Source organism: Malania oleifera, chromosome 4 (assembly GCF_029873635.1).
Source record: "Malania oleifera isolate guangnan ecotype guangnan chromosome 4, ASM2987363v1, whole genome shotgun sequence".
In the NCBI taxonomy this organism is placed as follows: Eukaryota; Viridiplantae; Streptophyta; class Magnoliopsida; order Santalales; family Ximeniaceae; genus Malania; species Malania oleifera.
In genome coordinates this window covers 106,330,602-106,402,690 of record NC_080420.1, presented here as the reverse complement: position 1 = coordinate 106,402,690, position 72,089 = coordinate 106,330,602, and the positions used below count along the sequence as shown (strand labels likewise).

Below are 72,089 nucleotides of genomic sequence, written 5' to 3'. Positions count from 1 at the left end.
TGAGGTTTAGGGAATTATTCTTTGAACGGTATTTTCCAACCACGATTAGGAATGCCAAGATGGAGGAATTTATAAGTCTGGAGCAGGGGCAGCTGACAATTCAGTAGTACACTGCAAGTTTTCAGGAGCTATCCCGTTTTGCTCCATTCATGGTTCCGGATGAGGCAATGAAGGTCTAGAAATTTCAGAGGAGCCTGAGGAAGGAGATTCGCAGGCAGACGGCTATCTGGCAGATGTAGGACTTTGTTACTCTAGTTGACAAAGCCACCGTAGTTGAGGAGAGTCTACAGGAGGATGTCGGGGGTCACCTCTCAAAGAAGAGACCTGCGCCTTTTAGTTCTCATGAAGGGCCAAGGCAAGGCAACTGGAAGAAGAAGAACCGTAGTGGTGCTTCTCAGAGTACCACGTCCACTTCATCTTGTTCTACGTGAGGGAAACTTCACGCAGGGTAGTATTGGAGGGCTATGTGGGCTTGTTTACGATGTGGCAAGATGGGACATCAGGTGAGGGATTGTAATATGCCGAGATATAGTAGAGCTCCACAACAGCCTTACAGACGTGGTGCACAAGCACCACGAGATGGACAGTAGAGGTGTACCACCTAGGTTAAGGTTTACTCTTTAACTCCAAGTGATGCAGAAAATGCTGGAGATGTGGTAATAGGTAATATTTACATGCTTTCTAAAAAAATTGTTATATTATTTGACTTAAGAGCAACATATTCCTCTATCTCATAGGGATTTTTTAAACTGTGTGGATTAGAGATGCAATGGTTGGGTTATGAACCGGTAGTGGCTACCATCGGGATCGGCAATTGTATGTAGCAAAGTAGTCCGTGATTTTCCAATAGTGATCTAGGGAAGGGTAGTACCAGTTGGCCTCGTAGTATTTGACATGTATGGCTTTGATATCATTCTAGGGATAGACTTGTTGTCTTACAGTTATGCCAATATCGACTTCCATAGGAAAGGAGTGATGTTTAGACCCCCAGAGGAGCAAGAATTCAAGTTTAAAGGGTCGTGTGCGCGTTCTACACCACATATCCTTTCAGCTTTGCAGGTGGGTAGATTGCTTCGGGAAGGGTGCCAAGGGTATCTGGCGTTTGTGAAAGACACGCTGGCAGAAGAACATAAGCTGGAGATGATTCCTATAGTGCGCGAGTTCCCTGATGTGTTTCCAGAGAATTTGCCAGGATTACCTCTAGACTGTGAAGTGGAATTCATTATAGAATTCGCTCCAGGTACGACGGTGATATTGAAAGCTCCGTATCGTATGGCTCCAACTGAACTGAGAGAGTTGAAAGAATAGCTTTAGGAACTTCTAGATAAGAGGTACATTTGACCGAGTGTTTTTCCTTGGGGAGCACCTGTACTATTTGTGAATAAAGAAGGAGGATCGATGAAGATGTGCATCGACTACAGAGAACTTAACAAGGTAATGATAAAGAATAAATACCTGTTACACAAGATCAATGATCTGTTTGACCAACTACAAGGTACGCAAATTTTATCTAAGATTGATCTACGATCTGGTTACCACTAGTTGAAGGTGAAAACGGAGGATGTTCCAAAAATAGCTTTCCGAACTCGGTATAACCATTACAAATTTATGGTTATGCCATTCGGCTTGACTAATGCACCTACAACATTTATGAATTTGATGAATAGGGTCTTTCACGAATACTTAGACAAGTTCGTCGTGGTATTTATTGATGACATCCTAGTGTATTCTAGGAGTGCTGTAGAGCATGAAGTTCATTTGAGACTGGTACTACAAATGCTTAGGGATAAGAAGTTATTTGCTAAACTGAAGAAGTGTGAGTTCTAGCTGGAACAGATTGCATTCTAGGGCACGTAATTTCTAAAGAAGAAGTAACAGTGGATTTGAGTAAGATAGAGGCAGTAGTGGATTGGGCGAGACCGAAGAATGTTTAGGAGGTCAAAAGTTTACTAGGTCTTGTAGGTAACTACAGACAGTTTGAAGAAGGGTTCTCCAGTTTGGCAGGTCCATTGATGTGACTCATAAGGAAGAATGTGAGGTATGATTGGACTGATGAGTGCGAGCTGAGTTTCCAAGAGCTGAAACGGCTACTAGTTACTGCTCTAGTTTTGACCATTCCGTCTGGTGATGGTGGATTTGTTATCTACAGTGACGCCTCTAAGAAGGGTCTTAGCTGTGTTTTAATGCAGCAAGGCAAGGTGGTTACTTATGCTTCTCATCAACTTAAATAGTATGAGAAGAACTACCCAATAAATGATATGGAATTGGTAGCGGTAGTGTTTGTATTGAAAATTTGAAGGCACTACCTGTATGGTGAAAGGTGCAAGATTTTTACTGATCATAAAAGTCTTAAGTACATTTTTACCCAGAAAGAGCTGCACATGAGACAGCATAGATGACTTGAGTTGATAAAAGACTACGACTGTACTATTAGCTATCACCTAAGAAAAGCAAATGTGGTAGCTGATGCTCTGAGTTGGAAGTTAGTTGATGCGTCAGTCTCTGCAGTGGGAGTTCAGCATCAAATAAGTATGAACTTTGAAAGGTTGGGCTTGGAGCTAGTGGAAGGAAATCATCAAGTTATTCTTGCTAGCTTGGTGGTACAGTCAACCTTATAGGAGAGGATCTGAGCAGTACAGAAGGAGGATCCAGAGCTTGTTGAGGTTATGGAAGGAGTCTAGAGTGGGTTAAAGCCGAATTTTAGTATCTCTGGTGATGGGATTTTGAGATTCTATAACAAGGTATGTGTAACAGATGACGCTGAGATTAAACGGGTCATTCTAGAGGAGGCTCACCATTCGCTCTACACCGTACATCTTAGCAGTACGAAGATGTACCAGAACCTGAGGGAATCTTTCTGGTGGTTTAACATGAAAAGAGAGATTGCCCATTTCGTAGAGTAGTGTCTAACATGTCAGCAGGTTAAGGCAGAGCACCAGAGGCTAGCAGGACCACTTCAGCCACTTAACATCCCCAAATGGAAGTGGGAGCACATCTTGATGGATTTTGTGACAGGATTACCTATGGCGGTGCATAGACAGAATGCTATATGGGTTGTAGTTGATCGGCTGACGAAGACTGCACATTTCATGCCTATTAGAGTCAGCTATTCTTTGAAAAAGCTGGCAAAGCTATATGTGCAGGATATTGTATGACTCCACAGTGTTCATGTTTCTATTGTTTCGGATTGAGATCCACGTTTTACGTCTCATTTCTGCAAGAGTCTACAGGATGCCATAGGATCACAATTGACATTCAGTACGTCTTTTTGCCTGTAGACAGGTGGACAGTCTGAGAGGACTATTCAGACGTTGGAGGATATGTGGTGGGTTTGTGTATTGGATTTCAGTGACAGATGGATATGGTATCTACCGCTTGTTGAGTTTGCATATAAAAACAGTTACCAAGCCAACATATAGATGGCACCTTACGAGGCTTTGTATGGTCGTCGGTGTCGATCTCCATTGCACTAGGATTAGGTAGGTGAGCGCCAGACACTAGGTCCGGAACTGATTCAACGGGCCTCTGCAAAGGTTGAGTTGATCAGGGAGAGAATCAAGGCAGCTCAGAGTCAGCAGAAGAGTTATGCTAATACTCGTCGACAAGAGCTAGAATTTGAGGCAGGAGATATGGTGTTTTTGAAATTTGCTTCAATGAAAAGGGTGAGAAGGTTCGAAAAGAAAGGGAAGCTAAGTCCTCGGTATGTCAGGCCTTTTGAGATCCTAAAAAGGATAGGATCGGTAGCTTATAGGGTGGTTTTACCCCCAGTGCTATCCAAAGTTCATGACATGTTCCACATGTCAGTGCTAAGGAAGTACGTGTCAGATCCATCACATGTGCTGAGTTACGAACCTCTAGAGATCAGTTGTAACGAACTGCTATTTAACTAGGGTTTTCTTTTTATACTATGACATTTAACATGCTCTGATACCATACTAGATTAAACCCAATCATCAACCTAAGTAGCGAGAAACAAAAATCAAATAAACATAACCATATGTAATTATATACAATAATAGAGTGCTAAATTGTTTTCCAAAATATACACATATAACTGTTTCCCAAAAATGTCCTCAACTAGCTGGGGCTATACAAAATACTCCCAAAAATACTCACTCTAATATCAGGGCAATACTGAGGCCCCTCAATCTGCGAGCCTGATCTACTCGCCTACCTGGATCACCTAAAAAATGTTAAAGTAATTGGGATGAGCCAACGCTCAATAAGACGAAATATGTTATTGCTAGTGTGTGGCAAATGAGTTACAATACTATGAAAATCTATTTCTATATAATCATGTATAACTGGATCTGTAAATACAGTACAAGTAATAGAAACCACTACCATTTCCATGTTGCTTAACATATCTGTATTTTAGGTTTCTACTCAAAATACTTCAAATGTACATAAGTATATTCTCTGTCTCTGTAAATCTGTATATACGTAATAGTAATCGAAAACTTCCCTGTGGATAACTGTGTGTCATGATTTAACCCCTTATGACAGGGTTGTGCAGCCCATAGGCCGGATCTCCCTAGCTGGCCGACCAGAGTAAACCACTATACTCCCTCAGTCTTATCTGCCCTCCTCAACCCATATCTGATGGGGAGCTTGTCCACGTCAGGGCACTATACAATCGACCTACTACCACGTATTATCTGAATAAGTGGTTGCACTATGTAAACTGTATGTAGTTACGCTACCGTGCTCTGTAACTGGATGGTCCAACAGGGTCTGATACTATATAATATATTTATATATACAACTAGTTGTTTTACCATGATTCTGTAATAAATGTATTAACCATGATACTGTAATAAACTGTAACTGTATCATTTGTATTTCTGAACTGAACTGTAATCTGTAAGTCATGGTACAGTAAACTGTATAATCATGGTACTGTAATTACTATAAAACATATCCACTGGTTGTATATTCTATAAAAACATACCCTGAAAATACTGTAAAACATGCTTCTGTACTATATTTATATTCTCAAGCCACACGGTTACTTATTACATAATATTCATAATTAATAATCTGTATAATGTCTTGCTATAAATAATAAACTGGTAAAAATAAACATTTCATACTGGAAATCATTTTAGAACTACCTAGCATAGCATAGTTCCCTTACCTGTTTCCTACTAAAAATCCCCTACTATAACGGGTCCAACACCCACAGGGTTCTCCACTTAACACCCTGAAAATCATAAATCTCAAAACAAAACTTTACTATTTTTACATCTATTACATTTCTTACAACTGCTGGAAACTCAAATTCCGAATAAAAGACCTTACCCTGGATTTGGGATGAATTCCAACTTCATTTCACCAACGATTTGCTCTGAAAGACTTGAAGAGAACTCCGCTAAGAACGTCGTGGTGACCTCAGATCGTCGATCCGATGATTGATGGGCCAGAATTGAAGAGAGAAGAGGGAGAGGTCGTAGGAGAGAGAGAGAGAGAGAGAGAGAGAGAGAGAGAGAGAGAGAGAGAGAGAGAGAAAGAAAGAAGAGAGCGGCACTGAAATTCTGTGTAAAACTGAGTTTAAGCACTATTTATACTGCACAATTCGTTGACGAGCCACGTCACCTCGTCAACGAGTCCTTCAATAATTTTGTCGACAAACTTCCTCCCTCATCAACGAATTCCAGTCTGTCCCAAAAACCCTTCTCGGTATCTTCTTGTTGACGAGGTCCCCTTATGCACTCGTCAACGAACTCCCTGTGTTCGTCGACAAGACCCTATGGAAAATCTTTCGGGTTATTCCATCTAAAATGCAATGTCTTCGCGTTCGTTGACGAAGCCTACTGCCTCCTTCTGTTTCCATTTCCCTCTCTCTTAATTATTTAAATACCATTATTTTTCAAGTCATTACATCAGTGATGCCTTATCATATGAGGAGGTACCAATACAAATATTAGATCAAAAAGTTCAACAGTTATGGACTAAGGAAATACCACTAGTAAAGGTATTATAGCAGAACCATGCGGTGGAAGAAGCTTCATGGGAGTTAGAAACTAAGATACGTCAAAAGTAACCTTAGTTGTTCAAATACGGTTATGTTGGTCAGGTAAGTGAATGTGTACATGTTAGTGTGTTTAGTAAGTAGATATGATCTTCGGGAGAATTTCGCACGTATATTGTAAGCTTCTGAAGCTTTATGTTGTAGCCACAGTATTCCTCCGCCATAAGTGAGGGTAGGTAATAAATTCGGGTCGAAGCTGCTTCATGGGTAGCTGTCAACTCTTCTGTAGGCCTCTGACGTAAGGTAGAGTGAGTTTAGTATTGGTTGGTGAATTTCAGGGATGAAATTATTATAAGGAAAGGAGATTATAGAGACTTGAACCCGTAAATAAGGAAAATAAATAATAAAAAAAAAGGGTAAAAGGGGATTATAGCAGTATGTTCGTCAACGAAGCCCCTTCAGCTCTTCATCGTTGAAATTCAAAGAGTCGTCGACGAAGAGATACCGAGCAAAACCAAAGAAAATATCCATATGGGGTTCGTTAACGAAGGTTGAGCTTTGTCCACGAATTGAATGGCTAAAACATTGACAAAGGTGCCGCTTCGTCGACGAATTTGACTCGGTCAAAGGCTCTATAAGTATCATTTTTGGTTGCTTAAGGGTGAAAAAAACCTAAAAGCTCTCTCTCTCTCTCTCTCTCTCTCTCTCTCTCCGATCCTTCGCTGTTCGTCGTTTGTTTCCACGAACGAAGGTTTCCGTGTAGATTAGAAGGAGAATCTCTTCAGTCATAGTAGATCAGATCTTCGTTTCGAAGATTTTTGGGTTTTTCCCTAAAATTGAAGTAAGGATATGATTCCATTTCTGATTCAGTATATATGTAGTATTCATGATTATAATAAAATATTGTTCTTCGATTTTTAGGTTTCGAGGATCCCGGGTCATTGTTTTGGACCGATCCGTTCGTATTTCTATTTTCGGGATTAAGGTAAGGGGATTTTTTTACATTAGTATTTTTACAAAACTAAACCGCTAGAAAGTTGGCTTATGCCTTTATGCACATTTTGACTACTTATCTACAAAATTTTACTAGGTATAAATGTTGTTGCTTACGATTTTACAATTTTACGATTTTTGGCAAAAATAAGGGTTTTGGTATATGAACTCCAAATTTTCAAAACTACTTTAACTGCTTTAAAACTAAGTTAGGAACTTATTGATAGCCATGTTTGCGGTCCAAATGGTATTTTTTGAATTATACACTGATTAAAGCAGTTTTTGACAAAATGAACATGACATATGATATGAAATGGAACATACTAAATTGTATACTAGCAAATGAATTGTGAAAACTGAAATTCCATTTTGTTATCTGAAAATGTGTAAAACAGGTGCCGGTTAATCAATGAGCTTAATTTGTAAAAAGGGTTGAACCGAGAGCATTTGTGCCGGTTAACACCACTAACTGATAGAAAAGAAAAATGCATGAAAGATTGCATGATTACGATTATGAAAATACTAGAACTATACAGGTTGTTATGTTTTATTGTAAATTATATATATGATTGATTGGGACTACAACTTGTTACTAAAGGAGTTGAAAGACACTCCGAAGGATTTGAAAGATACTCTAGGTTATCTGAGGCTTTCAATAGCTAGAGGCGCGGTTCCGTTGCTGACTGAGGTACAGTGCAACCACACATGTGAATCAGTGTGGGTATTGAGATAGGTGGCTTGCAGGAGTATATGGGGTTACTAGTGAAATAATAGACCAGGTGGAGTAGTTGGACTATATCTGTGATGCTTGATAGTGCATGCACGAACAGGGCTCTGTCAGAGTTATTAGTACACAACCCGTGCCATGGGGTAATTAGACATATTTCTGAAAGTTCTAAAGTTGGTCATTGTCCTAAATTTCATATACATGATTTAAAACTGAAATGGGCAAAGTCACAGGGTTGAGTACCGTGTGGAGGGAATCGTACAGTGTATGAGCCTATACCCTACCCTAACCTCGAGGACTCTTGCTTGTAATGATGTCGTATTATTTTTATACATATCTTTGATAGTACTATACTGTATCTGTAATATTGTGCAACGGTTTTTAACTGGAATAAATTCATGTAGTCACGTGCTAATGTAATATCTTCCACCTTACTAAGAAGTGTCTCAACCCAGTCTTACAACCTTTGTTTTAGGTCCTACAAGATGTTGGTCCTAGTTCTCCTAGAGGAACTTTGGCGCTTATAGTCTTGTTAGTAGACGTAAGTTTTTGTATCAGTACTGGGTTGTTAGCCTAGTAGAATGTAAGAGAGTGTAATATGTTTATGTTTTAAACATGGATCCTTTGTATTGAGGAATATAGACAGAACTCTGGTATATGTGTAATAAAACCCCAAATGAGAATGTTTATGTTTTCCACTGTGCATGAATATAGATATGTATAAGATACACTCATTTGTCCCTATTTAGGGTGGGTTGTTTATATATGCTTATCAGATACCGGTATAACAGAGTATGTATAGTAGCGCTCTGTGTTCGTAAAAACGACCGAGGCGTTACATGTTAATATATTATTTTAAAATTTTTTTATACTATTTTTATGGTTTTCCTAAGATTGTCATAACATACTTATCTTGGAAAAATCATAATAGTTCAATGTAACATAATTTTCCTAGAAATATTATACTTATGCCACAAAAATGTGCATAGCCTTATAAACTCATAATTTATCCTGAAATCATATTTCCATATAAAATGTGTTAAAATCACTTCCTTGTTCAACATCAGTATTCCCAAACATAATTCTATATCATACATATTTTCCTAAAAATAAATTTTATTTAATTCATAGTAATTTCATGAAAAATACTGACTTAATTTATCCCCTTACCTGGCTTACTGAGAAGCTCACAAGTTTTCCAAACCTACACCCGTGTGTTCACCAGCTCAACAACCTGAAATTACATTTTCCCCAACAAAATTTAAGTATTATTCTACCTACAGCATTTTCCTTAGTCCAGAAATACTAAATATCCTATAAAACTCAAAATAATCAACTTACCCAGATTTTCGGATGGTGCCCAAGTTGGCTTTGGCAGACTTGAAGAGAATCTTCCTAGGAGTAATGTGGCGGCTTCTGATCGTCGAATTGGCAAAAATCGAAGCTATAAATTTAGAGAGAAGGAGAGAGGAATGGGTTTAGAGAGAGAGAGAGAGAAGGATTTTTCATGAAAATCTTGCTGAAAACCCAAATTTTGCATATTTATATAGGTGACTTCATCGACGAGACACGTCACCTCGTCGACGAGTCCAGGAAGGAATTTCATTGACAAACTCCTAACCTTCGTTGACGATTTGCAGGCTTTACTATAACCTCTCTCAGTATTTTCCCGTCGACGAGACACGGGGCTTCGTCAACGAAGTAAAGAGGTGGTTCATCGACGAAGAGAACAAATTCGTCAGTGAACCCTACTTAATCTCCTTTAAATTTATCCTTCTTCTCAATTATTTAATTATTAAAATTTATGGGTCTTTGAAGATTAGCCCTAAAGTGTTGCGATGAGTAGGATACCCACTGTGTACCAACTCAAGAAGTATTGCATCAAGTAGGATGGGCAGACCAGGTTGGGTGGGCAATCATGCATAGTTATGTTATGTTTAACTTAGTCTGCTAGGCCAGCTATGGTTAAGTCCAACCCTCGAGTTGCACAACTCGATCATGTGAGGTTAGTTCATGATAGTATGTCAGTACCATCAAGGAAAGAAAGAAAAGAAATTATACTATGAATATATTTATGCAGATTTATGAAAACATGTTTATTTATTAAGTTAAAGTATGTTTGAGTAAAAGATAAATATATTTTCAATTATAGATGGGAGTTACATTTTAAATGTAGTTTCTTCACAGCTAAATTAATGGTTATATAAATTTTACTCATCCTAAAAACTCATTTGCCACACACTGATAATAATTTATTCCTTCTTACTGAGAGGTGTCTCACCCCATGATTATTCAATATTTTTCAAATGCCCTGTGCAATACAACAATTATCAGAGTAGCGCAATGAAGCGTGTGTGGGATAGAAGGTTTTATTTAGAATAGATCTTTATTAAATTATGTTTTTGATGTATTTAGAATTTTAGGGGTGTTAATTGTGATATTGGAAATGATATTTTTATATTGGGACAATTAGTACTCTGGTAATGTGTATTGGAGGTCTTCGTGTAATGAACTACTTAATTAACTGATATATATATTTCCACAATATTTAACATACTCTCATACCATACTGGGATAAACCCATCCATAAACCTAAGTAGTAAGAAGCAGAACTGAATAAACATATCCATATGTAAATATATACAATACCACACCACACAATACCAGAGTACTACATGTTTTCCAAAATATATATATATATATACGTCTATTCCCAAAAATACCCTTAACTAGCTAGGGTATACAAAAATACTCCCAAAATGAACTCACTCTCCACTGGCAGGGCAGTACAGAATCCCCTCTATCTGCGATCCTGGTCTGCTCACCTACCTAGATCACCTGAAAAATGTTTCAACACTGGGATGAGCCAACGCTCAGTAAGAAGAAATATGCTATTACTAGTGTGTGGCAAATGAGCTACTATATCTCATGAAATCTGTTTTCATATAAACATGAATAACTGAATACAAAAGTATAGTACAAATAATAAAATACACCACCCCTTTCCATGTTGCTTAACATAGCAGTATTATAGGTTATAATTCAAAGTACTTCTAGTGTACATAAGTATGATCCCTGTTTCTATAAATCTGTACGTATGTAATAGTAACTGAAACTGTTCCCTGTGGCTATCTGTGTGTCATGACTTGCCCCCTCATGACAAGGTTGTGCGGCCCGTAGGCTGGATTTACCCTGGCTGGCTAACTAGGAATAAATCACTATACTCCGTTAGTCGATCTGCCCACCTCAACCAATATCTGGATGGGGAGCCTAACCTCTTCAAGGGCCTAGGTGATCGACCTTACCACGTATTATCTAAATAGGTGGTTGCACTCATAAAGTAACATAGTATATGTAGCAACGGTACCGTGCTCTGGTCCAACAGGGTCTGATATTATATAATATATTTCTATACATATCTATCTGATTTACCATGATTCTGAAGTACTGAAAAAATCATGATGCTGCATAAATTGTAACTATAGTTCATACGTAATACTGAGAACTGTATAATCATAACACTGTCATCTACATAATCATAATACTGAATTGCATAATCATAATATTGATATTCGTATAATCATGGTTCTGAGATTCATAAAATCATGGTACTGAAATATCGTAAAATCGAAACACTGAAATATCGTAAAATATACATTCGTACTATATTCATAATCAAAAGTCACACGATACTGTAATACATAATTTTCATCAATTAATAGACTGCATAATATTTTAAAAATGCCTAACATATCATATTTCCCTTACCTGACTACTGGAAAGCTCCTAGGGAATACTAGCCTAACACCCGCAGGGCCTCCTACGAAACACCTTGAAAACAATATATGCCATAACATAATATCAGTATTTCATTGCCTACAACATTTCTTATAACTACCATAAGGCCAAAAATAGGTTAAAAGGTCTTACCCTGAATTTAGGATGAAATCCAACTCGATCTCACCAACGATCTGTCCTAACAAACTTGAAGAGAACTTCACCAAGAACGTCGTGGTGGCTTTGGATCGTCAATTCGGCATCTGGCGGGACTGGAAACGAAGAGAGAAGTGAGAGGATCCGTAGGAGAGAGAGAGAGAGAGTAGTGCGAAAAATGAATAAAAATTTGATTTTTATCTATTTATAAAGCAGGATTCGTCGACGACACACATCACCTCGTCGACGAGTCCTTCATTAAATTCGTAGACAAGACCCTGTGTTCGTCGACAAAATTCAAAGTAGCCAAAACTATCTCTCAGTATTTTCTCATCGACGAAGCCCTGTATTCGTTGACGAACTTCTTCAGACCTTCATCAACGAAACCCTGTGTTCGTCAACGAAGCTTGGCAATTTCCTTAAAATTATTTTATTCTCCAAAATGCAATATCGTCGACGAACGCGGAGCGTTCGTCGACAAAGTCTACAGCCTTCTTCTGTTTTTGTATCTATTTTCTTCCCTCTTATTATTATTAAAATTCTATTATTCTTCAGTTCACTATATTCTCCCCTCCTTATAAAATTTCATCCTTGAAATTTACTATCTGTATCGCTATCAATACCCTCCATCATCCCGTAAAGAAAAAAAAAAAGGTCTACTTATTTTATTACCTGCTCTCACTTATGGCAGAGGAATACCATAGTTACATAGGAAGTTCTAAGAGATTATAACCATAAAAGAAAATTTCTCCCAAAACAAAATACTACCTACCCTATACTCTACATTACAATTACAGTGGACTCAACGAAATAAAATTACCATCTAAGCATATACATCAATACTATAATTCATCAAATAAATGGGGATATTTGCATCTAATTTCATCTTCAAGCTCCCATGAGGCTTCCTCAATAGCGTGGTTTCTCCATAGAACTTTCACTAGTGGTATTCTTTTGCTGCGTAATTCTTGTTCTTTCCTATCTAGGATATGTACTGGAGCTTCTTCATATGCTAGAGCCTCACTGGCTTCCAATTCTACATGGCTAATGATATGGGAAGGATCTAGGACGTATTTCCTCAACATAGAAACATGAAATACATCATGAACTCGAAATAAAGATGTCGGTAAAGCTAGCCGATAGGCTACGGACCCAATCTTCTCAAGTATCTCAAAAGGGCCAATAAATTTAGGGCTTAACTTACCCTTCTTCCCAAATCTCAAGATCCCATTCAATGGAGTTATTTTTAGAAAAACATGATCACCTACTCCAAATTCCAGTTCTCGGCGGCGAGTATCTGCATAACTTTTCTGCTGACTCTGTGCTGCACTAATCATATCTCGAATAAGTCAAACTTTATCACTTGCTTGCTAAATTATTTCTGGACCCAAAACTCGCCTTTCTCCTACTTCATCCCAGAAAAGAGGGGATCGACATCTCCTACCATACAATGCCTCGTAGGGTGCCATGTCGATACTAGACTGATAACTGTTATTATAAGAAAATTCAACTTGAGGCAAAAACTGAATCCCGCTACCTCCAAAGTCTAGCACACAAGCACGAAACATATCTTCTAATACTTGGATGGTTCTCTCAGTCAGACCATCGGTCTAAGAGTGGAAAGTTGTGCTGAATGCTAACTGAGTCCCTAGTGCCTCCTATAAACTTCTCCAGAACCGTGATGTAAAATGTGGATCACGGCCCGAGACTATGGATACTGGCACTCCATGGGATCGAACAATCTTCTGTATGTAAATCTCTGCTAACCTGTTCATAGGGTAGCTGACCTTAATAGGCAGAAAATGCGATGTCTTCGTCAATCTATCAACTATCACCCAGATGGCATTCTGACTATGCGCCGCTAGCGGCAGCCCAGTAACGAAGTCCATGGATACGTGGTCCCACTTCCACTTGGGAATGAAAAGTGGCTGCAACTGACCAACGGGCCTTTGGTGCTCAGCTTTAACCTGCTGGCATGTCAAACACTGCCGCATAAACTCTACTATCCCCCTCTTCAAGCCACTCCACCAGACAGAATCTCGCAGATCCCTATACATTTTCGTACTTCCAGGATGAATAGTGTATAGAGATTTGTGTACCTCCTCTAAAATCATCCTCCTAATACTATCATCTGCAGGCACACACAATCTGGTGCGGAATCTCAGGGCCCCATCATCAGAAATACTGAACTCCTCCCCCTAACCATCCAGAACTCTGGCTTTCACCTCCAATAATTATGGATCATCTCTCTAAGCAGATTTAATCTTCTTATACAATGTGGGCTGTATAACCAAACTGGCAATAAGCGCCTAAGAATCATCCTCCACTAACTCCACATCGAGTCTTTCTAAGTCCATCTAAATCGGATGCTGAATTACTGCTACTAGTTGTGTTGTATCTCCTAATTTATGGCTCAACGCATCAGCTACCACATTTGCTTTACCTGGGTGGTAATTGATGGTGTAGTCGTAATCCTTAATGAGTTCCAACCACCTCCTGCCGCATACTCAATTCTTTCTATGTAAAGATATACTTTAGGTTTTTATGATCAAAGAATATCTCGCACCTCTCACCATAAAGGTAATGCCTCTAGATCTTTAGTGCATGTACCACCGCAGCCAATTCTAGATCGTGAGTAGGGTAGTTTTTTTCATATTCTTTCAGATGTCTAGACGCATACGCCACCACCCTACCCTACTGCATCAACACACAACTGAGCCCTTTCAAGGACGCGTCACTGTAGATAATATAACCATCGCCTCCAAATGAAATCGTCAGAACTGGTGCAGTGACGAGCCGCTGCTTTAATTCCTGGAAGCTCTGCTCGTACTCTTCATCCCACTCAAATCTGGCATTTTTCCTAGTCAACCGCGTGAGAGGACCTGACAAGGCTGAAAACCCCTCAACAAAACGACGGTAATAACCTGCCAGTCCTAAGAAACTCCTAACTTCCTACACATTTCTCAGCCTAGCCCAATTTACCACCACGTCAATCTTACTGGAATCCACTAAAATGCCATCCCCTAAGATCACGTGGCCTAAGAATGCCACCTTCTCGAGTCAGAACTCACACTTTCTAAACTTAGCATAAAACTTCTCCTCCCTGAGAGTCTGCAACACCTACCTCAAATACACCTCATGCTCCTCAAAACTCCTCGAGTACACCAGTATATCATTGATGAAAACTACTACAAACTGATCTAGATACTGGTGAAAAACTCTGTTCATCAAGTCCATGAACACAGCCGGGGCATTCATCAGACCAAACGGCATAATGAGAAATTCATAGTGCCCGTACTTGGTCCTGAAGGCTATCTTCACGACGTCCTCCACTTTTACTCTCACTTGATGATACCCGGATCTGAGGTCGATCTTAGAATATACCCATGTACCCTGGACCTGATCAAACAAATCGTTTATATGGGGCAGAGGATATTTATTCTTGATAATAACTTTATTTATCTCCCTGTAATCAATGCACATCCTCATGGATCCGTCTCTCTTCTTTACGAACAACACTGGAGCTCCCCATGGCGATACACTGGGTCGTATAAATCCCTTTGTTCAGTAAATCCTGCAACTGCTCCTTTAATTCTCCCAATTCAGCTGGAGCTATGCGATACAGGACCTTAGAGATAGACGCAGTCCCTGGAGGTAAATCTATAGGAAAATCTACCTCTCGTACAGGAGGCAACCCTAGTAACTCCTCTAGAAAAACGTCTAGAAATTCTCATACTACTAGGGTGCTGTCGATCTTCAATTCACTTTCAGATGCTTCTTTCACAAATGCTATAAACCCCTAACCTCCATCCAAAAGTAATCTGTTCTCCTGCACGGCGGACACCAGCTGTGTTGGAGCACATACCCGTGAACCAACGAATCTGAATTCTTGCTCTCCAGGAGGTCTGAAAATTACTTCTTTCTGGAAACAATCTATGCTAGAATGATTGGCAGCCAACCAGTCCATACCCAGTATTATATCGAACCCACACATGTCAAACACAATAAGATCTATTGGTAATACTTTTCCCTGAATTTCTATCGGATAGCCTCTAAGTACCCTTTGACATCTGATCACTGATCCCGATGGCGTAGCTACCAATAGTGCTATATATAATGACTAGGTCTCACTCTCACATAATTTAATATAAGATGTAGAAATAAAAGAATGAGTAGCACCTGAGTCAAAAAGAACAATAACTAGATATGATGAAACAATAAATGTACTCGTTACCACATCTGTAGCAGCCTCTGCATCTCCTAGCGTTAGAGTATATACCCGCGCGGGAGCCACATTCCTCTACTGGCCACCTCAGGGCGCCTGATATCCTCCTCGAGCTGCCTGATGTCCTCCTTAATAGGGCCTAGGTTCTAGGACCTGGTCCTATTGAACTGGCACTCACGCATCATGTGACCAGGTCTCCCACAATAATTACATACACCCTTGCCTACCCGGCACTCTCCCAAATGATGTCTCCCGCATGTTTGACACACTTGGTATGTCGGCACACCCTGGTTCCCACGAGGTCCTGCCATCTGCCTCTCGTCTCCCCTATCTCGACCTCCTCTCCATGGGCCCCCACTGGAGCCAGACTGGAAACCCTGAGGCGCAGGCCTCTTCCTCTAACTCTGAGCTGCTACACCTCTCTGAATACCACTCTCAATGATCGCAACTCTATCTACAACTTTTGTGAATGTCTGAGCTCTAAAACCAATCACCTGCTCAAACAGATTCTGCCTCAGTCCCTTTTCAAACTTTCTCTCCTTCTTCTCTTCATCAGGTGCTAGATGTGGAGCAAAACGCGACAACTCGACAAACCGAGTCGCGTACTGAGATACAGTCATCTGCCCCTGTACTAAATGCAGGAACTCTGCTGCCTTCGCACTCCAAACGATAGCAGGGAAATACCACTCGAAGAACATATCCTTGAATCGGTCCCACATCACTAGAACTAGAATCGGCCTCTACTCCTCTATCAGTCGTGCTGCTCTCTACCAGCGCTTCGCCTCCCCTGTCAACTTAAATGTGGCAAATGCTACCTTCTGGTTATCCGTACATAGAAGCACTGCCAATGTTTCTTCGATATCCTAGACCCAAGTCTCAACTATAATCGGGTCGTCTCCTCCAGTAAAGGATGGGGGCTTCATACGCGTAAATTGCTTAATCGAACAGCCACGCTCCCCAAAACTCTTGGCCATCTCAGCCATCACCTACTGAGTGACACTGCGCAATACAACATCTGTATCTCCTTTACCTATACTGGACGGTCCTAGCCTGTGCTCCCCTGCATTCGTGCCACTACTTCCTGGGTCCATCATGAAAACAAGAAACACACTTAAGTACTTATCTCCTATACGGACCTATCCTGCATCAAATCAAAATTGACTATCTTCCCTGACCTTACCCAATATCCGGTTTTGTCACCTAGACACACGACCCGACAATAATTTACTATGGTTTTCCTGAAATCGTCACCCCAGGAAAAACAAAGAAACCACTACGGTAATCCTGTACCCAGACATAGAAGAAACCTTAAATCCTTTTCCTATACTCTGGTATTGCTTCTGCTGCACTCTAAAGTCTACAGAACCTAGCAAACCTAGGCTTTGATACCAAACTGTAACGACCTGCTTAATTAACTGATATATATATACACATATATTTCTCCATAATATTTAACATACTCTGATACCATACTAGGATAAACCCAACCATAAACCTAAGCAGCAAGAAGAAGAACTAAATAAACATATCCATATGTAAATATATACAATACCACACCACACAATACCAGAGTACTACATGTTTTCCAATATATATACGTCTATTCCCAAAAATACCCTTAACTAGCTAAGGTATACAAAAATACTCCCAAAATGAACTCACTCTCCACTGGCAGGGCAGTACAGAAGCCCCTTTATCTGCGAACCTAGTCTGCTCGCCTACCTAGATCACCTGAAAAATGTTTCAACACTGGGATGAGCCAACGCTCAATAAGAAGAAATATGTTATTACTAGTGTGTGGCAAATGAGCTACTATATATCATGAAATCTGTTTTCATATAAACATGAATAACTGAATACAAAAGTATAGTACAAATAATAAAATACACCACCCCTTTCCATGTTGCTTAACATAGCAGTATTATAGGTTATAATTCAAAGTACTTCTAGTGTACATAAGTATGATCCCTATTTTTGTAAATCCGTATGTATGTAATAGTAACTGAAACTGTTCCCTATGGCTATCTGTGTGTCATGACTTGCCCCCTCATGACAGGGTTGTGCGGCCCGTAGGCTGGATTTACCTTGGATGGCCAACTAGGAATAAATCACCATACTCCATCAGTCGATCTGCCCACCTCAACCCATATCTAGATGGGGAGCCTAACCTCTTCAAGGGCCTAGGTGATCGACCTTACCACGTATTATCTAAATAGGTGGTTGCACTCATAAAGTAACATAGTATATGTAGCAACGGTACCGTGCTCTGTAGCTACAAGTCCAACAGGGTCTGATATCATATAATATATTTCTATACATATCTATCTGATTTACCATGATTCTGAAGTACTGAAATAACCATGATGCTGCATAAATTGTAACTGTAGTTCATACGTAATACTGAGAACTGTATAATCATAACATTGTCATCTACATAATCATAATACTAAACTGCATAATCATAATACTGATATTCGTATAATCATGGTACTGAGATTCATAAAATCATGGTATTGAAATATCGTAAAATCATAATACTGAAATATCGTAAAATATACATTCGTACTATATTCATAATCAAAAGCCACACAATATTGTAATACATAATTTTCATCAATTAATAAACTGCATAATATTTTAAAAATACCTAGCATAGCATATTTCCCTTACCTGACTACTGGAAAGCCCCTAGGGAATACTAGCCTAACACCCACTAGGCCTCCTACAAAATATCCTGAAAACAATATATGCCAGAACATAACATCAGTATTTCATCGCCTACAACATTTCTTATAACTACCATAAGGCCAAAAATAGGTTAAAAGGTCTTACCCTGAATTTGGGATGAAATCCAACTCAATCCCACCGACGATCTGTCCTAGAAAACTTGAAGAGAACTTCGCCAAGAACGTCGTGGTGGCTTCGGATCATCAATCCGGCGTCTGGCGGGGCCGAAAATGAAGAGAGAAGTGAGAGGATCCATAGGAGAGAGATAGCGGTACGAAAAATGAATAAAAATCTGATTTTTATCTATTCATAGGGCAGGATTCGTCAATGAGACACGTCACCTCATCGACGAGTCCTTCATTAAATTCGTCGATGAGACCCTATGTTTATCAATGAAATTTAGAGTAGCCAAAACCATCTCTTGTTATTTTCTCATCGACGAAGCCCTGTATTCGTCGAAGAAATTCTTCAGACCTTCGTCGACGAAATCCTGTGTTCGTCGATGAAGTCTACAGCCTCCTTCTGTTTCTATATCTAATTTCTTCCCTCTTATTATTATTAAAATGCTATTATTCTTCGGGTCACTACACTTCGGCTGTGTGAAAATATTTATTTCAGGTGGTATCAGAGAATTTTAAAATGAAATTTTTTGGGACGTCACAGCTAGTATCAAAGCTTAGGATATAGATTCTGTAGACTCTAGGGATGATTATTACCAGAGTATAGGTGTGAAGTAGGATGAGGATAGGAATGGGTAGGCTAGGTGTGGTAAGAACGATCAGATATAGGATGTGTAGCGGAGTAAAATACAACAAGCAATTGGAATTTTGGAATTTTGACTCACAAATGAAAGCGAAAATTCATCGAGGGTTTTCTATGACTTTTTTCTTAAATAACCGACAGTTCCAAAAAAGTCACAAAAGACCACTGACATTTTTCTCCCAAAATGTTGCACTATGATCTTGTCTTGTGTAAATAGTCACTATAAGGAATGAGCTACCATTTGCAATAGTGGAATATTTGAAGAAGAATTTTGTGCATTTTGGTATGTGTGCATCTTGCACATTAGAGTATACTCCTAGTACTCTATTGTTTCCTTATAATTTAGTGTGCATGGATATGAGAGCAACTAAAAGAATGTTAGTGGTTACCTTCGAATTTAGATGTTTAGAAATTTCAAGGATTCTTAAATGGTGAAGTCCTTGGGGATACTAGCTATCCTAAGGCTTTATGAAAAGTTATAGTTCTTTGGTGTATGTTATTCTCTCTCGTATTTCTTGTGTTTAAAGAAAATATTCAATTTTTCCATAAGTCAGACATGGGTCTTTAGATGACTTTCTAAGGAGAGTAATGGGTCAAATTCAATTCCATGCTGCCATAAAAATGTCACAGAAGTAAATGAACGTTTTGTTTGAGCAAAAAAGGAATGAAAGATATTTTTATAGTCCATGAGTCAAGTATCCAATGAATTAAGAATTTCAAAGAGTGAGGTTTTTTTAAAATTGGTTAAAGAAAACGAGGCAATAATAATAGGATGAATTTAAATTAAATGAGGTCACACACAAAGGGATATGGAAATAATTAATTCAGGTGAGTGTGAGAAGATTGTGCAATAAGAAATCATATTATTAGCCCATAGAAATGTATGCAACACCTAAGGGAATATCAACATGTAAAAGAGACTACGATGCATAAGGTGTTTTAAGACTCATCCCATGATCAGTTGGGCCAGTCATCTTAGATTTGGAAGTTATAATTTTTGCATTTGTTTAGTAAGACAATCTAGTATCTTAAGTTGATGAGCTAAGGAAAATTTTAGTTGAAAACCATCAAAGTTCTTTAAAGTATGGAATTAGAATTCAAATAAACGAGCACACATATATAGTATGGCAATGAAACTTCCACAGAATAGTGTCAGATTGAAAGAGAAACCTTCAATTTACAAGTGGAAAAGTTTGGATAGGGTGTTTTGTTTCCATGGAGGAGAAAACCCAGATTTGCAGCTAATGAAGTTAGATTCAATTATTTTGTGGTTAGATGGATTTGGGAATGTTTGCCTTCACTTTTGAAAATTGAAGAAAAGTACTCATTACAAAAATTTAGTAGGATAAAGACTTCGATGGGAACAAAAGAAAATTAGAATGGTAAGCTTATAAAGTTGGGTTTATAAATGAATAATAAAGGTTCTTGTAAGAGTTGCTGGCAATTGTGGGTTTGGAGAAGACGAGTGTAGTTGTGGTTCAATTTGTAAACGGTATGTCCTGAGGATGGAAGGAGGTCATATTCGGTTGTTCAGATTTGGGTGAACAATGGGGGGTAATGTGAAAATTTTGGAGGTTTTGAATGGGTATCGTTATTTGTGTTGGAACAGTGTTAATTAGAAGAGAGAAGCCTTCCTTTTGGGTTGATTCAAAAAGAGGTCAACCAGTGAGAGAAGGTAGTTGAGGAAGTTGCTACTGAAATTGTTGAACCACATCATTTGGAGTTCAATCCACAACATGTTGAGTTAGTTGAAGAAGAGAAATAGTTGTGGTCTTTGTTATTCATATTTTGTATTTTTACAATTTGAGGTTGAATTCTTTTTTATAGTGGAGAAAAAATGCAGTTTGTTACCAAGAGATTATTATTAAATTTCTAATGTCAACGGTACATTTGGTTATTTATTTATGGTGATTTCATTGGGGGCAACCGAGCTTATCAGGATGTTCCATTCAAGTTAATCTTGTTGGTAGTTAATTTTGACTGGGGGCTTATATCAATTAGATGTGAAAAAGCCTTGTAGGCTTTCTTGAATGAATGTTTACAGGAATAGCAATATACGGAGCAACTACGTGGGTATGTTGCTCAAAGGGTGGATGGTAAGCTATGTAAGTTACATTGGGCTATTTAAGGTTTAGCTTGGCTTGACATATTTGGTAGGGTGACCCCTTATTTGGTTTTGCCGTAGTTATGTCAAGTATAATCAAGGACTGAGGTATGTTGCATTACTTTCTTGGCATTCTGAGATTGTTGGTCAAGAAAGGGTTGAACAAACCTAGATAGTTTGTATTACTTACTGGGTAATGATATTTTAGTGATATATGTCAGTGGAAAGTAAGATCAAAGATGCATGTGCGTAGAAATAAATGGGAACATTCATGCTTTATTGTGGACTGAATTTTATTTAATTTATGATTGGATTCATATGCGGAGTGTACGCGGGACTACAATATTTTGATATATATAAATCAATTTTTGGGTGATCATTACGGTGATGATTCCCTATAGTCTTCACAAATAATACCAAGATTTATTTTCAAAATTTGAATCCATCTTGGATATTATAGGATAAGGTTGTTGTTAAGGACTTTCTAGTGGAATTCTATGCTAGGAGTTTTTAAAGGAATATCCAAAATTTATAGTCTGCTGAGAGATAAAGGTTAAATTCATGTAAGATTTCAAGGAATTAAGAGTGGGAACTAATATTGTTGAGTGATGGTTATGTAGCAAGGGATATTGGCATAAGATGTTCAATCTGTCAGTTCGGGTTAGTTGCTAGTTTTGGTAAGTTTGTTCACAAGGTTAACTTAAATTCGTTGAACTCACGATAAATTTTATTGAAAGGGCAGTTAACAAATTTCGAAGACAATTTTAGAAGGAGGGGAGAATGTAATGATCCCAAAAATATTTATATGGGATTAGTGTAATAATCTTTAAAAAAATTAAATTAAATTAATTATTATTATTTTATTAAATAAAATAAATAAATAAAATGATATTATAATTATAAGATATTACTTATGTCTAAGTATAGACTTGAAGTAAGGGACAGACTAACATGTATATATACTTATTAAAGCATAGGATGCTTCTTTTGTAAGCATCCAGAGACCAAATTGATTTTGTTATCCCCCCCCCCCCAGTGTCAAACTCTCTCAACTCTCTCTCTGCTTCTTCTCTCTCTCTCCTCAACTTTTTCTGCAAAACGTGTATCAATTAAAGAACGATAAATATCCCTAGGTTCCAAATTCGACCACCAACATTTTAACTAGAGTGGATTTGTCGTAGGGATGTTGTAGGCACCACTCCAGGGTCAAGGTAAAAGGAATAGATTATGTCAGGAAATTTTATAAATTAACCGATTAAATTGTAATATGAGATTGCAGAAATTATATATATATATATATATATATATAAGTTTTTCTGAATATTTTGACATATGGAAATGGGAATTTTGAATTATTATTGTTATATGTATATTTTTGGGAAATAGGTAAAGGGAATAAGCCATGTCAGTAATTTTTAGAAATTCAACCGATTAAATTATAGAATGTGATTATTGGAATAATGTTTATGGTTTTCTGAATAATTTTATGGGTATGAAAAATATGGTTGATTTATTAAATATGTATTTGACAAAAACCCTAGTATTATGAGTTGAGAAAACCCTAGAAAAGCGTATATAATATTTTTAGCAAAATTTATATTTTTCCAAGGTAATTATTATATTAAGAATTATACTCAGACTGTGTGGCATGAGAATAACCAGCTAGAATATTTTATGATGATATACAACAGATTATGATTTTGTATTGAGATCAGAAAATGTTATGTACATGATTTTATACTGATTTCATAATTTTATGAATATGATGAAAATATGATATGACAGATTTACGCAGAAATATGATATGACAGAGTTATGATATGATATACCAGTTTTGTACCGAGACAGCTATGATATGACGATTTTTATTATACCGATTATGATATGACAGATATGATTACATGAACAATTATGTTATATAAATTGTACTATATGATATAAGAAACCTAATGGATTAAGTAGTGTAGAGCATGGTACCATAGCTAGCTAGCCAGATCAGACAGTGTAACCCCCTGTGTGCCGACTTGAGAAGTGTTGTAGCGAGTAGGATGGGTGGACCAGGTTGGGTGTTTAGCCGACAGTGCAACCACACTATTCACAAAGTGTTGGGTCGGAGGCCGATTAGCCCCGAAGTGTTACGACGAGTAGGATACCCACTATGTGCCGACCCAAGAAGTGTTGCAGCGAGTAGGATGGGCGGACCAAGTTGGGTGGGCAATCATGCATAGTTATGTTATGTTTGACTTAGCCTAGTAGGCCAGCCATGGTTAAGTCTAGCCCTTAGGCTGCACAAGCCGATCATGCGGGGTTAATTCATGATAGTATGACAGTACCATCAGGGAAAGAAAGAAAAGAAATTATACTATGAATATATTTATGTAGATTTATGAAAACAAGTTTATTTATTAAGTTAAAGTATGTTTGAGTAGAAGATAAATATATTTTCAATTATAGATGGGAGTTATAGTTTAAATGTAGTTTCTTCACAGTTAAATTAATGGTTATATGTATATTACTCATGCTAAGAACTCATTTGCCACACACTAATAATAATTTATTCCTTCTTACTGAGAGGTGTCTCGCCCTATGATTATTCAATATTTTTCAAATGCCTTGTGGAGTATAACAGTGATCAAAGTAGCGCAGTGAAGCGTGGGTGGGATAGAAGGTTTATTTAGAATAGATCTTTATTAAATTATGTTTTTGATGTATTTAGAATTTTGGGGGTGTTAATTGTGATATTGAAAATGATATTGTTATATTGGGATAATTAGTACTCTGGTAATGTGTATTGAAGGTCTTCTTCTGTATGAAAAAAATTATTTTAGGTGGTATTAGAGAATTTCAAATATGAAAATTTTCGAGACGCTACAGAATCTTACCAGGTGGATGATATCCCTATGGCTCCTAACGAGGCTCCTACTCTGCCACCTCCAACTATTGTACTCAAGGGGTCAGGTTTGCATGACTCGGTTGTCTCTGGTACTGCCCTTTGACACAATGTGCTCTTGGAGATGCTTTATAAACTAAAGATGATGCTTCCTAAAGCCCTTACTTCAGCTACCCACCATGCAGCTTATTGGGTATATAGTGGGTGCTTATAAATATATGTTTGCTTGTTCATCCTACTTACCTGTTGCTTCTTCTTCTTCTTTTTTCTTTTTTAGCTCGCAGCCATTAACCTTACCCTGGAGGATAAAGTTAGTGAGATGTACAGGGTTTCCTTGGAGTCCTAGCAATAGGTGATCGACTTACAGACTCAATTGATTTCTAGTGCCACTCGGGAGAGGGCTCTTAATGAAGAGATTACTCAAATTCTAGGTGTGGAGATACCAGCTTCCTTTGACTCTACAATAGCTAGTTATAAGAATTCTGAAGAGTTTCAACTGGATAGAAAGAAATTTGGAATCCAATCATATCGTAGGCGATTTCACATGTGCTAAGAGCAGTTCAAGATGAAGTACCCCCACATCAATGCATCCGACATCTGCTCTACCGGGTATGGCAATGTGAGCCCTCCGTCGGAAGAGGAGGATGAGGAAGAGGATGAAGAAGAAGATGAGCCAGAGGAAGCAAACAATTCTAGGACTCGATATTGTCACTTGTAGAACTCTTGTTATGTAATTGCTTCATATGAGCTTATGTTTAAAGAGCATACAAATTATTGATAATATTTCTTAACATTTCTAAGTTCCATGAGTTCTGAATCTCCTTCCCTCCTAGGTCTTTTAATATATATGATCCTTATTTGATTTCTATTGCTATTTGATAAAGCCTTTCCCAGTTGGGCTTCATTTTGCTGGGTCCTAGATCACTAGAATTATTTCGCACTTTCCTTAACACCAAATCGCCTGGCTTGAAAACTCGAGCTTTAACCCGGCCCTTATAGTATTTCATCACCCTCTGCTGGTACGTTGCCACCTTGATTTGGGTATGGTCTCACTTTTCTTCCAAAAGATCTAACTTTGCTCTGAGCTCCTCATTGTTCCCTTCTTCGCTAAAGTGTTGTCTTCGCCACGAGGGGATTCCTACCTCGGAAGGGACGACCGCTTATGTTCCAAAGGCGAGTAGGAAAGGAGTCTCCTCCGTGGCTATTCGTCGGGTGGTATGGTATGCCCATATGATGGAATGAAGTTCTTCCACCCACCTACCTTGTGCCAATTCTAGGCAAGTTTTCAGGCTATGCAAGATGGTTTGGTTTACATTTTCCACATGTCCATTGCTTTGTGGGTGTGTTACAGATGCGAAAAGCAACTTTATGCCCAAGTCAAAGTAAAAATATTTAAAATGATTGTTATCAAATTGCCTTCCGTGATCTGTTAATATAGCCCAAGGTACTTTATATCTGCATATGACGGAAGTCCAAATGAACTTGGTGATATTCCGCTACGTACTAAGAGACAAGGCTTTAACCTCCACCCATTTTGTAAAGTAATCTATGAAAACCACCAAGAATTTTGGTTGCCCTATTGCTTGAGGCAACATGCCCGATATGTAGTGATCTGAACCCAAAAAAGAAAAGAAAATAAATAAAAGAAAAGAGAAATAAAGGAAATGAAAAGAAAAAGAAGGAAAGACGGTTTGGCAAGACCAAAGTCGATGGCTTTCTAGAGCCAAGGACAACCGCTAGGCTGGCCTTACTTGAGGGCTAAGTTAGCTTTTTATTTTATGACAAAAAATTCCTCTCTCTCTTTAAATTAGCTTTTGGGACTCTCTCTCTCTCTCTCTCTCTCTCTCTCTCTCTCTCTCTCTCTCTCTCTCTCTCTCTCTCTCTCTCTCTCTCTCTCCCTCTTTCTCTCTCTCTCTACTCTCACTCTCTCGTGACCCTCTCTCTCCCATAGCGTCACCCAAAGTCCGTCATCGCTCCTCGATCATCTCTCCCTCCTCTCTCGGCTTGTCGGCTCACTTTTGGCGGCGGGTTCGAAAGCTAGGGTTTTCATTTTTCGGAACGTAATCGGATTATTTTCAAGAACAGGTAAGGGGATTAGTTTAGGTTTTTTCATCGTAATTAAACCAATTAAACTATTTGTATGTACATATTTTCAAGATATCAAGGGTTGTTTTGAAATCCAATCATTTGAAAACTGGGTTTTTAATTATGGGAATCTCTTACAGTAATTTGGGAAAGATTTGAACGGTTGAATTTGAGAGTGTTGTTATTATACACATAATTTGTGAAACAAAAGGAGTGACAGGTGATCATCTGTATGTTTTTATTTTATATATATATATATATATATGTATGTATGTATATATGTATGTATGTATGTATGTATGTATGTATAAGTATGTTTTGAGTAACTTAAAAGGGTTGGATGATCAGGCCCTAGTTTTTCATCATACAAATTGAATATACTATGAGATATTTTTCCTAGTGGCTTTTTTAATTACTGTTTAATACTCAAAATTGTGTGGCATGAGAATAATCTATATGCTTTTATTGCATAGCTGAACTTGAGTAATGGTTATGAAATATACGGTGAAATTGTGAACTATACTAGTTTATGGATGATAATGGATATTTGAAATGACGACTGAGAGCTAGGTTTGACATGACGACCGAGAGCTGGGTTTGACATGACGACCGTGTGCCGGGTTGTGAGATGGCAGGTATTATAAGAAATGACAAAAGTGAGAAAATATTACAGTTTCTATTATACTTAAATTGCATGATATGGTTTAAGAACCTTGAGGACTGGTTGTATTGAGAGCACGGTATCGTTGCTAGTAAATGAGTAGTGCAGCCACACGGTACTAAGATGTGTAGGCATTCAGATAGTCAATTTGGCCGCGAAGTGACAGACGAGATTCCACCGACTTAGCCTAGTGGTAGGCCAGCCAAGGCTAAGTCCTACCTTCGAACCGCACAATCTGATCATGGGGGTATATACATGATGATGTGTTTGTCCAAGAGGGTGTTTCTTCTATGCATATGTGTGAATTTATGAAAGAAATGTTAAATATGTATTAAACTGATTTATACCATGGAAGTAAATGTATATTTTCAACTATATAGGTGTAAGTACTGTTTATGAATGCTATTTTGAGTAAAGAAAGTAATGGATGTTCCCTGCATATACTAAAACTCATGTTGGCCACATCCTGATAATAGCCTTAATTCGTCTTATTGAGAGGTGTCTCACCCCAATGATCATTTTACTTTTTCAGGAAATACCAGGGATCAAGCCTAGCGAGCTAAGAGGCTATGTTCGTAGATTGTCTAGTATATGTATGTGGTTTGTATGAATGAAGTTTGGTTTTTATCTTTTATTTTGGATTTTAATATTGATACTTGGACATCTTATGTATGTCTGGTAATGTATGTGAGGATGTTTAAATTATTTCCATTACTTTTATATGATGAGTGTGGTAATGGAGAACACAGATATTACTAAAGTAGCACCCCAGGCCCCACTTTCGGGTCCGGGGTGTTACACAATATGTCGAGCCCCTATTGTGCAAAGGGACAAGGCTTGGTCAAGAGAGATAACTTACTAGCAGGTGAATGGGGGTATATTAGCACATCTTTGACATTTGTCATACCGTTTCACCAGTTCTAGTATATTTTTCCTCATAAGGGGCCAATAATATCCTTGTCGGAAAGTTTTGTGAGCTAGGGCTCTTCCAACTAGGTGGTTACCATAGACCACTTCTAAGTCTCTCTCAATATATGCTCTGCTTCTTTGTTGCCCAAGCATCGTAAATATGAAAATATTAGAGATTGTCAATATAATTCTTTGCCTATTATTATATATCTTGTCACCTTCCTCCTTAGCTTCAATGATTCCTTCCTATCATCAAGTAACCATCCATCTTGGAGATATTTTACCATAGCAGTTATCCAGTCTTCTTCTTCTTATATTGTGGTTATGACGATCTCTTCATAAGTTGGTTTTCCTATTTGCTCCAAGTATACTGCATTCTCCCAGTCTGGATTTGAAGCTGAGGTTAACTTTTCCAGTGCATCAGCTTTGGCATTCTCTACCCGGGGTGTGAGGTGATTCAATTACTTGTGTCTGATACCATAACCTCAATCACACAGCGGAAAAATAAATAAACATCCTCAATAATATACCAGAGTTCTATATAAACATCTCAAAAATTTCCCAACATCCAGTATCCATAAATATTCATCTCAAAAAACTAAAAACATAAACCCAAAAATACATCAAGATCTGTACCCTCTCACAAAAATGCTATGCCAACAAACCCAGCCTTGAGCTCACTAAGCTCGATCACGCGAAGGTCTTGAAAAAGATTAATTGTATAACGGGTGAGACACATCTCAGTAAAACGGAATAGATTAATACCAATGTGTGTCTATCATGAGCTTTTTGTACAAAATATAATCATCATTTACAAATTAATCCACAATTATGAAATCATTCTCTGTCCCTACTCACACACGTGCAGCGTATTTTATTAATGAGAGTTTTCCAAGGATTTGGGAGATTACTAGTCCATACAAGTAGCACCCCTCTACTTTGATACCTTATGCAACCGGGTATGGCTACAACTGATACTCATCTCGATCACGCAAAGGTCTTGAAAAAGATGAATTGTATAACGGGTGAGACACATCTCAGTAAAACGGAATAGATTAATACCAATGTGTGTCTATCATGAGCTTTATGTACAAAATATAATCATCATTTACAAATTAATCCACAATTATGAAATCATTCTCTGTCCCTACTCACACACGTGCAGCGTATTTTATTAATGAGAGTTTTCCAAGGATTGGGGAAATTACTAGTCCATACAAGTAGCACCCCTCTACTTTGATACCTTATGCAACCGGGTATGGCTACAACTGATACTCATCAGGGCACTTACCTTACTCAGTAAGCCCTCAGGTGGATAGTTTGTCTCGTATTCACACACATTCACACAATTATTTACCAGTGAAGGTTCCCTAGAATAAGAGAGATTACACGCTCATACATGTAACTTTCCTCTACTCTAATACGTTATGCAACCTAGTATGACTACGTCTGATACCTATCAGGGCACTTATCTTTCTCAGCAAGCTCTTGGGCGGAGAGTTTACTTTGCCCCAAGTACATATAGTATTACAATATATAATATATTTATTCTTTACTTTGTATCTGTTATCTCCGTAATACTCATCTCTTTATGATCTCAATTCTCACATTTCTCAGCATTTCATATCACATAATCTCATTTCACATTTCTCATATTCTGTCTTCACATACTCAGTATTCACAGATAATTCACATACACTATTACATAATATTCATTGGTTAAATCAACATTTATGCATTTAGAACTCACTGTTAGATGGATAGACACTGTCTTACTTCCTCGCATGACGGGTTGTGCGGCCCATAGGCTAGACTTAATTTGGTCGGCCCACCATAGTTAAATCAATAACAACCTCATTAGTCTTTAAGTTAGATCGGTTGTTCCCATATTAATCTAGACTCCAGGGGACTCTGCCCTTCTCAGCCTAATTGACCATCTCGTATCCACACTCTCTTTAAGACGTGTAGGTGCACTAAGCTCTTTTGAAACACACGCAATAGTACTGTGCATACAACGGTCCATCAGAGTTCTCAAACCATACATTGCAATTTAACATTCACATTCTACTCTGATTAAACAATTCACATGTAGTATAATCCCAATACATTTCATTATTTCCAACATGTCATACATATATCATAACTCAACTCAGTATATTCATTTTACTCATGCCACACAATTTAAATAATACTCCTATCTATATAACTGCTGAAATAATAAGTCAACTCATGTTCATCATCTGCTTTACTGAAAATACAAGTTAAATTATCTCCACAATTTATCTAGAAAATCCATTACTTTAACCATTCCATTTTCAAAAATGATAACTAATAACACAACCCTAGGCTCAAAAATCTCAGTTTAAACGATTGGCTTTCAATACTCGCAGGATAATCATATAAATACACAAATAATTTCCATTTTAATCGGTGAAATTTACAAAACTACTGACTTAATATATTCCCCTTACCTTATTCATGGAGACTGTGCCTGTAAGATTCCTAAACTGACGCCTATGGCGTTCAGAGCACAAACCCTGTAACCACATATTTCAGTATAATCAGTTAAGTCCTTGAAAAATAATTATTTTAATATCCCTAGACTCACACACTCCTGTTAACCAAGTAAATTTTAAAAACAAGGGTATAATTCACTTCCCATATTTAAATTGAATCTCTAACATATTAAAAAAATACCAATATGATCAAATCCCCGCAGTTTAATTTAATTCCAAAATATTCCCAAAATTCTAATTTTATCTAATCCCTACAATTTAACTTAATTCCAAAATGTTCCTCCAAAATTCTATTTAATCAAATTCCTGTAATTTAATTTAATCCAAGGAATATCTCCAAAAAATCCAATATAATCCAATCCAGCAGTTTAATTTAATCCTAAGAATATTTTTAAAAATCTAATTTAATCAATTGCCTACAATTTAACTAATTCCCAAATCACTCCAAAAAATCTAATATAATTAAATACTACAATTTAATAATTAAATACTACAATTTAATCGATTAAATTTTTACAACAACCCACATAATTTGTACTCCTCACCTTAGCCTCAAAGTGGTGCCTGAAAAGCCCAATTCAAAATTCCGCTCGGTCAAATTGACGAGGATCGATGCTAGGCCCTAGAAATGGAGTCTGATCGTCAATTAGTCTGAAGATTTGAGAGAAATTGAGGAGAGAGAGTGAGTTTTCCTTACCCTAAGAGTAGTGCCGACAACGCTCCTACGAAAAATCCACTCCGGTTAAATTGACGATGGCGGAGAATGTAACACGGTGGTATTTTTCGTTTTCCAATTGGTCGAGTATTTGCCAAGAAAATGAGGAGAGAGAGAGAGACATGAGGAGAGAGAAGGAAAGTTGGGACGGAGAGAGAGTGCTAGAGAGAGGTCTCTGATTTCCAAATTGAACTTGGAAACCTAATGAAAGCTTCTTCAAGAAGCTTTGGATATAACTTTAACTATTGTAATAATATTATATTATATACTTATATATATATATATATATGTATATCACTTATCCTTATATATATTTATGCATATATATAACCATCATATTACTTAATTTAAATTAATTCAATTTAATAATATTTAATTAATAAATTATTATTTTTTTGGTTATCACTTATCCTTATATATATTTATGTATATATATAACCATCATATTACTTAATTTAAATTAATTCACTTTAATAATGTTTAATTAATTAATTATTTTTTTTCGGGTTACTACATCATAAGCTTGTTCGATGATAAAATCGGCTAAAACTTGGGCCTTGATTGCGGGCCTTGGCTCATAGTGGATATCAAATTCTCCTAACTTGACTTACCATTTTACCATCCTTCCTAACGTTTCAGGCTGCTAGAGGGTTTGTATTTAAGGCATGTTGGTTAACACAATTACTTTTTGCTCTTGGAAATAAGGCTTTAGCTTCCTAACTTCATAAATGATTGTAAAATCAGCCTTCTCTACTGGTGTATAATTGATCTCTGCTCCCCACAACACTTTTCTGGTGTAGTATATAGGCTTGTGCTATCTATTTTCCTCTCGGACAAAAACTATGCTCAGTGCACAACGTGTAGAAGTACAAGTACAAATCTTCTAGTTCCGCCTTCGATCCTCAATTAGAAAAAATTGCTTTGCATATCTCTTTCTAGCACCTCTACTATCCCCTCCACTGGTTGGTCCTCCGAAGATCATGACAATTTCTCCCACAACCTGTTCCTCTTTTTACTCAACCTTTGGATTTTTATGACTACGTGTTTCAGCTTGGAGATAATTTTTTTTATGAACTTGGACAAATTTCCCCTTCTTATTAGAGCTTCAATTTCATTTTTCAAGTGGAGACACTCTTCTGTGTCATGCCCGTGATCCTTATGGAATTTGTAGAATTTTGAGGTGCTTCTCTTGTATGACGGTGTGTGCATGGGTTTTGGCTAGAAGATGTAGCCTTTCTCCCTAATGTGCATCAGAATATTGGTTCAGGGGACATTCAAGGGGGTATAAGACTGGAGCTTAGGTGTGGTTTTTGCTTCCCTTTGGACAAGACTCATTAGATGAGACGAGGTTTTGCCATTTTTTGGTTATTGACAAAATGTGTTATAAATTGCTACTCCATTTCAGAAAAGGTCTCAATAGATCCGGGACTTAGAGTTCAATACCATGCTTTTGCATTCCCCTTTAGAGTGTCTATAAATGCTCAACACATGATTGCATCGAGTGCGCCTTATAATTGCATTAACACTCTAAAGGTGTCTAGGTGATCAACAGGATTGGACAAACCATCATACCCTTCAATACTTGGCATTTTAAACTTTCTTGGCGGAGGAATATCCATGAGCTATTTAGTAAAGGGAGGGTCCAAAGATTTGATTGATGATTCCCCCACGGAGGGATAATTACATACTTCCTTCATCATCTTTTCCAACTGGTCAATTTTTTTGAACTTTTCCCCCAGCTCATGGTACTATTGCTCATAGATGCTCACACTATTTGCATCTTCTACCTTTTTTATTGAATTAGAAGCCTTAACAGAGATTTCTAATGGGGCTACAACCTTCCCATTAGACATAACTTTTATTCGATAAGCGTATGGACCATGTTCTCCATGATCCCTTTTCTAATGCAAGATAATAGTAAAAATGTCTTCCATCCTTTTCTAGAATGCTAGAAATTCATTCAGTGGTACATTGGGATTGTCTATTAGTGTAGAATGAATTGACTCGGATGACTGGTTACCTACAACAAGTTCTAACTTTGAGTTATGCGATGCAACCACGGCCAAGGATGGAAAAACCTCCTAAATTTTCCCATTGACGACGCCAACTATTGCTGCCAAAAATCAAAAGGCTTTCGTGAATCATCCTTCGACTATAATCACCTGAAAAAACCAAATGTAAATGGCTTGGAGGATCCGAGGTGTACTCCGAGGGATCAATCTGATGCTTAAGTTAGGAGTTGTGGGAAACTTAGGATTACAATAGTAATAGACAAGTGAGTAAGAATGAGATGCTTACCTCTTCTCGGAGTACCCTTTTATAGTAGTGGATGTTAACTACTAGAATTGGTATGATCCTAATAGGAGGGGCGAATTAGGTTTTAAAAAATTTTCGGCTAATTAAGCATTTACGCCGATTCACCACATATCATATCTCATTCAATGTACACTCATGTATCTAAAATAATTTTAACAATGAAAGTAAACATGCATGTGTGCAGTATATCTTATTTAAATCAAATGTGTGTACGCAAATAATTATGACATTAAATAACCATTCATATACATGCTAAAATTAAAGTACAAAAATTAAATAAAATAGAGAGAGAGTGACACACAGACTTGTTATCGAGGCTCGGCCAAACCAGCCTATGTCCCCACCTTGGGCATACCCCTCAAGGATTACACTATCCATGCTCACTTAAATAGGCAGAGCAGAAGCCGTTACAACCTCTCCTTACAGGGTGAGGCAGACTCCAACTCAATTACAAGGCTGAACCCAGCTTGTCTCACTTACGGAGCTGAGACTCCCTAGTTCAATTTATGGGCTGAACCCAGCTGATCTCACTTATGGGGCTAAAACTCTCAAGTTCAATTAATGGGTTGAACTCAACCAATACATTAAAAATATTTTTTGTAAATATGAACATGTTTCTAAATGCAAGCAAAAATGTATACATTAAAACTCAATACATGCACTCTCTAATGATATAAGTTATGCTTAGTGGAGAAAGGGTGTTTTCTCAAAACAATATTTTCAATCTTTAAGAAATGATGTGTCTAATAAAATACTCAAAGATATGACCCTAATGAAATTTTCTCCCAAAAATATATTTCAATATAGGAGAACCTAGGGTTTGCTTTTCAAGTAGTTTTTGCACAAATAAAATATATATGAAAAATGGGTATTATGTTCTCCTATAAATATTTTTGCAAATAAAGAATATTTGGAGAATCTGGAAATTTAAGCTCAAGAAAATATTTGTGCTGTAAATAATTTTCTCCCAAAAATATTTATCAAAGAAATAACCAAGAGAAAACCTAAGCAATACTCTCAAAAATGATTTTTTGGCAAATAAATAATAAGTGAGAGTATATGCAAATAAAACGCCCTAAATAAAATACTCTCCTAAAAAATAGTTTTGAAATAAAAGTATGTAAGAGAGTTGGAGAAATTTGTATAAAGATTTTGCCCCAAAAGAATGATTTTAACAATAAAAAACGTTTTAGGGGAACTTTGATTAACAATGGATTAGAGAGAAAATTTGGGCTAATGAAAGTTACTAGTCTGGAGTAATGAGAGGGTATTTATAGAATTTGTGAAAAATATGACCATTAGGAATACACTCATCATTTTAGAAAAGATTAAATGAAAAATTAATGACGAGTAGTAGATAAAAAATAAGTCAACCCGAGAGGTTCAGTCAATCAAGGAAAAGGTTTGGTTAACCACTTTTATAAGTTCGTTCGACCGAGGCTATTTTAAACTACAGGTTTGGTCGACCATCTCAGAGTGATTCTGAACCCTTCGTAGGTTTAGTCGACCATGACTTAGGTTGAATTGACCATCTTTGAGGTTCGGTCGGCCAAGGCTATTTTGAACTACAAGGTCTGGTCGACTAAGTAGTTGGGATGTCAGATACTTTATGATTCAGTCGACCGAGGATAGTACGTTCAATAATGGGTTGGTCGACTTAGACAAGTCAAATATTTGACTTTCACCCGTTCGGTCGACCAAAGCATTTATAACATAAATCGTTCGGTCGACCAAGGCTTAATCAAATTTTTGACTTTCTGGCCTACGGTCTATTCTGTTGACTCAGCTAATTTGTGAATTGTGGGTTCAGTCAACCAAGATTTCATAGCACATGCCTCACGTGGCAGGTTTGGTCAACCGAGTCATTTAGTACATAAGGGTTCGGTCGATTGAGGCTCTTTAACTTAGCCAAAAATCCAACTTCGGTCTACCGAAGTCTAGTTTGGTTCCCTATGGTCAAAGTATGGTCATTTGAGCATTCAAATCATATCATGCAGGATGTATGCATTATTACAGACCAAAGATATAAAAACTAAATGCAAATACAGCTAAAATAAACAAATGTTTTCTTTTTTCTTTGCTCTTCTACATGAAATTCGCCTGAAAGACATAATCTTTAAGTCCATTAAACTTTCATTTTCTCGTATCTTATGTCTGTGCTAAAATGCAAACCTTTTGACACACTAAGTACACATATAAGATACAAATGTTTTGATATCAAAATAGGGATCAAACTCAAAAAACCAACATTGACCATCTTTCAATTTAGCATTTATAGGTGCGTTATTGCACTTATAGGAGTTACGAATAATTTAAGAACATTTATACGAGAATTTTAATTGGAATTTTATAACTATTTCCCCTCATGAATGTGCATATTGACTTTAATATGTCGGTTTGGTGGTTTCGTAACCATATCCCTTCATGTTTGAGTCTATTAATTTTGGGTATATCAGACTCAAATAACGAAAATGCACAAATTTGGAAATTTACACAAAATATTTATATAAACAATTTTATGTATTTTCAAAATATTAGGATACAAAGTTAGCCGTAAATGTCAAACTTTGACTTTGTAAATTTTTTTTAAGGGTCAAAAACAACTTTTTAAAAGCCCAAAAAATAATTTATTAAATATTTCGAACTTAAATTTATCTTTTGAAAAAGAGGAAATCTTCATTTTAAGACAAACACTACACAAGAATTTATTAGAAATAATATGATAAAATTGGGATGTAAACCAAAATCATTAATGGTAATGAATTTGTGCCGAGCCATTTCGGTGTAGTGGGGTTGGTTGTCCAGTTGTCCTTGTTACTTTTTAGGAGTGTGGCATTCTATAGGCACCCAACCCATTTTGTTATTTTATATATATTCTTGATCAATTTGAAAATTAATTTATTTCTCTACTAAGACATAAAATATAAATTTAAGAAAAAAGAGATATTAAAATTATTTTATGCAATTTTTAATTAGAACTAATTAATAATGAATTTAATGATTTTTTAAGTATTAGCTATCATTTTACTAATTATTTTGAAAATATACTGGTAGTTGTACCATATATTTTGTAAAGAATTAAAGCCTGTGTTGTTACTTAATTTTATAAAAATTCAATCGCCGCTTAATGTCATTTAAAATCTTCATTTTCATTCAAATATTGACTTATTTATTTAGTATACTAATTTAATAGTACACTATTTTTCCTCATTTTTTTTTTTAAAAAAAAAGCACACTATTTTAATTAAACATAACATTTAATTACTCATCTAACTTATTTAAATATTGTATTTAATTTATTACGTATGCTTATTTTTTAATTTGCTTACTATTGCAAAAATTCATTATCTTTTATTTAAATAATCGTCATAATTTTATACCTAAAAATTTCATTTAGCCATTGTTTCATTGCTGTGATGAGCCGCTTATATACTGATAGTAACGATTATAGTAATTAGCGACAATTACAATAGCAATGGGTAATTGAAAAATAATTATAAATAATTTTGTAAATCGGAGGCATGGGAGTTGAAAACATTCGAAATTTTAAATTGTAAAAGATATTTCAGAGAAAAATTAATTTCAAACCCTAATAAGCTTTTAAAAAGAGCTAGCTATGATAAACATGAAAGAATTCGATTTTTATCTATAGTTATAATTATTAGTTGACATTAGGGGAAATCAACCATTTGCAAGCTAAGAACTCTCTCAAATGAAAATTTAAAAACAAAGATATTTCTTATTTTGAGAACGGCATCTATAAAAGATTTTCCACTAAGGTAAAACTTCCACAAGGTAAAACTTCCGTAACTTCCCCTAGACTCATGCCAGGTGAAGTCTCATCTCATGCGGTAACTGAAGTTTGAACCACGCGCCCACGCGCGATTTGGAGGAGCGTAGTCATAAGTCGTAACCTCCCCGACCCAAACCAAAACTAACCCAATCTGGCACGGAAGAACTCCGGACTCGTGAACCCGTTCCAACGCCCCACCCTGCCTAACCCAGGACCTTAGCCCAACCGATCCATCATCGTAATTCAGAACATTTGACCACTCCAACCACCGCCACCTCCACCGCCGGCGCACCGCCGTTGGTCTCTTCTCTCTCTGCGTCTCATGGCTGCAGAAGAAAACCACACAGCGGCAGCAATCTTCAACGAGGAAGACCTCGACGACGACGATGAGGAGGACGAAGAAGAGGAGGACGAAGATGAAGAAATCCTAACTCTGACCCCTAATAAGCCGCTTCAGTCTCTACAAAACGACGTTGTCTTTGACGAAGACGAAGAGGAGGAGGAGGAAGAGGACGTTAACACTCCCTCTTCCTCCTCTAATCTCGCCGGCGAGCCTCTGCCCACTTCCGCCCGCCAGGTCACCATCGCCGTCCCCGGAGACCCGACCCTCGCCGCCGCGGTTCCCGACCCCAAACGGCAGCGCGTTGAGGAGCCGTCCCGGAGCGCTCCCGAGGAGAAGAAGCCCTCCGCACTCGATGAGTCGCGGAGACTGTTTCAGCGGCTGTGGACTGATGAAGACGAGATCGAGCTCTTGCAGGGGTTTCTGGAATACACCGCTCAGCGAGGGACCGCACAGCATCACCATCATGATACGGCGTTGTTCTACGATCAGATCAAGGGGAAGTTGCAGCTGGACTTCAACAAGAACCAGCTTGTTGAGAAGCTGAGGAGGTTGAAGAAGAAGTACCGGAATGTTACGAATCGGATCACTTCGGGGAAAGAGTTCTCCTTTAAGAGCCTGCACGATCAAGCCACCTTCGAGATCTCTCGCAAGATCTGGAGTAACACTGGGCGTGTAGCCACTGTTGCCGAGGACACCACGTTCGAAGAAGAGGATGCGAACCCTAGCCCTAACCCTAACCCTAATCCCAATCCCGGCAGTAATTATCATAATAATACTGGCGTTGATGGGAATGTGAATAGTGCTGAGAAGAAAGCATCGAGATCGCGGAAGCGATCGCAAGTCAAAACTCCGGAGAAACACAATGTCTTGAACAATACTCAACTAGGGTCCCAGTCTTCTATACCGAGCTTGGTTGAGGAGACCGTGAGAAGTTGTTTGTCACCCTTGTTCAAGGAGTTACTACATAGTGCGACCAATGGACCTTGCGGAGTTCGCGGGTTTGGAGGAATGGCATCGTTCAATCCAATGCCATTGAGTTTTGGAGGGCCGTCGATGTGTAATTTTTCAGGTGGGGATGTGGTGGATGAGAAGTGGAGAAAGCAACAAATTTTGGAGTTGGAGGTTTATGCCAAGCGGTTGGAGTTGGTGCAGGATCAGATCAAGTCGGCGCTTGAGGAATTGAGGTCGATGGGAAGTGGATAGGGTTTTCTCTTTGATTGAGCATAGTAAGTATTTGGTGTTTCTAATGAGTTTATAGGTTCTATTCGTATGGAATACTTAGTGAGTAATTTGTCCTTTTTAAAAAATTTCATGGAACCTTTGGTTAATAATGGGTTTTCTTTAGTCTTCTTAAAGTTTGTTTGAATTCATAGTGGTATGATAAATAAAACTTGAATGAATTGATAGATTGAAGCACAGGAACTTTATCTGACTATATATTTGTTCTGATTTGTAAATTTTGCTTGGTTGGAATGGAAGTAATGCATTGTTGTAAAAATTTTGTTTTTCTAATTATGAATCAGCAATATTTATGGGTGTGATAAAGGTGGGGTGGGTTTTGCTGAAGCTGTATTGAAATGGAAATTTTGTTCTATATTGAGAGGAGGAAATATTGTGTTCTTGTATCGCAGTTTGATCTAAAAGAGATGTGTAGTAGCACTCATATAGAAGAAATTTTGGAGAATTGCTCTTCTAAAACTGAATGCAATCTGAATAATTTGATGCCATCTTATCATCATAATGCATATTTCTTGTCTTCAGGCATTATTTAGGCTTGTTGATTTTAGTTAATTATTGACAGTGCAATCCAAGTTATAATTTAGATTCTGTCGGGGCTTTTCTGTGAACTTACTTGGATCTGAAGACTTGACATTCCAAGAAGGATCATAGAGAATAATTGGACTTTTTCTTTCCCCTGTTTTGATGTGCTTCCTCTTATTTGGGTTATTGTTTGTTCTTATTTGGGTAGGATAGAAAACAATGCCTCATTGCTAACTGTCTGGTATTGAGAGACATCTATCCAAGTTCATACCCAGGTGATTTGCCCTTGTTGATTAGATTAGATCATGCTTTTGCTCAAATTGTACATTAGATTTTTTGACTTTAAAAGATTTGTTGTTCAACTGTATCAAGGGTGGCCTTTGCTCATTGATAAGGGTGTTGGACGCAAATGTGTGGGTCATGGGCTCAAGTCAGGGAAACAGCCTCTCCAAAATGTGGAACCTATCAATGCTGCCCCCTAACCCCAGATGTCATGTGGGAGCTTTGTTCACTGGGTGATCTGCTGTTATTGTCATGGTTTATATGTGAAATCATATCTAAATTATTGTGGTGGTGGAGAATGTACACTTATTATCGAGGTCTTGAAACAGTTCTATTTATCAAATCCGAAGCTTCGAGTCAGCATAATTCGGAGCTGCAGACCTCGAACTCTATGAGTTGATACTAAAGAAAATTCAGCTTTTATTGCTTTTATCTTATTAGAGGGATGGTGGAGTACACTCACCCTTTCCATAATGACTCCTGAAGAAGACTGAAAATTTAATTGCACTAAATATTTTCTGTTGTCTGTACTAAAGTCTCAGTTTAGTTATCAGAAGAATCTAAGTTAATATTATGGACTGTTCATAACCATTTGGTGTGCATTATCAATTGAATTAACTAAATAATCACTAAAATGTATTTAATTGTCATTGCTTGAAACAGTTATTCTGAACAATAAAAATTTGGAGCTTGGAGCAGTTACAGAAGGGATTTTGGACTCAAGTGGCTGAGAACTGATTTGTTCAGCTTAAGTCTATGATCACCCATACTGCTAATGGTGTTTTTTGTTTTTTTTTTTTTTTAATTATTTTTTAAATAAATGTGTAGCTATGGTCATTAGCAAAGAATATGTGGTGGTTTGTATAATTGTATGCTGCCTGGTGCAAAACCGTAGTGCAATTTAGCATGTACAGATATGAATTTTCTTGAGGTTATTTCTTCTGCTAGACATCTTCTCCAACTTGGGGTGGCTGCAGCCACTATCCATTTAAGCAATGTCTGGTTGTTAAAAAGTGAATAATGGAGTCTTTTGAAGGTTTGTGAAACTACACTTGTTAGGGTATGTTATGTGGTTTTGAACTCTGTTCATAGGGATGAAATCAATGTGCTTCAAGTCAAACCAGGTGTATAAATCAACGATTGGATTCAGTTGCTGTTGTTTTAAACACAGTGGAGATGAGTGTGGTCCACCGATGGTAGGATACTTTGATGTTTTAAACCAATGCAGGCTTCATGTTTTTATGGATTTGCTTTTGATGGCGAAGAACGAATACGCCCCGAAGAAAAAAGAATGGCGGGGGTTTCTTAGAGATAACCCAGCAGAGATGAGTGTGGTCTACCAATGGTAGGATACTCTGATGTTTTAAACCAATGTGGGCTTCATGCTTTTATGGATTTGCTTTTGATGGTGAAGAACGAATACACCCTGAAGAAAAAGAATGATGGGTGTTTCTTGGAGATCTTCGAATGATTTTAGGAAGGAATCAAATATTGCAGTAGAACGCCTGTTTGTATCGAGTTCATTGTCAACAATATAGCCACGCCTGTTTGTATCGAGTTCATTGTCGACAATATAGCCATTTCTCACTGAAAAGCTTTGTTTTGATGATTATTTCTCACTGAAAAGCTTTGTTTTGATGATTCCCCTTTCGGCTGATAGGTGGCAACCTAGGTTTGCTTTAAGATCATTCTTGCTCTTTGTTGCACCCCTAGGGTGTGCTTGTGATCCTGCATCCACCACAGCTGGATGGCATGGCATTTAGGCTTTTTAATGCTGGCAGAACTTACTAGTATTCATATTTACATAGAGTAAATTATTATTTTAGATTGTTAAAAATTCCAGCTTTTTCATTGTAACCTTGGAAGTTTTAAATTTCTATTGATTCTTTGAATTCATTCGAGCTCTAAAAGGCCTTTACCTGGGCGAAAGTTTTTGTTATGAAGTCAATGTTTGGTACACAGTAATGGAATGGAATAGATTGGAGCAAAGTTAGTTATAAAATTTTATTCCATTTTAGCGTACCAAACAAGTCCAAGCTTTCCATGCCCACTAGTTGATATCTGCAAGCAAGGTGTGGAAACTGTTGTGCTATCGGATTCTAGCTTTTTGAATGTTGAAATAGGGAACTCATTAGCCATAATTCAACCGCGGGTATGAAGGGGAGCTTTGTTACTTAGAGCGATTTAAGCCTACTTGGAGGGGTCATAATTCAATGCACGCCACTTTGGGAAATGAACCTTTGGGGTGGAGTCCATGGTTGACAAAATAAACCACGATTTCTGGGATTTGTTGGGAGTCTTTTTAGATTTCTACTATGGAATTCATAATATCACCTAGTGTGTCTGTCTCTCATTCGCGAGTCATAAAAGGAAACTATGAAGTTATTTTATTTTATTTTTCATATTTTATGAAAAGCTAATTAACAAAATAAATAGATCAGGGGCTGGGTTTGCTCGAGTGTTAAGGATGAAGTTGGACCTTGGAGATAGATTTTAAGTTTCTAGGTTTGAATCCTCACTTGTGGTTTGTCGCGGGAAATATCTAGAGTGTGTCAATGGACGAACGATGGTGATTTCACTCCTCCATTTTGTTAGTGTAACCTAGGTGGATCTGAAGGGTCTCTCTAGGCAAGAGTTATTGATGTTTTTTTTCCTTGAATTTAACTACATTAACATAAAATTTATTTTTAATAATGTTTCATATAATGAGAAAATCGCATGGAAAATAATATTTTCCTTTTTAAAAAAGAAAATTTTCCTCTCTCTGACAATTTTTTTTTTTTTTTTATCTAAACAGAGTTTAAATGCTTTTATATGAAAAATAGTTTTGGCATTGCTTAATATGTTTGTATTTTTTTTATATATAAATTCTGTACCCTGTATTTTATTATACTTCAAGTTGGATAAACACATAAATGATGCACTTTGGGTTGCAACAGGGAATCAGATAAGAATCAAATTGAATTGTACCAAACCAAGTGGGTTGGTTTGCTTATTTTTGTCCTTTCGATTTCCTTGGCTTCTAACAATTAGGAATGGTACATTTTTGTTTGTGTTTTCTTTTGCTAATAATAAAAATTAAATTGAATTATAACTTGAATCGAATTATAAACCAAATTTGTCAGAACTAAATTGGCTATATAAAAATTTTAAAATAAAATTATATATATTTTAAAGATCTTAAGAGTGGAATTTAAGAATATTACTATTACAGGATAGGTCATTGCCACAATTAATATTTTAATTATGGAAAATATATTCTATTTTTTATTTTTTATTTTTTATTTTTAAAATTTTCAAATAATTTTAACAAATTTAGATTATTTTTAAAATTTTTTATTGTTAGCCTGGGCGGTTACATTATCATATTTAATGTGTTTTGATAATATTAACCTATTTGTTGTTCCTAATGTTTTCCTATCTTTGCAGATCATTGTTTATTACAGGTACTCGTACATGAAATACTGAATCAAAGGCAAAGATTGAACCAAGTAGAAGTTCGAATAGGAAAGATCAAATAGACACTCACTCGGAAAGGATTCAAGCACACCCAAGGAAGCTTAATGTACAATTGTTTATTTGTAATAGGAAGTGTTTGAGGTAGTATATTTAGTTTGTAACTCTTGCAGTCTTGATTCATGCATGATTTCTGAGTAAGAGTTGAGCGTTGACTTTGGTGTATTCCCAAGAGGGGGGAGAATGAATTGGGTATTTAAAAATTATCGCCTAGGTCAATCAATTTAACAATTGTATTACACAACCTAGAGTCTGTCTATACAATTATAAACTCAATCATTCACAATAGTAAAATATAAACATTCATATGCTGAAATTTAAAATGCAGAAATTAAAAGCACGCATAAGAAATGTTATCGGGGTTCAGCCAACTATGCCTACGTCCCCGCCTCTAGCTCGCAAGCCCGAAGATTCTACTAATGCTCATTTAACGGGAGGAGCGGAAGTGCATATATACATATCATTCAGAATACAAATAACCAGAGTTCTAAACATCTATATACATACCCAAAAGTCCATAACATACCTTAGGGGATTTCGCAAACACATTTCCAAAACAAAACACTTACCCTATATATTAGGGTACTAGCTCCCCTCTATCTCGAAGCTCTATCTCCTGACCTGTTTCGATTCCCTGAAATATGTAAATATTTAGGTGAGACAACTCTCAGTAAGACAAAATAAATTATTCACAGTGTGTGACAGTATGAGTTATATTACATCATATCACATTCCATTTTAATAAATATAACAACTAGGAGAAAATATGTATGTATGTGTATATATATATATATATATATATATATATATATATATATATATATATATGTACTTAATAATCATATATGTATATAAAACATATTTTCAATGCTCTCTTATCATTTTCATAATCATATACGTACTTTCTCATTTCTCAAAATCATATTCACATTTTCTTACATAAATTGTTCTTTCTTATATTCATATTTCAATAGCTTTCATAAGCTTTTCTTTCTTATTTTCTTTTCTCAATAGCTTTAATAAGCTTTTCTTTCTCATTTTCATTTTCGCATTCCAACCCATGGGTATCCTTATATAAATATCTCAACGTGTCTGTAACTCATTGTTGTTTATTATTATGTTTGTAATGAGTAATCACAATCCAGCACATGAGTTTCTGTCAGTATAAAATCCATAATGGGTCTATAACTCATGGCTGCTCTGAGGTTATTCCATCTCATCGTCAAGCTTTCCCCCATAACTGGATTGTGCGGCCCAAAGGCTGGACCTAACCGCGGTTGGCCTACCCGGTTAAATCAAAGGGAAACGTGTCTGTAGTCCGAATGACCTACCCAATCTTGGTCCGGACCCTAGGAGGGCATCACAACCATTCATAGGCCCATTCGACTATCTCGCCATACTCTCTATGAGACCGTGTGGTTGCACTATCACCTCACTAGCAACGGTACCGTACTCTCTATCAACAATAGTCCATTTGGGTACTCATTTACATATTTCTATATTCATATTCTAACATTTTTAATTCAGTATTCACATTTCAGCATTCAAAATTCAGTATTCACAATCATCTCATCACATCAGTGGTATTCCCATCATCTTTCTATTTCATTTTCCTCATAATATATATATCTCATTTCTCGTATTTCAATATTTCTCAACAAAACATATCAATACCACATTTCATTATTCCCTAGTAAATTACACATATATACACATCACATTCTTCATTTTTCTATAAAATCAATCGGTATGCCACTTTTCATCATTTCCATATAAGAATATCATTTCATCACAATTATGTGTGTAAAACATAATTAAATTCCTTAACTTTATTTCTATATAAAATAATTCAAGATGACTATATATATATATATATATATTTCATAATCTCATTTTCCTCAGCTCAAATCATATATTCCGATTTCAATCACATTCCTATTATAAATCTATTATATCATATTTCTCATGCCATGCCCACGGCGTCCGAAACTCAAAACCCTGAAATCCACATTTTTTTTCCAAATCAATCAACTCATCTCCCAAAATATTCCTCATTTAGCACTTCCTAGGTCCTATATACTCAAAATAAACATTTAAACCCTAAAATGCCTTACTTACCCTGATTTTGGAGTGGTGCCCAAGGACTCCAAATCAACCATCCGCTTCAGCTAAGTTTAGAGAATCTTCCCCAGATCATCGTAGTGATTCCTGATTGTCAAACTGGGGAAGAATGGGACCAGAAATGAAGAGAGAATGTGGAAAAACCGAACCTATAGAGAGAGAAAGGAGAGAGAAATGAAAATTCACGCTGAATCCCGATTTCAGCATATTTATAGACCGTTGACCACGTGACTTCGTCAACGAGACATGTGTACTCGTCAACGAACTGCAGAAGGGTATTCATCGATGAATGTAATGGGTTCATGGATTAACCCTTAATAGCCTGAAATTCTATCTTCTCTTCGAAGAGACACGTGTATTTTGTCAACATGACCTAGAAGGATATTCGTCGACGAAGACCATGGGTTCATCGACGAATCCTGCTGATGCCCCTCTTTTCCTTCTTTTCTTTCTCTTTCTTATCTTTTATTATTTTCATAAATTAAAATTTTCGGATCTCTACAATGAAAGCAAGACTTGTTGCCAAAGGTTTTACACAACAAGAGGGCTTAGATTACACGGAGGCTTTTTCCCCCATAGTTAAACTTGTGACAGTGTGGGTTTTGCTCTCGGTGGCAGCAATTCAAGGATGGTTTCTTTGTCAATTTGATGTTAACAATGTTTTCCTCCATGACAACTTAGAAGAGGAGATTTACATGCGCGAACCCCCGAGATACAACAAGGAGGACCTCACCAAGTATACAAGTTGCTTAAGAGCCTTTACGGCCTTAAGCAAGCCTCATGACAATGGTATTCAAAATTCTCCTCCTCTCTTATTGCTTTGGTTTTTCAGCAATCTTGAGCCAACTATAGCCTTTTTACTAAGTTTGATGGTGCTGCATTTATTGCCTTACTAATCTATGTCGACGATATTATTGTGGTTGGAAATTGTCCCACGAACATCACAAATCTCAAGTTTTTCCTTAATAGCTAATTTAAGATCAAGGATCTTAGTTCCTTACGTTATTTTCTTGGCTTGGAAGTTTCCTGATCTTCTAAAGGAATTCAATTATGCCAACAAAAATATGCATTGGATATTTTGGTTGACTCAGGAACCCTTGGCAACAAACCCACCAAGCTGCCTATTGACCAGAATTTTAAATTAAGCAAGGATTCTAGCGACCCCATTTTAGATCCAAGCTCTTATAGGAGGCTCATTGGTCGCTTATTGTATCCAACCCTCACTTGGCCTGATTTATGCTACGTTTTCTAGCTCCTTAGTCAATTTATGGACAACTTGAGAACTCAACATTTAGTCATTGCTCACAAAGTGCTAAGAGACATCAAAGTTGCCCTGGGACAAGGTATTTTGTTGCCCTCTACCTCTCAACTTCAGCTCAAAGCTTATTGCGACTCGGATTGGGCTTCATCTCCTGACACTCATCGATCTATTACAAGATATTGTATCTTTCTTGATGATTCCCTTGTTTCTTGGAAAACAAAAAAGCAAACTATGGTATCCCGTTCATCGACTGAAGCCGAGTACCGTTCCATGGCCTCAACTTGTTCCGAACTCACTTGGTTGCACTACTTGCTTTCTGATCTCAGAATTCCACATCCACAAACTATAGTGCTTTATTGTGACAACCAAGCTGCTCTTTACATAGCTGCCAATCCGGTTTTCCATGAATGGACTAAGCATATTGAGTTGGATTGTCACCTAATAAGAGATAAAATTCAAGGAGTTGTCACCACAGCTCATGTTGCATCCCAATACCAACTAGCCGACATTTTTACAAAGGCATTGCCTCCTTACCTTCTCCAACAGCATTTAGCCAAGAAGGGAATAGTGAATCTCTATTCTCCATCTTGCAGGGGCTATTACATAATGAGAGTCAACACTAAGTTGTAGGATGACCAGCTATATTCCTTTTTATTTTTTATTTTTTGATTATTCTTTTCATTATTATTTGTACATATTTCCTTGTTAAGATGCCTTCTGTTTTTCTAATATGTAAATCAATTAATTTGTTAGGAATTTTGTGTATAAGTTAGCTGCTTGTATCTTAATTGAAGAGAGCATTTTCCAAAATTCCATGCCTCACACTTTATGACCTCTCTCGTCTCCTTCCTCTGTTTTCTTACAAAGCGAGTTCTAAGCTATTTCTTCTCAAAGTTTAAGTTGGAGATTTGATTTTTTATTTTTTTATTTTTGCTTTAATTGTGATAAACCTATATAAATTTTAAATTTAGATTCAAATAAGATTTATAATTTGTTAGGTAACTTTTAAAATAGATTATTGTTTTCCCAAGAAATTCTTTTAATAGCTTGGAAATATAACATTATTTCCGTGGTGACTTTGCAAACTTGAAATTTTTAAACTTACACATTTGAATTTTTAGAAAGTTTTGAAATTTTTCGTACTTTATTGGTCTAAAAATTGATTATGTTAGTAAAAGTGGAATGAGATTAATCCATGATTTTTATAAACTAATTATTTTTAAGATGGGCTATATAACATCTCAAATTTTTTCATTGGATTGTTTAGTGTGCATGTAATATAAATATATAAATAAATATATTTATTTATTTATTTATATCCCTACTTTGATTTAAAATAAATATTTTTTTTTAATAACAATAGTTTTTTTATTTTAATATTTTTCTATTTAATAATTTGAATTGTGCAGTATTAAGGAATTCTGCATTATTTTAAATTTTGCATTGACAAATACAACTACAATGTTATTTTTAATAATTATTTTATTGTCATTTCAGTTTTTTATATTTTAATTTTTATAATTGATTTTCTAAATCATAGTCCGTTCACTTATGTAAAAATGGTTATCCTGATCCATTAATTCATTTAAAACACTATTTCGGAAACATTAAGGACTATTTAGTTTTGAAAAATAGTTTTTATTTTTCATTTTAGTTTTCCAACAAATTACAAAAAAAAAAAAAATAGCTATTTTTTCATTTTTACAATAATTTTTATAAATAAATAAATAAAATTAACAATTTTGACACTATTTGCTTGTCAAAATAATTTAATCTTTTATTTCTAACTTTTAAAAACAATTATAAACTATCACCTTGTTTTCCAATTTTTCAAATTTATATACAAAAAATTTTATTCTCCATTTTTCTAAATTTAGATAGAAAAGTCAAAAATGATAATCACTTTTCATTTTTTTTTTTTTTTAAGATTTTTAACTCTTACTTTAGATACCGGAGCGTGAAATTTGAATCTTAGACTTTTATTTATATGAATTATGTACAGAATTTCTTCTAAATTCACACGAATATAAATTCAAAACTCAAAATTCATTAGTTCAATTGTACCTTATACAAAATTGTTTTCCTTTTTGTGATTATTTGAAAATAAAAAATTATTTTACACTTTTAAGCGAACTTATTTTCTATCTTTTCAATAAAAAATTTAATAAGCTAAAATTTTTAGAATTTTTTGAAAAATTAAAATTTAAAGAAAGGAAAATACTTTTCAAAACTAAATAGATCGTAAATTTTTATATTTTTTTTCAAATAAAGAAAAGCTAGAAAAAGAAAAGAAAAATATCAATGTGAAAATGGGATAGTCAGCCATACTCAAGTATTGTGAAGGCTGTGTTGTTCACTTATTGTAAATTTGTAATCCCTCTTTGGTATTAATAAGGCCTACTTACCAAAAAAAGAAATCCTAAATGTGCCGATTACGCTTTTAAAAAATAAAAAATAAAAAAATATATATTATACAAATACTTTCATTTTTTGCTTTTATTTTTTCTCCAAACTATTATTCTCAAAAAACATTATAGGATTGTCCAGGGGGCTCAACATAACCATACAAGCCCCAAACTGCAATATTCATCAGACATCACTCTTGAGATCTAGTGAATCAACAGAGCTGTGAAGGTAATTTTAAATAAAATCAGTGAAACCATTTGTTTCAGTGCGTCTGCAACAGCGCAGTTAGAAGAATGCTGAGAGATTTTAGCTGTTTAGGCAGAAGCCAGAGTACAAATTTTCAATACATAGTAAACTTGGACTTTGTCTTCTCAAAGACTTGTTCTGCAATAACAGCACCCGTACCGTCTGCTCTTTTGATCTCCAGGTGAGCTTTTTGGTAGAATCCAGTACCCCTCAATGCATCTGCAATGAAATCATCGAAGCCGATAGCTATAGCTGCCTCGGCTTTGGCCCCATAAACCAACCTCTGTGTGAATAAAAGAGCAACCCGTTGAAAAGAATAAGGAAATTACATAAATTGGGAAACATTCTGAGTTATGCGACGAGAAAATGAGGATGGGTGGGGTGACTGGACCTTGATTCTTGAGAGATGAATGGCACCGAAGCACATTGGACAAGGCTCACAGGAGGCATATATTTCACAGTCTGCAAGCTCAATTTGATTGAGTTTTCTACATGCCTGGAAGAAATGTTGAAATCCAAGGTAAGACGCAAACAAAACAGTGTTCAAGTAAAAAATATTAATAGCTCTATGAAGGTTAAAAAAATCTGAAAAGAATAACAAATTAATAATTACACATGTATAGGAACAAGACAATTATGGATCTACGTCCTTGGGGGGAAAAACAGCTGCGTAATGGATGCTCTTCAAGATTCAGCGGACCAAAAATTTGGACACCTCACAGAACAGTTAACTAGAATTTAGATTAAAGGAAGGTAGCTTTGAGGGTTTGGCAATGGTACCAACCTAACCCTAGGTATGTTCCACACACCCCTTGGCATGATCAGGAGGACTATGGAAATGTTTCAAAAAGGGTTAAGGTAGATGTGCTTACCTATGATGGGAAATTAGACCTGAACCCCTTTTTAGATTGGGTAGGGGAGATAGAGGATTACTTTTGAGTAGTGTATACAGGGTGAGGACAAAGTTCAGTTTGCCAAGATAGAACTTGTAGGATCAGCCAGAAAGTAGCGGCAAACTGTGTAATCACCCCTGGAACAGTTGGATGAACCTCCTATTACCCAATGGGAAGTGATGAGACAATGACTGAAAGAGAAGTACCTTTTTCTTTCCCATAAGAAGCAGCTATTTAGTGACTTTTTGAACCATTGACAAACTACCATTGTAGCAAGCTATATTGAGCGACTCAAAAAGTTAATGCTTAGGAGTGCATTGTTGATGTCACGTATCAAACTATAACTAGGACCGTGAATAGTCTTAAGGAGGATGTTAGGAGAGAGGTTAAATTGTTTTTGCCTGTCTTTTGAGGCAGCTTATCAGAAAGTTTAAAGTACCTCAAGATTCCTTGTAGGTCTTCATCTCAGATGAGTGAGTCTTTTCACTCCAAATCCTTTCCTCGGTCTAGAACTATCATCCCGCAATCTGCCCTTGGGGAGAATTCTGCAAAGCAAATAGAGTCCCATCACGTTGTTCACTCTAGAGTCTAGTAATCCTCAAACTAGTAGCTCATTTGTGCATGTCATTGTTGCTACACTAGAGATCACATCGCTGTTCGCTATCCCCAACAAGCTTTGGCTTAAGAGCATGAAACTGATGGCGTGCCTGAAAGCTTGTAGATGCCATTGTATACTTGGGACTTGAGGGTGAGCTTGCTGATGATTTTTGAGGATAATTACCACATTAGTGTGGTTAGGTCTGTCTTATCCACTATTATGGATTGTGAGAAGTCGAAAAGGACTATTATTTTTCACACTTGGATTCATTGTGGAGATGGGACATACAAGCTAGTTATTGATGGGGGTAGTAGCATGATTGCATGAATGTGATCTCCAAGGTTGTAGGAAGATTGAACTTTAAGGGAGATCCAGAACTTCATCCTTTAAAAGTAAATTGGGTAAACAGGACAGATCTACTTGTCACCACGAGGTCACTTGTACCCATCCAAATGAGAGATTCTAAAGATATCGTTTATTGTGATGTGCTCCCGATAGATGTGGCAATGTCATGTTAGGGCATCAAAGGTTCTTTGATCGTATGATGTAACCAATCATGGTAAAGAAAACTCGTGTTTAGGCATAAAGATAAGAAGATCATCTTGAACCCTACCAAGCCCACGCCGAAGGATCTCAAGTTCAGGAACAAGATAGCCCTTTAAGTCCCAATCCAATGAAGTATTCACATGCCATATCATAGAGCTTTTGAGCAAGAGAGCTTAGAAAACATGTGTATTTTAGCAATCATTGCTCAAGGATTGAGAGTTTCCATGTGCGTATCCACCCGATGTAGAAGAGTTGAAATTTGAGTTCTTTGACGTGGTACCTAGTGATCTCCACTTATGCAAGACATTCAACATGTTATGGACCTCATTCCGCCTTCACAATTACCTAATTTTCCAAATTATAGGATGAACCCTAACCAGCATGCTAAATTGAACTGACAGGTAGGAGAACTCTTTGACAAGGGCTTCGTCAGACATAGTCTATTCTAACTCCAAAAAATAATGGATCTTAAAGGACCTATACGGATACTAAAGCCATCAATAAAATTACCATCAAGTACAGGTTTCCTATCCTTAGACTTGAGGATACGCTAGAAATGCTTGCTGGCTCTAATTGGTACTCCAAGATGACTTGCACAACGAAATCAACATATTAGACTTAGGGTATTAGGCCAAGGGATTAGTATCAAATGGCCTTCAAGACCTAGGATGATTTGCTTGAGTGGCTGGTTGCTCTTTGGACTTTCCAATGCTCCCAGCACTCTTATGAGGGTTATGACACATGTTGTGCAGCCATTCATAGAAAAATTCCTAGTGGTCTATTTCAATATATGCTGGTTTACAGTAAGACTAGAGAGGAGCACCTTGTACATCTTTATAAGGTCTTCATCATTTTAAGGGAAGTGAAGTTGTTTGCTAAACTTAATAAGTGCTGCTTCTTACAGTCTAGTGCGCTCTTTCTTGGTTTTGTGGTCTTTAAACATGGAATAGTCATTGATCCTAATAAAGTAAGAGCCAATAGAGAGTGGTCTGGGCCTAAGACTATTATTGAGGTTCGTAGCTTTCATGGCCTAGCTACTTTCTATAGGCAATTTGTAAGGCACCATCAAGGCTCCCATCATTGAATGTCTGAAGAAAGGGGAGTTTCATTGGACCCCTTCAACTGCTAGAGTTTTTAGAGAGGTCAAGCAAAAGATGACTCAAAACATATGTCCTTAGGTATCTAGATTTTAGTAGTCTTGGAGGTGGCTTATGATGCCTCTAGGGTAAGTATAGGTGGGATTTTGAGTCATGAGGGACACCTTATAGCATTTTTTCAGTGAAAAACTCTCAGATGCTAAACAGAGATAGAGCACATATGACAAAAAATTTTATGCTGTAGCGAGATCCCTTCAACATTGGAGATTATTTCTTGTTACCCCAAGATTCTGTGCTCTTTTTTGACCATGCTTTCGATCTCTAAGTTCATAGAAGAGTTGAGTTTTAAGTGTGCTAGTAGAGTTCTTCAACAAGTATACCTTTGTTCTTAAACTCTATTCTAGTTGAGACTAAGGTGGTTGATGGCCTTAGTAGCAGCTATTCTCCATATCATAAGAGTTGAGGTCATTGTGTTTGACTGTATGAAGTATGAGTATCGTATTTGTCCTGACTTTGGGCTAATCAAGGTGAGGGCTATCAAAAAGATTTTCTAGATTTCATCATCCATAAGTAATACATCTTTAGAGGTATTAGGTTATGCATTCCCTGCACTCTTTAAGTTTGGGAACTGCATGTTGGCGGGTTAGCAAGTCATCTAGGTAGGGATAAAACCGTTGCCTTAGTTGAAGATAGTTTCCTTGAAGAGGGATGTTGCTAGGATAGTGTCTCATTGTCGTACCTATCAACCAAATATAGTAGACAAAACATGGGTCCATTAATGCCACACATACCTTGGAGAGACCTACTAAGTTTGGATTTTGTTCTTAAGACTCTAAACAGCTTAGGGACATGATTCCCTAGGTTTTCCAAGATGGCACATTTTATCCCATGTAATGCGACTTCTGATGCATCTCATTTGGCTATATTGTTCTTTAAAGAGGTCATCAAATTGCACACATTGCCAACTTCCTTAGTGTTCAATAGGGATATCAAATTTCCAATTATTTCTAGAAACACTTCAGAAAATGTGTGGGACTCACCTGATGTTTTCTTCTATTCACCTAACTCTTGGTAACCTACTTAGGTGTGTATGACTATTCGAGAAAAAATAGGGTAATTGGGACTTGGTGCTACCTATTGTTGAGCGTGCTTATATGATAATTTTGTGAAAAGGTCCACAATGTCAAATAGTCCTTTTGAGTGTATATTCAGTTACACCCATTGATCTTGTTCCTTTGCCACCAAATGCACATATTTCAGAGTGTGAGTCTTTTGTCCATCACATTCATGAGTTGCATGCCAAAGTTAGGCGAAAACTTGCTATGAGTAACATGGACTCAAAACTTGTTGCCGATGTGCATTGTAGAGCTAGAGACTTTAGTGTAGGCGAGAGTGTCATGGTTCGCATTAGACCTGAACTCTGCCTTATAAATTTGTTTTTAAAGCCCCATGCCTATATAGTTGGCGCTTTCTCCATCCTTAAGAAACTTGGACCTAATGCATTAATTGATTTCCAACTCATATGAGCATTAGTTCAGAATATAATGAGGATTTGACACTGAGTTGCATAATGAGGTCAGGCAAAAACTTGCCCTGAGCAATATGGAATCCAAACTTGCTGCCGATGTGCATTGTAGAGCTAGAGACTTTAGTGTAGGCGATAATGTCATGGTTTGCATTAGACCTGAACTCTACCTTAGGAATTTGTTTAAAAAGCACCATGCCTATGTTGTTGGCTAAACGACCTAATGCATATTTTTTACTTTATTTGCCTACTCCTATGAGCATTAGTCTAGGCTTTAATGTGGAGAATTTGATACCTTACTAGTAAATTGTATGACGAGGTTAGGTGAAAACTTTCCATGAGTAATATGGATTCCAAACTTGTTGCAATGTGCATTATAGAGCTAGAGACTTCAGTGTAGGTGACTGTCATGGTTTGCATTAGGCCTAAACTCTACCTTGAAAGTTTGTTTAAAAAGCTACATGCTCGTGCCATTGGCCCTTTGTCCATCCTTAAGAAACTTGGACCTAATGCATATGTACTTGGATTGCCTACTTATATGACCATCAATCTATTTTTAAATGGGGAGGATTTGAAACCTTACCAAGACACCTTTGAGCCTCTTGCTTTGCCATCAAGTACTCCTATAGGGTCAGGAGCTCCTCAAGCCTCCTATTTCTTAGCCACTGCAGGAGATAGTAGAGTCGATTTTGGATGATGAGTTTGTGACATCTCCTCAAGGTGGTTTTTAACGATACTTAGTTCGGTGGAGAGGTTGTGCCGATTCAAATGCTAAATGGCTTACTCATGATGCTGTCCATGAGAGTGCTCCTTGAGTTGTTGTCATATTTACAGTCACTCCCTGGAGCAACGTTCTTTTCAGCAAGAGGAGTTTGACACAATATCACAAGCCAAGCTTGTTCAAGGCATTATGCTTGCATGTGACTGCTTGCCTTGTGTACATGGGATGAGTAACCATCATGTAAATAGCAGTATAGGCTTAATGCTTTGAGCATGTTTACGCCTTAGTGTAAAGTGGGAGTAAAACTCCTCAATTAGTTTGATGTTTCCTAGTGTCAAAATTAAAATATAATATAAAGCCCTTTAGGGGAGGGTGAGTGTTCACTAGTCTCGTAAAACTCACTAGCTTTTATAAACATGTTTAGCTTAGTTGCCTCCCTAGGTAGATACACATTGCCTACGGAGGGGATGTTAATAAATAACATTGCTTCAATGTTTACAGTGTGCTTGTCATTTGGTTATATGAACTGTTTACTTTCTGCTCGCTTTTCATTCAACTATCATGAATGTGTTCTTCTGGTAAACCACAGTATACTTTGGCTGACTAGTTAAACAAGAATGCTTTAGCTAGTGTCACACGGCCCTTCACAAGGTGTGAAGTATTTGGCCTATGACACGGAGGACCACCTATATTTTTTAGGCCGCCCATTCATTACACTAGTTTTAGGCGTAGATTTAGGACATTGTGTTAGTATTATGTTTTCCTTTGTTTGTGTAATTTCCTCTTTTATTGGGGGGTTTTAGTTTTAGTAGTAGTCGGTATAGATTACTGGTCTGTAAGTTACTTGGACAATTGTTGTTTTTAAGCCAAGACTGTACTTTCAGTCTCCCTCCCTCCCTTCCTCCCTCTCTCTCTTGTGCAGCCTCCCTCTCCTTCTTCTTCCTCCTCCTTGATCCTATCTCTGTTTTGTCCTCTTCTGCCCTTTTCTGTGTTATGTTCTGTCTTTTTCGCTTGCTGTCTCTCTTCTTCAACACTCAATTCAACCTCTAATTACTTCTATTTTCAATATCCTGCAGCACCTTCTTTTCTTCTCTCCTCCTCGTTTTTTCAATTCTCGCACATTTCTGCTGTTGTCCTACATCACTATGAGGGACAACAACATACTCAAAACTCAACCTAATAATCTTCACACCTCTATCCACACAGCAATAAATCATCTTGCTTAAAGTATCAACAACTAAAGTTTTAAAAAAAAAAATGGAACAATGGATCACCTTGTTTGACACCTCTAGAATCAGTAAACCAAAACTTGGGCTCTCCATTCACAATGATGGCAAAAGCTCCCTATAAACGCCCATCCATCTCCTCCTCCTACTTCCAAAACCCTTATCCTCCAAAACCTTATCAACAATTTTTAAATTTTTTTGATAGTCAGGAATTCCAACATGGACGAGCCCTTCAAACCCCCCCCCCCCCCCAAAAAAAAAAAAAAAGCAGCACAAAACTGTGGGAGAACGTGACTGACTCTACAGCTCCTTTCCAATTAATTAAGGATTGGCCTTTGTGCATAATCAAACCCAAGCCCTCCTATTACTAGGAAACCTTGCAGCCCACCCGTGTCCACTTGACTCAACCCTAGGAGGGGCTTATCAACAAATCTCCAACACACCTAACCATGCCTTCTCAAAATCAAGCTTAAAAGCAATATTTCCCATGACTCCTAACATCTTGCAGCACCTCATTAGCCACCAAAGTAGCATCCAAAATTTGACAATCACCAAAGAAAGAGCATAGAGAGTAATCAATTGATATTTTATAAATTTCCACATAGACAATACACTGAAAACAACTCCCAAAGAGAATTCCAAAACCTAGGCCAGTTGGGATCATACATAGAGGAGAACCACAACTCACCCCTCCTCGCCTCTTTTGAACACATAGAAAGAACTGCAAGCATATTATCAACTCCCCCCCCCCCCCCCCCCCACCAAAACCCAAAAAAAAAAAGAATAAAAATAAAAATAAACAAAAGAGGAAAGCACACTCCAAAAGGACCAAACTCCCAATCCTTAAACCTCGACTCCCAAATACTCCCCATCCAAGACCTATCTACCAACACTGTTAAATTAAGAGCACATTGAGGAATACTTCGAGACCATTTGCCTAACCACATGATGTTTCTTGGGGTCTTCAAGACACCTAAAATTCCAACTCAAAACCCTTCTCCCTATATAATTGATATAGGATGCTGGCTTTTGCAACTCCTCTCCTTTCTCTTTTTTAGCCTCCCTTGTAGAAGGAGATAATGTTACGTTCACCTCCTTCCTAGCCAGCACCCACCAACCTAATGGCCAACCTATTCAACAAAGCCTGAGAATTCTCACCATCCCTACCCACATAATTGATAGAGGACGCTGACTTCTGCAACTTCCTCATTTCTTTCTTTTTTCTTAGCCTCCCTTGCAGAAGGAAATAATGTTACTTTTGCCTCCTTCTCAACGTCATCAACCAACCTATCCAACAAAGCCTGAGAATCCCCACTACCCATGCCACCAACCAATGGGTCAACAAACAGGAAGTTTGACCAAAAACCTTTTGGTAATAATGAGACTCCATTTCTGTATCATGCCATTTTAAGGGTTAGTATGCTTTCTTGGAGCACCTGCAAACTAATTCTCAGAAATAATATTAATAGGAATAGAAGAATAAGCAATCCGGAAATGAGAATTAATATCAAGATTAGAAGGAAGAGGAATGGCTAGATGCTCCTTATCAAAACCAATACCATGCTCAATATCAGTTCCAAACAAGAGTTAACCATGTATAGAAAAGCCTAATCACACGTCCATCCATCAAATGTGTCAGCCTCTGTTGCCTTTTTCACAGACTCAGCAATCATCATCAAATTTGATATGTCAGGAGCTTTGTTTGTGACACTGGAACATCAACATGATCTGTCAATTTATTAACAACAGACCTTTAACCCCCCCCCCCCCCACCCCACCCCACCCCAACATCCATATTGAACTCAAATGTCATTGGCTGAGATTCTGAATGCAACTGAGCATCTCATATACCAGACTATGCACCAACATGCATCCATCTATACACCATACACCATCTCTCTTATCAGACTCCAAAGGATTGCCCCCTCTCTAGAACAATTGAAACAACCCATTCCCCACCCCCCCCCCCCCCAAATTCACACCCTTACTAGGCTTCCCCCTCTGTGAATCTGCATTTCTCCACTAACTGTAACCTTCTTCTTCCCTGTGTAACTCCTACATCAGCTGATCAGACAACCCTACGTACCTCTCTCACCTTACCAGAACATCTTGTTGAGTATTTAGTTCCACCAAGTCATCAAATGATCCCCTAGGGTGACAGCAACTAACTTGTTCAGAGGAAGAAGTTGAAGGCCCTGAATTGAATCCTCCTCCTTGGATAAGCCCACCTCCATTCGCATTTCTATACCATAAACTTGGGCTTAACCAAAAAGACCCTGCAGCCCAAGCTTGCAATAACTCCAGACCTATTAGGTTTGTTAGATTACCACTTTACCTAAAAGCTTAGGCTGTTAGGTTGTGGGCCAGCATTGTAAATCAAGTTTTAACATTCCCCCCCCCCCCCCAAAAAACTGGACGTGCAGCCCAACAGCATGTGGAAAGATAATGATAAAATGACAAATAAAACCATTATAAGGAACAAACAATAAACATGGGCAAGCCGCCTAGAACCCAAGACCACTTGGTAATCAGCTCTAATACCATGCTAGATTACCACTCTACCTAAAAGTTTAAGCTGTTAGATTGCGGACCAACAATGTATATCAAGCTTCCACCATGCTCATTTTTGTTTTGAACCACAGATTCATTCTCATCCATTTCATTTGAAATTTAAATTTGAACCAATAATTAAGAGTTCCATGGTTCCACAACCTAACAGCTCAAGATTTTGGGTGGGAATTGGGTAACAATTGGAAACAGAGCTAGTTTGCTTCAGCACCATAGTTGCACCACCGGCGCGGTTCCAGTCCTGAGTATTTAATCAAATATGGAGGCATTTCTATAAAGGGTAGGAAATGTGGAGTGGAAGCCAGGCAGGGCACGTAGTGTAAATCCAGTTGTATAAAGAACCCATGAATCCAGATTGCAGAATCAGCCAAGCAGAAGTTCTACAAAGTTTTTACTGCACATGAACAGAAGTATGGATTCTAAGCTTTATAAATTTTACTTTGCAGTTTCTTCTATATTCCCTGTCAAATAAGCTCATGTCCTACTACTCGGTCAAACCTAATCCAAACTATGTCAAACTTATAACTGAACTTACCAGCATTTTGGAGTGTTAGAAGTTTTATTTTGCCCATACAAAATGAAATCCAAACAGAAATATCTAAATCGAAACCCAGACCCCAAAAAAAGTCACAAATTTCTCTTCGATGGAAGAATTCATTTTTTAAAGTTGCAACCTTTACAATCTCCCTCATTCTTATTCATATTCTGTTAAACACAAAAGAATGACAAATATTACCAGTACATAATGACCATTTAACTTCTGAACATAAACTACTAAAAGTTCTAAATTGTCCTTTCAAATAGTGATTCAAGACCAAGATATGATTTGAAACAAAAATGCCGGACCAAATATGCAGGACATCTGTAACAGACCATAACATCATAATGTACGATTCACTAAATCACCAGACAAGCTCCTTGCAAAAAAATAGGAGAATAAACATAGAAGTGAAATGTTGCATACAATGGGCATTATCTCTACACCATCAAAGTTCATCCTTGTTAAGCATAGAAAATATCTTCATACAGACATTTTTTGTAGTTTCCGCGACTTCTGACCACAGATATTTGCCTACCAAAAAAATAAAATAATTTTGGCAGAATAAGATGAAATTTCTAGTTAAAATTACCACACTTCAACTTCTCGTATGGAAGAACTTGAAAAGATCTACAACGTGACAAGCACTAGCACGATGCTTCCCTAGATAAGTTGTTGCCACTGCACAGAAGCTACCCTATAATTGCTTACTCCTTTCATTATGCATGTATTATGCAAATAAACTTACAAAACAAACAGTCTTGCATACAAAGCTCAAATTAAAACTTGTTCAAACTATAAGATGCTAAAAAAATCATGGGAATTTCATACGATGACAAGGTGAAATGCTTCAAAATTTAAGGATTATATAACTTCATTGTGACAACAGATCAAATTCTTTGAAGAACTGCAGAAAGAGAGAGAAGGAGAAGGGGCACTTCTCTTTCTGTAAAATAGCATTGCTTGCTTGATTATCAATAAACAATAATAAATTACAAATTAAATATTTTTAATGAAGTTTAAAAAAAAATCTTCAGGCTTATCATATGTATATGTATGTTTATTTACTGTTGATTCTACTGTTGGTCATTTTCCTTGTTCATATATAGTTCTTTTTAGGATTCAACCAATCATTCCGTCTAGTAATGTTGTATCCATTTCCATAATTAAATGTAAACAGTGCACTCACAATTAACATGTTGTAGCCATATCCATGTCCATGATTCACAGTTAATAATTAACTAGAAAATATCAAATAAGGCCCTTTTGTTAGTTCATGAGATTCATAATTACAAAATGTCATTTTTTTAAAAGTACTATAAATTTCTACAGGAAGAATTCCAAAGCAATTGGTCCGACCAAAATATAATGCGAACAGAGTATCCCTTGCGATCATTGCTCAATGATTTTTTTAGTCTAACCTCTCTTATTGCAGTAACCTCTGCATGTGCAGTTGGGTCAGTGTTTTTCAAAACCATGTTGTGACAGCTGACAACTACTTCATCATTACGAACAACAACTGCTCCAAATGGGCCTCCATCTCCAGAATCAACCCCTTTATATGCTTCTTCTACTGCTTTTGTTAAGAATTTGTGGTCTCTATCCTGTACAACTGGTTGAACAACAAATCGAAAAAATGAAGCAATAATAACAGAAGCCATGCATATAAATGTTACAAAAGCCTAAGCCCCGTATTCAACAAAAAGGAAATCAAAGGTATACAGCAGGGGAATACTGAATGAGAGATACAATTATGTTCCAGTGATATACAAGAAGAGGCATCTAAATGACCCTTCAACATGTATCGCTAGATGACTGAACAAGAAAATAGTTTTAGTAGATGAAGATAGCCTTCTGAATTATCACATAAATTGAGACAGTGATGTGAAAAGAGCGAGTCCAAATTGACATATTAGCTCGCAAACGACTGATCGTGTCATCTTACAAAAATCTCAAGGTGGAAAAGCACAATCCAACAAAATATAAAATTCAAAAAAAAAAAGAACTGAAAAAGGATGTAGAAAATAGAATTAAATCTACTCCAACACAAGAAAAAAGTAAAAAAAACAGGCTAACAATTTAAAAAATCAGTTTTGATAATATATGGTACCATATCCTATCATTTTTACTTGAGAGAGAAAATAGTAGAAAGAAGTAACTAGATAACGTAAAGGACCCCTTACCTTCTTGATGGCCAGCAAATGCAGAGGCTACAGAAATGGTTCCATCTTTAGCTTCCACAACTAAAGAAAAGAAAACAACAAAAAATTAAAAGGAATAGATTATATCAAATGCTCATATGTTGCAAAAACAAGAACAAAGAAAATGTTTGTCAAACATATTTTGTATCCCCACTTTGTAGCCACATGTATAGGTTCTTGACAATATGGTCAAATTTGTGCTTGAGAAATTCATTTGAGTGGGCTATATGTCAACATCCTCAATTGCTTAACTATAAAATGGGAATATAAAGCATGATACTATAGCATTGTTGAAGAACAATTATTGCCACCCATATAGAGAGTCTCAAAGATATAGGAATAATCACTGCTAAAAATGTCATTTAATAATTTCACTTTTCAATTTGCATGATCGGAGACCATACCACCATATCATTTCTTATCAAAGAACGAAGGGATTAACGGAGGCCGTTCAAAGAGGCATAGGTCAACTAAACGGTATTCCTATAGCAATTGAGTTATGGATTTTCAGTTTGAGTGAGTATTATCGGGGCTGTGAGATAAACGCATTTGGCTAATCCTATTAAGGGTAGAGGTGAAATTTCAGCTTGTAAACCTCAGCTAATTGACCCGCTTCAAATGACTGGTTTGAAGCAAAAAGGTGTAAGGAAAAGAGGATCCAGTCATCCAATTTCAAGGAACATCCAAATACTTCTTAATTGAATATTCGAATCATTATCTACATATCCCAAGTATAAAATTACATGTCTGATGTACAAATTACGGCAAGGAACGCAACCCATTATAAACGTCTCAAAAAGGCGTAAAATTGTGATTGTAACAAATACAGATCATCTACCCAGAAAAGGAATGGGAGAGAGAGAGAGAGAGAGAGAGAGAAGACTAGTCGCTGACTCCAAACATGGGAAAGAAGAGACTAAGCAAGCAGCAGTTCCGGATCTATCCAACAGTAGATGTGAATAAAAAGCCAACAGGGTGCAAAACCAAAAAAAAAAATACAAAAACGAATATTCAACAGAGATTTCCTGCTCAAAAATTGAAAGAAAAGAAGAAACAAAACATGCAACAAAAATCTGCAATTCTGCATAACCAAGAACTAATGGAACTGGATACAAAATGCAAAAACCGTTCGCTATGGATCTATCTGACGAGCCCCCCAAAACAAAGCCTTAAATCAAATATCAATACACAACCATCAAAGATCAAGCATGCTAAAATACTCTCAAATAATGAAAATCAGAAAAATAAACGTTTAAGAATCGTACCATTCGCATCTTCCATGATAGAATTCAAGTGAAAGACGTGAAAATGAATGAATTAAGGAAATGGGTATTCACGAAATTCGCCGGAATCAGAAAAAGAAAGTAGATAAAGAAGGGAAGTACGAAATAAAACGAAGAAAGCGGTCCACCAATTGGAATATTATATACTGCTCGAAGGATAGAAAACACCAGAGGAAAAAGAAAACGGTAAAGAAAAAGAAAGTGAGGTGACGTAGAAAAGCCGAATCCCGCGTCAATTCCTCTTGCTTCTAGATAATCAATAAAACCCGTGCGACACAGCGACAGCAAGAACCCTGCTCCTGCCCAGAGGAGGTAAAGGCTTGGAAGCTGCCGGCAAGGGAGGGACGCCCTTGCGTGCACATGACATGTATATATATATATATATATTTTCTAATAATAATACAGGTAATAATTGTTATTACCTGTATTATTATTTATTACCTTTTTCATTTACGTTATTAACTAATTTAATTAATAAAGAGATATTAATGAAAATACCGTGAGTTAAATATTTACAACAAATAATCATCTTAATTCGATGGTCCTAATTAGACTTTTAAGTTCAATTATTAAGGATTAATATTTATGCAAATTAACAATGGTTGTTTAATTGTTCATTATAATGCACTGCTATTAAGAATGCAATTACAATGAATTATTATTAATCATATACTTTAGCATTTAATATAATAGCAGTGAAATAAAATTATTAATATATATTAAAATTGTATTTAATATATAATCTATTGTTATTATCAAATTATTATTCTTTATTAATTATTTATAATAGTGAAGTTTGATATTAGAGATTATTATGATAAAATATAACTGATATATTTTATGAACTACTATGGTGCATTAGTGTTAATAATAAAATATATTGGTAAATTATGTGTCTAGAAATTATTAGTACAAAATTAGTATTTTTTATTAAATATTAACAAAAATAATTTTGTGAATTAGAAAATACACATTAAAATTTTCAATTTAATTAATAGGTAATATTATTAATGGTATATTCATAATTTATACATTTTAAATAATCTTAAATTTTATTATTTGGAAGAAACTTGGTAAGTTCTTCTTTTAAAAAATTGTGAAATTCTAACTTTGTTTTGAATAACAAAATTTAAAAAATCAAATCAACCAAGTCTCAATTTGTCTTTTAAAAATCTCCTAAATCCACAAATATTCTTTTTATTTTTGTAAAAGATGTAAATAATAATAATAATAATAATAATAATAATAATAATAATAAAGACGAGACATAAATTTTATGTGGTTCGGTTATGTCTACTCCATCGGCGGATAGGATAAAAAGTATCACTATTTCAAGAGGAATTATAAAATGATTTGAAATCGGCCTCGTACAAAATATTTCTCTTCTTTCTATCTCTCTTCTTCTCTCATCCTTTTTATTTGTATATTTACTCCAAGTCTTATGCGTGTATGTCAAAATGAGAGGGAGAGAGGGCCTTTTTAGGGTAATAAGGATAGCACATAATTTATGGTGGTGGAAAACGAAGGGACATAATTTATGGAAGCGAAAAATGAAGGAGTGACGGCCATTAATTTTTATGGTTTTCATAACACTGCCCCTTAAATGTCTCTTATATATTAACTGTCTCATTCCGATGAGATGAACCAATTTCTTGAATGTTGTAGTAGGCAAAGTTTTGGTGAACAAATCTACTAGATTATTACTTGATCGAATCTGTTGAACATCTATATCACCATTCTTTTGGAGTTCATGTGTATGGAAGAATTTTGGAGAGATATGATTTGTTCTATCACCCTTTATGTATATTCCTCTTAGTTGAACTATACATGCAGTGTTGTCTTCATATAAAACTATTGGAATACCCTTGATTGATTGAAGACCACAATTTACTTGGATATAAGAAATCATTTATTTGAGCCACATGCATTTTCTACTAGTTTCATAGATAGCTAGTATTTCAGAATGATTAGAGGATGTTGTTGTAACTGTCTGCTTTATAGATTTCCAAAAAATAACAGTTTTTCCGTAAATAAATACACATCTAGTTTGAGATTTATCATTATGAGGATCAGATAGATATCCAGCATTTGCATATCCTACTAGTTGAGACTTGTAATCAAATGAGTAGAATAGACTCCAATCATATGTACCTCTTAAATAGCGTAGAATGTGCTTAATTCCATTTCAGTGTCACCGAGTAGGAGCAGAGTTATATCTTGCTATTAGATTTACAGCAAATGTAATGTCGGGTCTTATACAATTGGTCAAAAACATCAAAGTTTTGGTGAACAAATCTACTGGATTATCACCTGATCGAATCTGTTGAACATCTATATCACCATTCTTTTGGAGTTCATGTGTATGGAAGAATTTTGGAGAAATATGTTTCGTTCTATCACCCTTTATGTATCCTCATCTTAGTTGAACTATACATGCAGCGTTGTCTGCATATAAAATTGTTGAAATACCCTTGATTGATTGAAGACCACAATTTGTTTGGATATAAGAAATCATTTATCTGAGTCACATGCATTCTCTACTAGTTTCATGGATAACTAGTATTTCAGAATGATTAGAGGGTGTTATTGTAACTGTCTGCTTTATCGATTTCTAAAAAATAACAGTTTTTCCATAAAGAAATACATATCTAGTTTGAGATTTAGCATTATAAGGATCAGATAGTCATCCAGCATCAACATATCCTACTAGTTGAGACTTAAAATCAAATGAGCTCAAATAGCATAGAATGTGCTTAATTCTTTTCCAATGTCGCCGAGTAGGAGTAGAGTTATATCTTGCTAATAGATTTACAGCAAATGTAATGTCGAGTCTTGTACAATTGGTAAAAGACATCAAAAAGCTGATAGCACTTAAATATATTACTTCAGGACCAAGTAATTCCTCCTCCTCATCATAAGGTTGAAATTGATCCTTCTTAATATCAAGTGATCGTACCATAATTGGAGATCCCAAAAGATGAACTTTGTCTATATAAAATTGCCTTAATATCTTTTCGGTATATTTAGATTGATGAACAAGAATTTCGTCATTTACATGTTCAATCTGTAGGTCAAGACAATATTTTGTATTTCCTAAATCTTTCATCTCAAATTCCGCCATTAAATAGTTAGCAGCTTTAGTGAGCTCTTCAGGAGTCCTAACTAAATTCAAATCATTAACATAAACAATAATTATAGCAAATTCAGATTCTGACTTTTAATAAAAATGCATGGACAAATTAGATCATTTATGAATCCTTCTTTCACAAGGTACTCACTTAATCGATTGTATCACATGCATCTAGATTGATTTAATCCATATCAAAAATGTTGGAATTTAATTGAATATATATTTTTGGGTTTTGCTTCAGGTAATTTAAATCCTTTAGGGATTTTTGACTCACTATAAAAATGAGCAGCGCAAAGGTTATCTCAAGTATAGGAATTCTGTTGCGTAATAATTAGCCCAAAAGGTCATATCATCTCCTCATGGGCAGCAGATTAATTTCGAACTCGCATAAAACAAAAAGAAAATAAGAAAAAAAAATGTTTATTGAACACAGTTCAAATTCAATTTCTTGGGATTTTTGAGAGTTTGTGACGAAATTAAAACAAGTGAAACCTAAACTAAAAACATAACATGATTAAACAAAAAAATAACTATCATGCAATTAAACAAATCAACCAACTATGCCAACCTAGTATAATCCATTCAATGACTCATTCACCCATTCAAACAAACAATAACGCAATTAAACAAGCAAAATGATCAGCTCATTAAGCATTCAAATAATAGACTAAGGAAAAGGACTACATTAATCTCATAAAGACATTCAACAACTAGATGAACGTAAACAAAGGCCTAAACAAAAATATAATATACCCAAGCAAAGTCCTAAACAAAAACAAAGTCAACGTAAATGAAGTCTTAAACAAAAGTAAACTCAACCAAATACTTAAAATAAATTCACATTAAAATGAGCTTAAATGAAAATCAATCCAACAATAATAAGTTTCAATAAATATTAAAATGACATGGAAGTTTAAACAAAATAATTAATTAGAGGAACAAGAGGGAGTGAGAGAGAACTAAAACAAAAATTAAGCTAATAAAAAAAATTCTTCAACAATGAAATAAAATAAACACACTAATTAATTTAAACAAACATTTAACTCCAACATTAACTTTAAATAAAAGCAAATTAAACTCAACAATAAAAATACTCATACAAATATTAAATTAAAACAAGGTAAGAGAGAGAGAGAGAGAGAGAGAGAGAGAGAGAGAGAGAGAGAGAGAGAGAGAGAGAGAGAGAGAAATGAGTTGCCAAATGTGAGGAGGCCTGTAGCTCCTTGGTTCTTGAGCGGCCAAGCTCCCAAGAGAGACCCCAGCCCCCTTGTATTCGGTTCTCTCCAAAAAGCACCCTCTGCGACTCTTTCTATTCCTTCTATTCAGTATCACCCCCTGCTCCTCAAAAGAACTTTTTTTGCAAGCCCCCTAAAACCCTAGCGTCCTCAAACCCTACTCCCTCCTTTCAATTAAAGTCCCCTCAGCCAGCTGCCCGAGACCTAGCGCATGTGTAGTGACCCGAAGAATAATAGTATTTAAATAATAACAAGGGAGAGTAATGGAAGTAGTAACAGAAGGAGGCAGCCGACTTCATCAACGACATTGCATTTTGGATGGAATAACCCGAAATATTTTCCACAGGGCCTCGCCGATGAACACAAGAAGTTCGTTGACGAGTGCATAAGGGGACCTCATCAACGAAGCTACGACTCGTGGACGAGAAGATACCGAGAGAAGAATTTAGGCTATTCTGAATTTCATCGATGAAGGGTAAGGTTCGTCGACGAAATTACTTAAGGACTCGTCGATGAGATGACGTGGCTCGTTGACGAAGCCCGCAGTATAAATAGCCCTAAACTCGTTTTAATCACAGAAATTTGTCGCAGCCTCTCTCTCTCTCTACACCTACGGCTCCTCCCTCTTCTCTCTTCGATTTTGGCCCTGTTAGTAGCCGAATTGACAATCTGGGACCACCACGACGCTCTTGGCGAAGTTCTCTATAAGTTTTCCAGAGCGGATCGTTGGTGGGATGAAGTTGGAATTCATCCCAAATCTAGGGTAAGGTCTTTTATTTAGTTTTTTGCCTTCTGGCAATTGTAGGAAATGATGTAGGCCAAGAAATATTAATATTTTGTTCTAGAAAATTTGATTTTCAGGGTGTTAAGTGGAGAACCCTGCAGGTGTAGGACCCGTTACAGTAGGGGGATTTTAGCAGAAATCAGGTAAGGGAAATATGCTATGCTAGGCAATTTTACTATGTTTCAGCATAAACTATACGTTTTTATCAGATGATTATTCACGATAGAAATTTATACAGTTTATCATTTATGTATAATATGTTTAAAATCTTTGTGTGGCTTGAGAATATGGGTATAGTAAAGAAACATGTTTTACAATATTTTCATGATATGATTTACAAAACATACAGCCAGTGGTTATGTTTTATAGTAATTACAAAATACCATGATTATACAGTTTTCAGTACCATGATTATACAGTTTATAGTACCATGATTATACAGTTTTCAGTACCATTACTTATAGATTACAGTTCAGTTAAAAAATACAGATGATAATCATGGTAAATCCGATAGTTGTATATAGAAATGTATTATATAGTATCAGACCATGTTGGACCATACAGTTACAGAGCACGATACCTTAGCTACATACAGTTTACAGAGTGCAACCACCTATTCAGATAATACGTGGTAGTAGGTCGATCGTATAGTGCCGTGACGTGGACATGCTCCCCATCAAATATGAGTTGAGGAGGGCAGATCAGACCGAGGGAGTATAGTGGTTTACCCTGGTCGGCCAGCTAGGGTAGATCCCGCCTACGGGCCGCATAACCCTATCATGAGGGGTTAAATCATAACACACAGTTATTCACAGGGAAGTTTTCAGTTATTATTATGTATATACAGATTTACAAATACAAAGAATATACTTATGTACATTAGAAGTATTTTAAATAGTAACCTAAAATACCGATATGTTAAGCAACATGGAAATGGTGGTGGTTCTATTACTTGTACTGTATTTACAGATCCAGTTATACATGATTTTATATAAACATATTTTTCATAATATTGTAACTCATCTGCCGCACACTAACAATAGCATATTTCGTCTTACTGAGTGTTGGTTCATCCCAATTATTTTAACATTTTTCAGGTGATCCAGGTAGGCGAGCAGATCAGGCTCGCAGATAGAGAGGCCTCAATATTGCCCTGATATTAGAGTGAGTATTTTTGGGAGTATTTTTGTATAGCCTTAGCCAATTGAGGGTATTTCTAAGGAACGGTTATATATGCATATTTTAGGAAACAATTTAGCACTCTGGTATTGTATATAATTACATGTGGTTATATTTATTTGATTTCTGCTTCTCGCTGCTTAGGTTGATGATTGGGTTTAATCCAGTATGGTATCGAAGCATGATAAATGTCATAGTATAAAAAATAAAAAATAAAAACTCAATTAAATAGCAGGTCGTTACAGCATAGGCCTTACGTGCATGATCCATGAATCCTTACGACCTTCTTGTTTTCCTTCACACACGTGGCCCAGCTTTCTTTGTTTCACACCGCCCTCTAAAAATTTCTTGACCCAGTTGCTTTTGCATGCATGGCCTAGCTACGTCTCATGCACACCTAGCTTTTCATGTGCATGGCTGCCAGCTTACTTGATCCTTTTCATTTCGTGCATGCATGGCTCGAGACCCAGTGCATGGGCCTTACATGCATGGCTTCTCCTTTCTTATTCCTCCTCTTTTGCATGGCCCATGCAAATGCATGGGCTCTCCTCTTCACACAGCACAACCCACATTAAATTTCACACATCTCATGGCTTCAAGCAATAATTCCTTGCATGCTCACGTGCTCCAATTCTGGACTCTCCTCATGTGCGTAGCCTTCATCTTTTATTCTCAAACATTGCCCTACAATAATTAAACATGAATATTCGTAAATTTATGGTAAAATTAGGATAATTATCTTAATATTATCAACTGAGCTCAATGATTAAATACTGGACATAATTAGGCATTTAAATGAAATTACAATCTTTAATTAATACTTTTTAAATACTTAATTATGCAACTTTGACGTGTAATCACACTCCCCAATTAACGTTTTGCTAGTTTCTAACAAATAACGTGAATGCATTCATACCAGGGGAGTAGCAACCATAATTTCAATAATCTTGAAAATCACATGTCATGAAATATGCTTAATGAGTTTAGGAACACAAGAAACGGATTAATTCAAGTTAAGTATCAACGGAGAGATTTATGCACCATTTAGTAAATTAACCAAGGTAGTGGAGTGTAACAAAGCTCACGTGCATGAGAATAAGGTTAGAATTCCAAGATTGACTATCAATAGACATTAACGGTTTCAATCACAACAATTAATCTGAGACAGCTGCACAATCTTACTCTAATTCAAAACCATTGTAATGGCGACTTTCACACTATTACATTTTAAAAGGCACCCACTTTATTGTTTAGTTAGGACCCCGGTAGTAGGTAGTCATTTCCAATGCATAAATGTACAATGGTGGCTTTCACGTTACTACACTTTAGAAGGCACCCACTTTGTTATTTAGTTATGACCCCGATAATAGGTAGCCCTTTCCAAAACACAATTGTTTTCCTCTTCTTATTTCTTTTTTTCTTTTTTTTTGTTCTTTTCTATCTTTTTCTTCTTCTCTTTTTGCAATTAATCCCTAGTTTGTTTCTTATTTTGATCTGCTTCAAGCTTTTTCTTTTTATCTTTTCTCTTTTTCTAAGCCATTAGGATATGATTTATTAGAATCTCAAACAACTGAAGTATACATCAACCAAAAGCGATCTAAGGTAGTCTTTCTATGTATTCCGACCTGTGTAGTGTGTGTGTTTAGAAAAACTTATTTTTGATTCGACCCATTCTTAAACTTTCCTTTGCCTCGTTCAGTGCTACCCTTTATCACAAGTCCTTCTCCTTCATCACAAATCTTCAATCTTTGATAAAAATTCAACAAGGCACTTGTTACCTCTTCTAAATCAAAAGTTTCTTTTCCCCACGTAAGAGTGGTCGTAAGATTTTCATAGGTATGAGTTGAGGATAGGGAATCTAACAGCATCAAAGTCTTAGCATCCTCATCAAACTTCACATCAACTCTCATAAGATCACTTATGATTTGATTAAACGTATTGATGTGTTGATCTAGACTAGATCATTCTACCATCTTAAGCCAATATAAATGCTGCTTAAGAAAAAGTTTGTTATTAAGGGATTTATACATGTATTGACTTTCTAACTTTCGCCAGATAGCCGTTGGAGAATCCTCCTCCATCACCCGATAGAGAACTTCATTAGCCAAACACAAGCGTATTGTAGACGCTGTCTTTGCTTTCAAATCTACCCATGTTGTCTCATTCATTCCTTCCGATTGAGTATCAAGTAGAGCCTTAGTCATTCCCTGTTGCACAAGAATATCCTTCACTCTCCTCTGCCATAAACCAAAGTTTCTAGTTCCATCAAATTTAACGATGTCAAACCTTGCAGAAGACGATCCCGATGCCATAACAACTTCTCGCTGATACCAATTTGTTGTGATAATGGATCAGATAATGAAGATACACAACAGAAATTAAACAACAAGTAAATAAAAATACACAACCAGAACAACAACACAAATATTTATGTGGTTCAACAAAGCCTACGAAACAATAACACACAAATTTTCACTAAGAAAGTTAAGATGTACACAATACACTTCTCTAATGACCATCTTCACTCTCATATATTCCTAGAATAACATATATAAAAGTTTCTCGTTGGTTTCCCCTTATTTGCCCAACCACCCAACGTTCAAAATTCTAAATTCTAAAATTCTAAAAAACTGCTCACAACCCAAGCGTCTCTCGTCAATGAACACAAGGTTTCATCGACGAGACCAAGAAGACCCTTCGTTGACGAAAACAGACTTTCGTCGACGAATCCAGAAGTCTGAAATTTTCTACTCTCGGTAATTACTCGTCGACGAACTTCAAAGCCTTCGTCGACGAGCCTCTGCTGTCCCCTCGTCGACGAACATAAGCCATCGTCGACAAGGCTGCTGTGCTGCCCCCTTCATATTTTTTTTTTTTTTCCTTATAAAAACAAAAGAATAAGAGCCACAAATAACAATAGGGAAATTTTTCACTTTTGAATACCTCTAGTTCTCCAATAGCAAATAAGGATTTATATTTATTATTTTTTAATTAATTTTTAAATAAATAATAATGTAAGTATAAAAAAAAAAAGTTAAAATTTCCACTTTCCAATTTGCCTCCACCAAAAATGCATTTAATGCATTCTTTAATTGCATCCAATAAATATTCTCTACTTAATGCATTCTTTAATTGCATCCAATAAATATCCTTATTAACAATTTTTAAATAAGAAAATAAGGATTTTTATTTAATATATATATTTAAAATTTTTTAAAAAAAAGAAAAAGAAAAAGAGGCATAGCATATAAAACTAATGTTATATAATAAGTTGAAAGTTAATTTTTTGGAAAAAGAAGTTT

The 72,089-nt window shown here is 36.5% G+C and overlaps 2 protein-coding genes across 4 annotated transcripts; one reads left to right on the top strand and one right to left on the bottom strand.

Moving 5' to 3' along the window:
* Positions 1-37,255: 37,255 nt before the first annotated feature.
* Positions 37,256-43,470, top strand: LOC131153404 (probable transcription factor At3g04930). 3 transcript variants are annotated; one of them, XR_009136221.1, is made up of 3 exons: positions 37,256-38,896; positions 39,640-39,706; positions 39,804-40,304. XR_009136221.1 is itself a non-coding variant. In XM_058105689.1 (2 exons), exon 1 carries the CDS (start codon positions 37,650-37,652, stop codon positions 38,871-38,873), a length of 1,224 nt encoding a protein of 407 aa, XP_057961672.1. In that variant the 5' UTR covers positions 37,256-37,649; the 3' UTR covers positions 38,874-38,896; positions 43,143-43,470. The 3 variants fall into 3 exon arrangements, 2 of the variants coding, with proteins under 2 accessions (XP_057961672.1, XP_057961671.1); XM_058105689.1 differs by lacking the exons at positions 39,640-39,706; positions 39,804-40,304 and adding an exon at positions 43,143-43,470; XM_058105688.1 differs by lacking the exons at positions 39,640-39,706; positions 39,804-40,304 and adding an exon at positions 40,377-40,660.
* Positions 43,471-49,328: 5,858 nt separating this feature from the next.
* LOC131153403 (guanosine deaminase) lies at positions 49,329-62,830 on the bottom strand. The gene is made up of 5 exons (XM_058105687.1): positions 62,442-62,830; positions 61,159-61,218; positions 60,397-60,587; positions 49,655-49,759; positions 49,329-49,546 (listed from the first exon to the last, which is right to left on the bottom strand). The coding sequence occupies exons 1-5, from the start codon at positions 62,455-62,457 to the stop codon at positions 49,358-49,360; spliced, it is 561 nt and encodes a 186-aa protein (XP_057961670.1). The 5' UTR covers positions 62,458-62,830; the 3' UTR covers positions 49,329-49,357.
* Positions 62,831-72,089: the final 9,259 nt, after the last annotated feature.

Coding starts and splice junctions, on each gene's coding strand:
- LOC131153404 (XM_058105689.1), top strand. CDS start 37,650: ATGGCTGCAGAAGAAAACCACACAGCGGCAGCAATCTTCAACGAGGAA.
- LOC131153403 (XM_058105687.1), bottom strand. Junction 60,588..61,158: donor ATTTGCTGGCCATCAAGAAG/GTAAGGGGTCCT, acceptor TTGTTCAACCAG/TTGTACAGGATAGAGACCAC. Junction 49,760..60,396: donor AGGTTACTGCAATAAGAGAG/GTTAGACTAAAA, acceptor CATTTCTTCCAG/GCATGTAGAAAACTCAATCA.